The sequence below is a fragment of the Ranitomeya variabilis genome, chromosome 5 (assembly GCF_051348905.1).
Source record: "Ranitomeya variabilis isolate aRanVar5 chromosome 5, aRanVar5.hap1, whole genome shotgun sequence".
NCBI lineage: Eukaryota > Metazoa > Chordata > Amphibia > Anura > Dendrobatidae > Ranitomeya > Ranitomeya variabilis.
In genome coordinates, this window is record NC_135236.1 from 27,200,353 (window position 1) to 27,272,441 (window position 72,089).

A 72,089-nucleotide genomic window follows, 5' to 3' on the forward strand; every position below is an offset into this window, starting at 1 on the left:
AGAAAAAAACAAAAGGTTCCTACCTAACAACATGCAGCCTGCCAAAGAAAGGCCTGTAAACTCGACAAATTTTGCCTACAATCATGATGCAACAGTCTGTTCATATGTACCAAAGAAGAACAAATCAGTCGTGCTTCTATCATCTATGCACATGACGGGAGAAGTTGAAGAGACACTAGCAGCCAAGCCAGAGATAATAAAATACTACAACATAACAAAAGGTGGCGTTGATGTTATGGATAAAATGTTGGGAGAGTACACTGTGAAACGACGAACATCACGTTGGACTTTGGCATTTTTCTACAATATGATTGATGTCAGTGGGTTAGCATCCTACATCATCTACAGAGAACACAATCCAAGCTTCAGGGCAAAGGATCAACGAAGAAAGTTCCTGAAAGATCTCGCAAATCAGCTGTGTATGATTGCAATTGAAGATCGTAGTACAAACAAAATGATAATGAGAAACCATTTTCTTCGAGGTGCAGTAGAAATGGTGCTTGGACGATGCATTGTGGTAGCATCGCAGCCAGCAGCTGGCCCCAACATACCTCATGGTAGTCGTGGACCCTCCCCTGTTGTTGGTAGTTGCTATGTCTGCAGAGACCTGAGGCGAAAACAACGCAAGACTAGAAAGTCTTGTGTGGTTTGTGTGAAACCCATTTGCGATGAACACTCTGTAGCAAAGCCAACATGCATTACTTGCAAAGAAAATCAATAAAAAAAAGTTTCTTACATTTTCTTTTATAATGTAAATGAACAGTTTTTTACTTGTTTATAATAGTTAAATAGCATTATCATTAAAAAAAAATTTATGCTTTTTCCCTTGCATTATCTTCATTCAAAATATATGAGGTACATTTGTACCTATGCAGCTTGTTATGGATGCAAAAAGATCTCGACCCCTTATCTCGGAAGCGGGTGGAGATATTTTATTGAAATTTAGCCAATATATTCTGGACCAAAAATGTAGAGATGTCACGAAATTTCAGCCCTCTACGTCTTTTCAAAAAAAAGTTATTGCAATTTTAAAACGGAATAGTTACAATTGTACCTATTCAGCCGGATAAGGGTTAATCCGGATCACCAGGAGATTATTCGCTTTCTGGTGCTGTATAATCTACATGATGATTTGGTGCTAGGATTGCCTTGGCTGCAATCTCACAACCCAGTCCTCGACTGGAGAGCTATGTCTGTGTTGAGCTGGGGATGTAAGGGGGCTCATGGGGATGTACCTGTGGTTTCCATTTCATCATCTATTCCCTCTGAAATTCCTGAGTTCCTGTCTGACTATCGTGACGTCTTTGAAGAATCCAAGCTTGGTTCATTACCTCCGCACCGAGAGTGCGATTGTGCCATAGATTTAATCCCGGGTAGTAAATACCCAAAGGGTCGTTTATTTAATCTGTCTGTGCCTGAACATGCTGCTATGCGAGAATATATAAAGGAGTCCTTGGAAAAGGGACATATTCGTCCATCGTCATCTCCCTTAGGAGCCGGTTTTTTCTTTGTGTCAAAAAAAGACGGCTCTTTGAGACCATGTATCGATTATCGGCTTTTGAATAAAATCACTGTAAAATATCAATACCCATTGCCGTTGCTGACTGATTTGTTTGCTCGCATAAAGGGGGCCAAGTGGTTCTCTAAGATTGACCTTCGTGGGGCGTATAATTTGGTGCGAATCAGGCAGGGGGATGAGTGGAAAACCGCATTTAATACGCCCGAGGGCCACTTTGAGTATTTAGTGATGCCTTTTGGTCTTTCAAATGCTCCGTCAGTTTTCCAGTCCTTTATGCATGATATTTTTTGCGATTATTTGGATAAATTTATGATTGTGTATCTGGATGATATTCTGATTTTTTCGGATGACTGGGACTCTCATGTCCAGCAAGTCAGGAGGGTTTTCCAGGTTTTGCGGTCTAATTCTTTGTGTGTGAAGGGTTCTAAGTGTGTTTTTGGGGTACAGAGGATTTCCTTTTTGGGATATATTTTTTCTCCCTCTTCCATTGAAATGGATCCTGTCAAGGTTCAAGCTATTTGTGATTGGACGCAGCCCTCTTCTCTTAAGAGTCTTCAGAAATTTTTGGGCTTTGCTAACTTTTATCGTCGATTTATTGCTGGTTTTTCGGATATTGCTAAGCCATTGACCGATTTGACTAAGAAGGGTGCTGATGTTGCTGATTGGTCCCCTGACGCTGTGGAGGCCTTTCGGGAGCTTAAGCGCCGTTTTTCCTCTGCCCCTGTGTTGCGTCAGCCTGATGTTGCTCTACCTTTTCAGGTTGAGGTCGACGCTTCTGAGATCGGAGCTGGGGCAGTGTTGTCGCAGAAAAGTTCTGACTGCTCCGTGATGAGGCCTTGTGCCTTCTTTTCCCGTAAATTTTCGCCCGCTGAGCGGAATTATGATGTTGGGAATCGGGAGCTTTTGGCCATGAAGTGGGCTTTTGAGGAGTGGCGCCATTGGCTTGAGGGGGCCAGACATCAGGTGGTGGTATTGACTGACCACAAAAACTTGATTTATCTTGAGACCGCCAGGCGCCTGAATCCTAGACAGGCGCGCTGGTCATTATTTTTCTCTCGGTTTAATTTTGTGGTGTCATACCTACCGGGTTCTAAGAATGTTAAGGCGGATGCCCTTTCTAGGAGTTTTGAGCCTGACTCGCCTGGTAACTCTGAGCCCACAGGTATCCTTAAGGATGGAGTGGTATTGTCAGCCGTTTCTCCAGACCTGCGGCGGGCCTTGCAGGAGTTTCAGGCGGATAGACCGGATCGTTGCCCACCTGATAAACTGTTTGTTCCTGATGATTGGACCAGTAGAGTCATCTCTGAGGTTCATTCTTCTGCGTTGGCAGGTCATCCTGGCATTTTTGGTACCAGGGATTTGGTGGCAAGGTCCTTCTGGTGGCCTTCCCTGTCACGAGATGTGCGAGGCTTTGTGCAGTCTTGTGACGTTTGTGCTCGGGCCAAGCCTTGTTGCTCTCGGGCTAGTGGATTATTGTTGCCCTTGCCTATTCCTAAGAGGCCTTGGACGCACATCTCGATGGATTTTATTTCAGATCTGCCTGTTTCTCAGAAGATGTCTGTCATCTGGGTGGTGTGTGACCGTTTCTCTAAGATGGTCCATTTGGTTCCTCTGCCCAAGTTGCCTTCTTCTTCCGAGTTGGTTCCTCTGTTTTTTCAGAATGTTGTTCGTTTGCATGGTATTCCTGAGAATATCATTTCTGACAGAGGGACCCAATTCGTGTCTAGATTTTGGCGGGCATTCTGTGCTAGGATGGGCATAGATTTATCTTTTTCGTCCGCTTTCCATCCTCAGACGAATGGCCAGACCGAGCGGACTAATCAGACCCTGGAGACATATCTGAGGTGTTTTGTGTCTGCTGACCAGGATGATTGGGTTGCTTTTTTGCCATTGGCAGAGTTCGCTCTCAATAATCGGGCCAGCTCTGCCACTTTGGTGTCCCCGTTTTTCTGTAATTCGGGGTTTCATCCTCGATTTTCCTCTGGTCAGGTGGAATCTTCGGATTGTCCTGGAGTGGATGCTGTGGTGGAGAGATTGCATCAGATCTGGGGGCAGGTGGTGGACAATTTGAGGTTGTCCCAGGAGAAGACTCAGCTTTTTGCCAACCGCCACCGTCGTGTTGGTCCTCGGCTTTGTGTTGGGGATTTGGTGTGGTTGTCTTCTCGTTTTGTCCCTATGAGGGTCTCTTCTCCTAAGTTTAAGCCTCGGTTCATCGGCCCGTATAAGATATTGGAGATTCTTAACCCTGTTTCCTTCCGTTTGGACCTCCCTGCATCCTTTTCTATTCATAACGTTTTTCATCGGTCATTATTGCGCAGGTATGAGGTACCGGTTGTGCCTTCCGTTGAGCCTCCTGCTCCGGTGTTGGTTGAGGGTGAGTTGGAGTACGTTGTGGAGAAAATCTTAGACTCTCGTGTTTCCAGACGGAGACTCCAGTATCTGGTCAAGTGGAAGGGATACGGCCAGGAGGATAATTCTTGGGTGAATGCATCTGATGTTCATGCCTCTGATCTGGTTCGTGCCTTTCATAGGGCCCATCCTGATCGCCCTGGTGGTTCTGGTGAGGGTTCGGTGCCCCCTCCTTGAGGGGGGGGTACTGTTGTGAATTTGGATTCTGGGCTCCCCCGGTGGCTACTGGTGGAATTGAACTGGTGTTTTCATCTTCTCTGTTCACCTGTTCCCATCAAGATGTGGGAGTCGCTATATAACCTTGCTGCTCTGTTAGTTGCTTGCCGGTCAACAATGTTATCAGAAGCCTCTCTGTGCTTGTTCCTGCTCCTAGACAACTACTAGATAAGTTGGACTCTTGTCCATGTTTGTTTTTGCATTTTTGTTCCAGTTCACAGCTGTAGTTTCGTTACTGTGTCTGGAAAGCTCTTGTGAACAGGAATTGCCACTCTGGTGTTATGAGTTAATGCCAGAGTTTTAAAGTAATTTCTGGATGGTGTTTTGATAGGGTTTTCAGCTGACCATGAAAGTGTCCTTTCTGTCTTCTGCTATGTAGTAAGTGGACCTCAAATTTGCTAAACCTATTTTCATACTACGTTTGTTATTTCATCTTAATTCACCGCCAATACATGTGGGGGGCCTCTGTCTCCTTTCGGGGTATTTCTCTAGAGGTGAGCTAGGACTAATATTTTCCTCTGCTAGCATTATTTAGTCCTCGGGCTGGTGCTGGGCATCTAGAATCAACGTAGGCATGCTACCCGGCCACTGCTAGTTGTGCGTTAGGTTTAGTTCATGGTCAGCTCAGTTCCCATCTTCCAAGAGCTAGTTCCTATATATGCTGATGCTATGTTCTCTTGCCATTGAGAACATGACAGAAGAATCAATCTTTTACATGAGCACAACTACACAAATGAGGGCTGGCTGCTGTGCTGATAGAGCATGGAGTAGGAAGAACACATATCAGCTGACAGGCTCTCACTCACCCCGAATGTAGGGGGGTAAACACGTGGAGGTTGTGAAGCCAGAGACGTGTGTGACAACACTTGCTGCAGTGAGGGAGGAAGAAGAATTAGAAGATGTATTTGATGGGGTGTACAGTGGCTGGCAAGGCCCGCTAACCTGTATTTTAGCACAGTGAGATTCCTAGATTAAGACATGTTGATGGTGCATGATTTGTGTCATTTTTGGCAGACTTAAAAAATACTCAAGCTAGGCAACTGCAGACCTGCGAATGCTGCTGGCCACTGACAGAGTTGAGGCTGAGGATGCATTGCTTGTCATGGTTGCATAACTCTGTGTCAGCAGGAAGCCACAACATACCCTCCTCGTCTTCCTCCTCTTCCTCCTCTGCTCAGCTACTCATATTCGTGATTCTGGGTTTACTCCAAGTGGGATCTACCACCTCATTGTCATCCTCTCTGTTCTCCCACTCCTAGTCCTGAGTGTCACCCTCCTCCTCTACCTGCTCGGATAGCACAGAACAGACCATGTGTGCCTTAAGTATCTGAGTCTCATCAGGATCACTTCCACCCCCCAGGGTTAACATCTGTTGTTGAGGGTTTGGATTCTGCTCAGACCATACTTCTCCCATCCCTGGATCAAACTGAAAAAAATTTAGGCATCGGTGCCGATAATTTCCTCCTCTTGACTACGTGAATCTTTGGAGTACACTTCCGATGCCCATGGCATAAAATGTGTGAACAGATCTGCAGAGTCATGCATCTTTAGTTGCACACTATAAAAAATGTCCACGTAGTCAAACCAGACACACCCCTAAGCCTAAATAACAATAGCATAAACCAAAAGAAAAAGAAAGGATCTCTGATGTAAAAAGTCCTAATAAAATCCTTAGACCATGCTAAAGAGTAGAAGAAACTATCAAGATCCAATGAAAAGTTAAGGGATTTTTGTAAATAAATATAATTTCATTGCGTAGATTAAATGACAGACAAAAACAAAGATATTAACCCCTTACTGCCATCGAACTGGATAGTACGCTCAATAGCAGTACCCCTGCCTTGATGTGTGCTCTGCTTTGAACAGCTGACATGACATGACAGCTGACATGTAACCGCAATAGGCGCAGGTGGAATCACATTCCACATTAACTTAACTTTAACTAGTTAAATGCCACTGTCAAACGTTGACAGTGGCATTTAACGAACGCTTCCTGCCATTGAGCCGAAAATACGCGCACTGCTGACCCTCGTCATGTGAGCGGGGGTCATCGGTTCATCACCATAACACGCAGAGGTCTCCTTGAGACCATGCATGGTTGTTGATGCTGGATTGCTATGAGCACCACCCAGTGGTCGGCTCTCATAGCAATGCAGTAATTCTGCTATGTAGAGGCGCTCTGAGCATTGCCTCTATGTAGAAGAGCTGATCAAGTTGTGCCAGGTTCTCGTCTCCATAGGAGACTATTGAAGCATTGCAAAAGTAATAGTAATATGTTTTTAAACATATTTAAAAAAACATAAAAGTGCAAATCACCCCCCTTTGCCTCATGCAAAATAAAACAATAAAAAAAATCAAATATAGACATATTTGCTATCGCTGTGTTCAGAATCGCCCGATCTATCAATAAAAAAATTATTAACCTGATCACTAAATGGCGTAGCGAGAAAAAATTGAAATGCCAGAATTACGTTTTTTTGGTCGCTGTGACATTGCATTAAAATTCAAGAATGGTCGATCAAAAGAACATATCTGCACCAAAATGGTATAATTAAAAACATCAGCTCAGTGCCCAAAAAATAAGCCCTCACCCAACCTGACATCACGAAAAATAGAGACGCTACAGGTATCAAAATTTGCACATTTTGTTTTTTTGTTTTTGCAAAGTTTTGATGTTTTTTTCACCACATAGATAAAAAGGAATCTAGACATTTTTGGTGTATATGAACTCGAAATGACCTGGATAATCATAATAGCAGGTCAGTTTTAGCATTTAGTGAACATAGCAAAATAGCCAAACAAAAAACTAGTGTGGTATTGCACTTTTTTGAAATTTCACCACACTTGGAATTTTTTTCCCGTTTTCGAGTACACGACATGGTAAAACCAATGGTGTTGATCAAAAGTGCAACTCATCCCACAAAAAATAAATCTTCACATGGCCATATTGATGAAAAATAAAAAAGTTACGGCTCAGGGAAGGAGGGGAGCCAAAAACGAAAACCGAAAAAAGCTCCGTCATGAAGGGGTTAAGATTAGATTCCATGGCAGCTAAAGGAGCCCTTGCTAGACAAGAAGATTGCAACAGATGACAAATGGTGCACTGAGAAGATAAACACGTGTCTCACATAGCAAGTACACATAAGTTAATGAGTAAAAATTTGACCGCAAAACAGATTATCAAACCGGTAGGTCTCAGGGTATGTGCACACGTCAGGATTTCTTGCAGAAATTTTCCTGACAAAGAAACGGAAATTTCTGCCAGAAATCCGCATGCGTTTTTTTGCGTTTTTTTTATGCGTTTTTGATGCGTTTTTTGTACGCTTTTTCCCAGATGCATAGAATTGCGGGAAAAATGCAGAAAAACCACAAAATTAATGAACATGCTCATTTTTTTACCGCAATGCATTTTTTTGCGGAAAAAAACGCATCCATGTGCACAAAACATGCAGAATGCATTCTAAATGATAGACTGCATAATGCATGCCTTTTTAATGAGATTTTATAGCATTTATATTGCAAAAAAACGCGAAAAAAATGCAAAAAAAACCTGAATGTGTGCACATGGCCTCAATAGCACTGTTCAGAATATGTAAGCTGTAAGTAGATTAGCCTGTAAGTATATTGGAAAAGGCTGCAAGAGTTGAAATTATTATCTTTGTTTGATTAGAGACATAAGGTACCTTCACACTCAGCAACTTTACAACGAGAACGACAACGATCCGTGACGTTGCAGCGTCCTGGATAGCGATCTTGTTGAGTTTGACATGCAGCAGCGATCTGGATCCCGCTGTGATATCGTTGGTCGGAGCTAGAAGTCCAGAACTTTATTTGGTCGTCAGGTCGGCGTGTATCGTCATGTTTGACAGCAAAAGCAACAATGCCAGCAATGTTTTACATGGAGCAAACGACCTGTGAGAACGATAAGTGAGTCACCATTACGTCACAGGATCGCTCCTGCATCGTTCTGGAGCTGCTGTGTTTGACGTCTCTACAGCGACCTAAACAGCGACGCTGCAGCGATCGGCTCGTTGTCTATATCGCTGCAGCATCGCTGAGTGTGACGTTACCTTTAGAATATAACCAATTACGGACAATGGAGCCTCAAGAAAACTGTGTACACAAAAAGATAAAACTTTACCTTGAGACATTGTAGATATCTTATGCTGGGATGCTAGTGAGGCACGCAGGAGCCATCCATCTGTGGTTCCCTACAGTCAGGCAATTGGAGAGTTGTTGAGACAAGGGGGATAACAAGGATAATTGGGGTGCCACCTCTGAGGACTGTGCTGTGTGTGATGTTAAATGTGTAGTAAGATGAGCAGAGGCCACTTGATGCAGCGCTTGCAATCTACTGGAGCACATCTTCTTTCTGGCCTATATTTACAAAGCCTACCACTTTACGGCTGCCAAAGAATGGGAGTGCAGTAGCCCGTCTAGAAACAGAAGTTTAAAAAATGCTGTGCAATTGCTCACTGCAGCAAAACAAATCTACTTCTCATATCATACCCGATATATAACCCTAAACAGCTATTCAGTACTTTCAATTCTCTCCTCCGTCCATCAGCTCCCCTTCCCTTTCCTCTACTCTCATCTCAGCTTAAGGGTATGTGCTCACATCAGGATTTCTTGAAGAAATTTCCTGAAGAAAACCGGAAATTTTCTGCAAGAAATCCGCATGTTTCTTTTTGTGTTTTTTCCCCGTTTTTTTCCCGTTTTTTTTAGCATTTTGCAAGCGTAATTAGCTTGCAGAATGCTAAAGTTTTCCAAGCAATCTGTAGCATCGCTTGGAAAACTGATTGACAGGTTGGTGTTATGAGCTGGTGGTTTAGGAGCAACATGGGACGTGCTCTGGAGGAGGTGGCACCTGTACTGACCGCAGTTCCTGAGCTTAACACAACACTAGAAGTAGCCGTGGGATGTTCCTGTCACTCCCTAGACACCTCGTCACAGCCGGAGGACTAACTACCCCTAAAGATAGAAACAGAAAAGCTATCTTTCCTCAGAGAAAATCCCCAAAGGATAGGACAGCCCCCCACAAATATTGACTGTGAGTGGAGAGGGAAATGACATATGCAGAATGAAACCAGGATGTAGCAAAGGAGGCAAGTCTAACTAGATAAATAGAACAGGAAAGAATACTGTGTGGTCAGTATTAAAAACTAGAAAAATCCATCACAGAGTTTACAAAAATCTCCACACCTGACTAAAGGTGTGGAGGGTAAATCTGCTTCCCAGAGCTTCCAGCTTAACTGAATAAATCCATACTGACAAGCTGGACTAGAAAAAACATAGAAAGTGCAGAAAGATTAAATCCACAACAAGTGGACTGCAAAAGAACAAAGCAAGGACTTATCTTTGCTGAACTGGTCAGAATATCAGGGAAATCCAAGCAGAGATGTGAATCCAAACAGGAACCATTGACAACTGGCACAGGCTGAAGGATAGAACCAGGCTAAATAGTCAATCCAGAAAGACAATCAGTGGAAGCAGCTGCTGACTACTAAATCCAAGGAGCAGCAGTACCACTTAAAACCACCGGAGGGAGCCCAAGAGCAGAACTCGCAAAAATGCCACTTACAACCACCGGAGGGAGCCCAAGAGCGGAATTTACAACAGTACCCCCCTTGAGGAGGGGTCACCAAACCCTCACCAGAGCCCCCAGGCCGATCAGGACGAGCCAAGTGAAAAGCACGAACCAAATCGACGGCATGGACATCGGAGGCAACAACCCAAGAATTATCCTCCTGGCCATAACCCTTCCACTTGACAAGATACTGAAGCCTCCGCCTCGAAAAACGAGAATCCAAAATTTTCTCCACCACATATTCCAACTCCCCATCAACCAACACCAGGGCAGGAGGATCAACAGAGGGAACAATGGGCACCACATATCTCCGCAACAAAGATCTATGGAAAACATTATGGATGGCAAAAGAGGCTGGAAGGGCCAAACGAAAAGATACCGGATTGATAATCTCAGAAATCTTATAAGGACCAATAAACCGAGGCTTGAACTTAGGGGAAGAAACCTTCATAGGAACATGACGAGAAGATAACCAGACTAAATCCGCCACCCGAAGCCGGGGACCAACACACCGACGGCGGTTAGCAAAACGTTGAGCCTTTTCCTGAGACAACGTCAAATTGTCTACCACATGAGTCCAAATCTGCTGTAACCTGTCCATTACAGAATCCACACCAGGACAATCAGACGGCTCAACTTGCCCCGAAGAAAAACGAGGATGAAAACCAAGATTACAAAAGAAAGGCGAAACCAAAGTAGCCGAACTAGCCCGATTATTAAGGGCAAACTCGGCCAACGGCAAGAAAGCCACCCAATCATCCTGGTCAGCAGACACAAAGCATCTCAAATAGGTTTCCAAGGTCTGATTAGTTCGCTCAGTTTGGCCATTTGTCTGAGGATGAAACGCCGAAGAAAAAGACAAATCAATGCCCATCCTTGCATAAAAGGCCCGCCAAAACCTAGAAACAAACTGGGAACCTCTGTCAGACACAATATTCTCCGGAATGCCATGCAAATGAACCACATGCTGAAAAAACAATGGAACCAAATCAGAGGAGGAAGGCAATTTAGGCAAAGGTACCAAATGGACCATTTTAGAGAACCGGTCACAAACCACCCAGATAAGAGACATCTTCTGGGAAACAGGAAGATCCGAAACAAAATCCATGGAAACATGCGTCCAGGGCCTCTCAGGGACCGGCAAAGGCAAGAGCAACCCACTAGCGCGGGAACAGCAAGGGTTGGCCCGGGCACAAGTCCCACAGGACTGCACAAGAGAACGCACATCCCGCAACAAGGAAGGCCACCAAAAGGACCTAGCAACCAAATCTCTGGTACCAAAAATCCCAGGATGACCAGCCAACACCGAACAATGAACCTCAGAAATTACCTTACTTGTCCATCTATCAGGAAAAAACAGCTTCCCCACAGGACAGCGGTCAGGTTTATCAGCCTGAAATTCCTGAAGCACCCGCCGTAAATCAGGGGAGATGGCAGAAAGAATCACCCCTTCCTTAAGAATGCCAACCGGCTCAAGGACTCCAGGAGAATCAGGCAAAAAACTCCTAGAGAGGGCATCAGCCTTAACATTCTTAGATCTCGGAAGATACGAAATGACAAAATCAAAACGGGAGAAAAACAGGCACCATCGAGCCTGTCTAGGGTTCAGCTGCTTGGCCGACTCGAGGTAAATCAGATTCTTATGATCGGTCAAGACCACAACGCGGTGCATGGCTCCCTCAAGCCAATGTCGACACTCCTCAAATGCCCACTTCATGGCCAACAACTCCCGATTGCCGACATCATAATTGCGCTCCGCAGGCGAAAACTTTCGAGAAAAGAAGGCACACGGTTTCATCAAAGAACCATCAGAACTCCTCTGAGACAAAACGGCCCCTGCCCCAATCTCAGAAGCGTCAACCTCAACCTGAAAAGGAAGAGAAACATCTGGCTGACGCAACACAGGGGCAGAAGTAAATCGGCGTTTAAGCTCCTGAAAGGCCTCAACAGCCGCAGAGGACCAATTCGTCACATCAGCGCCTTTCTTCGTCAAATCGGTCAGGTGCTTAACCACACTGGAAAAGTTGGCAATGAAACGGCGATAAAAATTAGCAAAGCCCAAAAATTTCTGAAGACTCTTCACAGATGTGGGTTGAATCCAGTCATGAATGGCTTGGACCTTAACAGGATCCATTTCTATAGACCAGTGAGAAAAAATAAAACCCAAAAAAGAGACCTTCTGAACTCCAAATAGGCACTTAGACCCCTTCACAAATAAAGCATTATCACGAAGGATCTGGAATACCATCCTGGCCTGCTTCACATGAGACTCCCAATCATCGGAAAAAATCAAAATATCATCCAAATACACAATCATGAATTTATCAAGATAATTGCGGAAAATATCATGCATGAAGGCCTGAAATACAGAAGGAGCATTAGAGAGCCCGAAAGGCATCACAAGGTATTCAAAATGGACTTCGGGCATATTAAATGCAGTTTTCCATTCGTCACCCTGTTTAATACGAACAAGATTATATGCCCCTCGAAGGTCAATCTTAGTAAACCAACTAGCCCCCTTGATCCGAGCAAACAAATCAGAAAGCAAAGGTAAAGGGTATTGGAATTTGACCGTGATCTTATTAAGAAGGCGATAATCAATACAGGGTCTCAAGGAGCCATCCTTCTTGGCAACAAAAAAGAATCCCGCTCCCAATGGTGACGAAGACGGCCAAATATGCCCTTTGTCTAAAGACTCCTTAACATAACTCCACATAGCGGCATGCTCTGGCACAGACAGATTGAAAAGTCGGCCCTTAGGGAACTTATAGCCAGGAATCAAGTTAATAGCACAATAACAGTCCCTATGTGGAGGAAGGGAACTGGACTTGGGCTCATCAAACACATCCTGGAAATCCGACAAAAACTCAGGAACTTCAGAAGAGGGGGAAGAGGAAATTGACATAAAAGGAATGTCACTATGTACCCCTTGACTACCCCAACTAGTCACAGACATAGATTTCCAATCCAGCACTGGATTATGTCCCTGTAACCATGGAAAACCCAGAACAACAACATCATGCAAATTATGCAACACCAGAAAACGGCAATCTTCCTGGAGCTGGAGCCATGCACATGGTCAACTGAGTCCAATACTGAGGTTTATCCTTGGCCAACGGCGTAGCATCAATGCCTCTCAAAGGAATAGGGCTCTGCAAAGGCTGCAAGGAAAAACCACAGCGCCTGGCGAATTCCAAGTCCATCAAGTTCACGGCAGCGCCTGATTCCACAAATGCCATGACAGAAAAGGACGATAATGAGCAAATCAAGGTCACAGATAAGAGAAATTTAGGCTGTACAGTACTGATGGTAACAGACCTAGCGACCCTCTTAGTACGCTTAGGGCAATCAGAAATAACATGATCAGAATCCCCACTGTAAAAACACAGCCTATTCTGGCGTCTGAATCCCTGCCGTTCTACTCTAGTCAAAATGCTATCACATTGCATAGGCTCAGGACTCTGCTCAGAGGACACTGCCATATGGTGCACAACTTTGCGCTCGCGCAGGCGCCGATCAATCTGAATGGCTAGAGACATAGATTCGCTCAAACCAGCAGGCGTGGGGAACCCCACCATAACATCTTTAAGGGCTTCAGAAAGACCCTTTCTGAAAATTGCTGCCAGAGCCTCCTCATTCCATTTAGTGAGCACAGACCATTTTCTAAATTTCTGGCAGTATACTTCTGCCACTTCCTGACCCTGACACAGGGCCAACAAGGTCTTTTCTGCATGATCCACAGAATTAGGTTCGTCATACAATAATCCGAGCGCTTGAAAAAATGTGTCTACATTAAGCAATGCCGGATCCCCTGATTCAAGGGAGAATGCCCAGTCCTGAGGGTCACCACGCAGCAGAGAGATGACAATTTTAACCTGCTGAATGGAATCACCAGAGGAACGGGGTTTCAAGGCAAAAAACAATTTGCAGTTATTTTTAAAGTTCAAAAACTTGGATCTGTCCCCAAAAAACAAATCAGGGGTTGGAATTTTAGGCTCTAAAGCCGGAGTCTGGACAACATAATCTTGGATACTCTGTACTCTTGCAGCAAGTTGATCCACACGAGAAAACAAACCCTGAACATCCATGCCAGCGCCAAAATCCTGAACCACCCAGAGATTAAGAGGAAAAAAAAGACAAAACAGACTGCAGAAAAAAAATGGCTCAGAACTTCCTTTTCCTTCTTTTGAGATGCATTTAATTCATTTTTGGCCAGTTGTACTGTTATGAGCTGGTGGTTTAGGAGCAACATGGGACGTGCTCTGGAGGAGGTGGTACCTGTACTGACCGCAGTTCCTGAGCTTAACACAACACTAGAAGTAGCCGTGGGATGTTCCTGTCACTCCCTAGACACCTCGTCACAGCCGGAGGACTAACTACCCCTAAAGATAGAAACAGAAAAGCTATCTTGCCTCAGAGAAAATCCCCAAAGGATAGGACAGCCCCCCACAAATATTGACTGTGAGTGGAGAGGGAAATGACATATGCAGAATGAAACCAGGATGTAGCAAAGGAGGCAAGTCTAACTAGAGAAATAGAACAGGAAAGAATACTGTGTGGTCAGTAATAAAAACTAGAAAAATCCACCACAGAGTTTACAAAAATCTCCACACCTGACTAAAGGTGTGGAGGGTAAATCTGCTTCCCAGAGCTTCCAGCTTAACTGAATAAATCCATACTGACAAGCTGGACTAGAAAAAACATAGAAAGTGCAGAAAGATTAAGTCCACAACAAGTGGACTGCAAAAGAACAAAGCAAGGACTTATCTTTGCTGAACTGGTCAGAATATCAGGGAAATCCAAGCAGAGATGTGAATCCAACCAGGAACCATTGACAACTGGCACAGGCTGAAGGATAGAACCAGGCTAAATAGTCGAGCCAGAAAGACAATCAGTGGAAGCAGCTGCTGACTACAAAATCCAAGGAGCAGCAGTACCACTTAAAACCACCGGAGGGAGCCCAAGAGCAGAACTCGCAAAAATGCCACTTACAACCACCGGAGGGAGCCCAAGAGCGGAATTCACAACAGGTTGGTCACACTTGTCAAACATAGTGTTTGACAAGTGTGACCAACTTTTTACTATAGATGCAGCCTATGTAGCATCAATAGTAAAAGATAGAATGTTAAAAATAATTAAAAAAATTTAAAAAATGGTTATACTCACCTTCTGCAGACAGCCGATATCCTCAGCGGCGTCCGTTCCTGTAGATGGTGTGTGCAGGACCTTCGATGACATCGTGGTCACGTGACCACGACGTCATCGCGGTCATGTGACCGCTACATCATCCCAGGTCCTTCACACACACTATCTACAGGAATAGAAGTGGCAGCGTGCACCGCTGAGAGGCGGGAAGACTCCGGGGGCCATCGAAGGTGAGTATATGACAATTTTTTATTTTAATTCTTTTTTTTTACCAATTATACGATGCCCAGTCCATGGAGGAGAGTCTTCTCTCCTCCACCCTGGGTACCAACTGCAAATGATCCGCTTACTTCCCGAATGGTGGGCATAGCCCCGTGCGGGAAGTAAGCAGATCAATGCATTCCTAGGTGTGCGGAATCCCCGCAATTCCGCAAATTTAATGAACATGTTGCTTTTTTTTCCGTGATGCGATTTTTTCGAGGGAAAAAATGCAACATTTGCACAAGATATGCGGAATACACAGAAAATAATGGGAGGCATATGTAAGCGTTTTTTCGCATTTTTATCACGTTTTTTGTTAAATATTAATTATTATTTGAATTATTATTATATTCATTTCTCTACTGAGCCTCGTGGAAGGTCTTGCTGACATTACAAAAGCTATTTCTGTTTATTTAGCTCAGAGTAAAAGTTAACACCAATGCTCTCTTGTTTCTCAGCCGGTCCAGCCTGCACACTCCAGTGCTCATCTGTTTAACTCCTGATCCAGATTGCATCTGTCTGCGACCATCTGTCTAACAAACGGTCCAACCCGTTCCTGCCATAGCCCATCTGTTTAACAACCATTCCAGTCCGTATCTGCCAATGCTTTCCTGTTAATTAACCAGTCCAGCCAATACCTGCCAGTGCTCATCTGTTTAACTGTCGGTCAAGTTCGCACTTGTCAGTAACCATCTGTGTAACACCTTGTCCAGCGTGCAGCTGCCAGTGCCCATCTGCGTAACACTCGTTCCAGCCCACACCTGCCAGGGCCCATCTCTGTAACACTCGGTCCACTCTGCACCTGCCAGTGCTCACCTGTGTAACACTTGGTCCAGTCTGCACCTGCCAGAGCCCATCTCTGTAACACTCGGTCCAGTCTGCACCTGCCAGGGCCCATCTCTGTCACACTCAGTCCAGTCTGCATCTGCCAGTGCTCATCTGTGCAACACTTGGTCCATTCTGCACCTGCCAGAGCCCATCTGGGTAACACTCGGTCCAGCCTGCACCTACAATCACACATCTGTCTAACACCCGGTCCTGTCCACACATGCCTGTGCTTTTGTGCTCCTCAACTGGTCCAGCCCACACCTGCCAGTGATTATATGTTTAACTACCAGTCAAGATCAAACCTGCCAGAGCCCATCTGTGCAATGCCTGGTCCACTCGTCTCCTGCCAGTACCCATCTGTGTAACACCCAGTCCAGCCCGCACTTGACAGAGCTCATCTGTTAAACCCCCCTTCCAGATCACACCTGCCAGAGCCCATCTGTGTAACACTCGGTCCAGCCTGCATCTGCCAGTGCCCAACTGTCTAACACCTGTTTCATTCCGCACCTGCCAATGTTCAAATGTTTCCCAGCCAGTCCAACCTGCATGTGCCAGTGCTCATCTGTTTAACTTCCGGTCCATATCGCATCTGCCAGCGCTCATCTATCTAATGCACAGTCCAGACTGCACCTGCCAGAGCTCATCTGTTTTACTACCAGTCCAGATCTCACCTGCCAAAGCCCATCTTTGTCAGACCTGGTCCATTTCACACCTGACAGTGCCCAACTGTCTAAAACCCTGTCCAGTCTGCACCTGCCTGTGCTTTCCTGTTCCTCAACTGGTCCAGCCTACACCTGCTAGTGCTCATCTGTTTAATTGCTGGTATAGATTGCACATGCCAGAGCCCATCTGTGCAACACCCGGTCCAGCCCGCACCTGCAAGAGCTCATCTGTTTAACTACCAGTCAAGATCGCACCTGCCAGAGCCCATCTGTGCAATGTCCGGTCCAGTCGACAACTGCAAGTGCCCACTTGTGTAGCACCCAATCCATCCCACACCTGCCAGAGCTCATCTGTTTAACTACCGGTCCAGATCACACATGCCAGAGCTCATTACTACAACACCCATTCCACACTGCACCTGCCAGTGCTTTCCTGTTCCTCAATCGGTCCAGCCCAACCATGCCAAGGCCCATCTGTCTAAATCTTGGTTCAACCCACAACTGCATGTGTTTATCTGTGCAACACCTGGTCCAGTACACAAATGTCAGTGACCATCTTTGCTACATCCATCCAGTCCGCACCTGCCAGTGCCTACCTGTGTACAACTTGGTCCAGTCTGCACTTGCCAATGGTTTCCTGTCTCTCATCCGGTCCAGCCTGCATGTGCCAGGGCTCATCTGTTTAACTTCCAGTCCAGATCTCATCTGCCTGCACCCATCTGTCTAACTCCCAGTCCAGCCTGCTCCTACCAGAGCTCATCTGTTTTATTACTGATCCAGATCTAATCTGCTAGAGCCTATCTGTGTAACACCAGGTCCATTCCACACCTGCCAGAGCACAATTGTCTAACATCCGATCCAGTCTGCACCTGCCTGTGCATTCCTACTCGTCAACAGGTCCAGCCCGCACCTTCCAGTTCCCATCTGTCTAACACCCAGTCCAGCCAGTCCAGCCTGCACCTGCCAAAGCTCATCTGTTTAAATTTCGGTCCAGATTGCACCTGCCAGAGCCCATCTGTGTAACACCTGGTCTAGCCTGTACCTGCCAGAGCCCAACTGTCTAACACCCGGTCCAGTGTGCACCTGCCTGTGCTTTCCTGTTCCTCAACCATTAAAGCCCGCATCTGCCAGAGCTCATCTCTTTAACTGTCAGTCCAGATAACACCTGCCAGTGCCCAGCTCTCTTAACACCAGGTGCAGCCCACACCTGCCAGTGCTCATCTGTTATGATCCGGTGGTAGGATCACAAAACTGACCTGACAGGTAAACCAAAATATTAGGACAAGCTCTGGGGATGTGGGAGCTATACTGACCGCAACTCTGATCCTATCCACACACACTAAAGGCAGCCATGGAGCGTTACCTGAAAACCTAGACGCCTCTTCACAGCCTGAGAAACTGGCTACCCCTAGAGAGAAAGCAAAGACCTCACTTGCCTCAGAGAAATAACCCCAAAGTTTAGACAGCCCCCCACAAATAATAACGGCGAGTTAAGGGAAAAATACAAACGTTGAAATGAAACAGGTTTAGCAAATGAGGCCCGCTTAACACTAGATAGAAAGAAAATAGCAAGGGATCTGTGCGGTCAGTACAAAAGCTATCAAAAACTATCCACGCAGAGAATACAAGAACCCCCACACCGACTCACGGTGTGAGGGGCGCACTCTGGACCCCAGAACTACCAGCAAGCGAAAAAATCACATAATAGCAAGCTGGACTGAACTCATCATATACTGAGAAATGTTTTCAAGGAAATAATGAGCAAAATGAACAAGCAAGACTTAGCTTCTCCAGGAGGAGACAGGTCACAAGGGGAATCCAGGAGAAATCAGAACCAGCACTGAATACAACGACAGCAGGCAAAAAGTAAAGGTCCAGGTGAGTTAAATAGGAACCAGCCCAGCAGGAAACAAAGCAGCTGAGCCCTGCTACAGACCAGCCATATCGCTAAAGGCCACCAGAGGGAGCCCAAGAACAGAACTCACACAGTACCATTCATGACCACAGGAGGGAGCCCGAGAACGGAATTCACAACACTCATCTGTTTAACTGCCGGTCCTGATCGCTCCTGTCAATGCCTATCTTTGCAACACCCGGTCCAGCCAGTGACTGCCAGGCCCATCTGTCTAACACCCGGTCCAGTCCGCAATTGTCAGTGCCCATCTTTGTAACACTCAGTCCAGTTTGCACCTGACAGTGTCTATCTGTGAAACACCGGGTCCAGTCCTCACCTGACAATTGTCTCCTGTTTCTCAGCCGATCCAGCCTGCAGATGCCGGTGCCCATCTGTGTAACACTCTTTCTTGCCCACACCTGCCAGTGCCAATCTACACTCCCTGACAGAAGCTATGTCGCTTATCCATGTTATGTAAATAAAAGCTTATAACCTGACATTAAATTAATCTATTGGTTGTATAAATTATTCTTTTGAAAGCTGAAACCCTCTGAAATGTTGTTTAGGTTAAGAAAATAAATTGGCATCGATGCAGAAATATTGATCAGTTAATGGACACAGAATGGTCAGATTTTGGCAAGACAAAAGTCGCACACAGAAAGTAATGTGATATTTAAACAAATAATTAACCTAAAATACAAATATATGTTGCATAACATTGGTGAATGAAGTTGTGGTGCTATTAGAATCATATTTAATATTTTGTGTGACTTCCATGAGCTTGAAGGACTGCAACCATGCGGTTCAACAATGATTCATACAATTTATTAATGGAGTCATCAGGAATAGCAAAGAATGCAGTCTTACATGCCTCCCAGAGTTCATCTAGATTCTTTGGTTTTGTCTTCCAAGCTTCCTCTTTCATCCTACCCCAAACATTCTCAATGATGTTCCTGTCTGGTGACTGGGCTGGCCAGTCCTTGAGCACCTTGATCTTTTTTGCTCAGAGGAACTTTGTTGTAGAGATGGATGTATGAGATGGAGCACCATCCTGCAGCAGAATTTGACCCCTTTTAGGATTTGGAATATAAGAGGTAGCTAATACTTCTTGATATTTAAGGCTATTGATATTGCCTTCCACCTTGCAAATGTTTTGTACACACCCATAATGAATGTAACTCCAGACCATGATCTTTCCACCACCAAATTTAACTGTTTTCTGAGTGTATTTTGGATCCATACAGGCTCCAGTAGGTCTCCTGCAGTATTTGCGGCAGCTGTGGTGTAATTCTACTCAAGATTCATCAGAAAAATCCACCTTCTGCCACTTTTCCAGAGTCTGTCTGATTAGCAGGCTGTGGGACTTTGCAAATGCCACACAGTTTTTTATTTGCCTTTTGTTTAGTGCTGGCTTCTGGGCACTGATTCGACCATGGAGGCCATTTCGAGACAGAATCCTACAAACTGTTCTAGTTGACACAGGGATTTGAGGTGACCAGGCCTGTTGGAGCTCTGCTTTAGTGGAAGAGGGGCTTGCTTTGGATTTTCTAATCAACAAACGTTCCTCCTCAGCAGTTGTCTTGTGGGACCTGGGCTTGTCAAACATCTCCAGTCTCTTCAATTTTTTTTAATTCTTTGTGCTTGACGCTGAGACACATTAAAGGTGCCAGCTACCTCTGCAGTGGATCTGGTCTTCAGCCTAGTGGATTTTTGGCATGTTGTCAGAGCTCAAGTTGCAGTTCAAGTGAAGGTCTAAGGTGCTGGGTTTCTTTTTATACACACACACTAATTAACCAATCATTTACTGAGCACACGTGAGGTTGTAAACTAGGATTGGGTGCATTACATGACCAGGCGACAAAATTTTTGTCTTGCCAAAATCGGACCATTCTGTGTCCATTAACTGATCAATATTTATGCGTTGATGCCAATTTATTTTCTTAACCTAAACTACATTTCAGAGGGTTTTAGCTTTCAAAAGAATAATTTATACAATCAATGGATGATTTTAACGTCCGGTTATAAGCTTTTATTTACATAACGTGGATAAGCGACATAACTTCTGTCTGGGAGTGTATGTAACACCAAGTCGAGCCCACATCTGACAGTACAAACCTGTTTAAGATCTGGTCCAGTCTGCACCTGCCAGTGACAGTGTCCCTACAGTGCCTGCCTGCATTTTTCATCCCTCCTTTGGGCAATACCAACATACCCACTCTAGAAGGTCAGCTGCCACCCTCTGTAGGTCAGCTCTGGATTAGCACCTGGTGCCACCTCTTTGTCTCTTATTGGGTTGCAATTTACACTTGATGCAGCTTATCTAGGTTGGATTTAGTAAGACAGCTAGTTATGCCCCTTCAGGCTTTCCGAGGGCTGCAGCTTAGTGGTTCCATCACCTTGCCCATTGCAGTCTCCGTCTACTGGGTTGGCTGTAGTGGAAGAAATGTTGGTCCTTGCTATACTAGTTCTACTCTTTTGCAATTGATGCCACATTATTGGTGTCTGCAACTCATTTTTGTAAATTTGTAGACTCCTAGTTGGGTCACCTTCATGTGTGTTGCCTGTAGCAGGTAGGCCTCCGAGACCACCAGGCCTCCATTTTCTTTGAGTCAACTACCCATGTTACTACTATCCTTAGAGTTTTCTGACAATAGTAGCCTACGAAACTGATAGTTGTGTCACCTGAATGTGGCTGAGCATGAAAGCAGGTTGAGATCCTGCATGTGGTATCAGGGCTCCAAGCACAGCAGGCCTACACCGATTGGTCACCCACTTTGTCTTACTTGGACATTCAATTGAAAGCAGTAAATGCTGGCCCAGACCCGATACATCATGCATGGCTGATTGTTGCTGTGCCATGCTACAATGTGTACTGTGGGTGAATTGAGGCCACTTTCCAGGTGTCTGCCCCAATTTGATATGCTTTGGCAGCTTTTGGGCTCTTTTGAAGGTGTTTTGCTTGTGTTTCTTTTTGTGTTCCATTGACTCCAATGGTGTTTGGTTATGTTAGGTGAATATTCGACTAATAAATCGGCAAATATTGCGAAATCATCAATCATAATCCAAACCGAACATTGAAATATTCGTTCATCTCTAATGAAATTCACTGCAATATTCTGCAAAGGGAGCAGATGGTATGGGTAAAGGAAAGCCAACCGGTAGGAAGCTGTTTCAAGATTTTGTTCTGGGCACAAGATGGACAGACAGAGACAAAATCTGCAACATCCTTGAACAGAATTGGCTACCAATTATGTTGGGAGATGAGGAGAGGCATTTTCTTCTGACATGCATGGCCAGCCACCTTAGACGAGTGACCACAGAGAAGAATTTGCTTCCTATCTGGATGCGGGGATAAATCCAACAGTGCAACCGTAAAAACTTTTTGAGGGTTCAATGATGTGTTGAGGCTCCTCCTCCTGGTCAGAAGACTGGAAGGATTTAAAGAGATAGTTCGCCTTGACATTCTTATCTGCTGACTGTAAATGGAGTGTGAAATAGAAGTGGGCGAAGAATTGAAAACATCTGGCTTGCTGTGGGTTAAATTGCTGAAAGGATAGCAGATACATATGCTAGATTCTTGTTGTCAGTGTATATATCCGCCAGATGTATAGCTCCTTGAAGCAAGAAGCGCCACTCCTCCAGAGCCAGTTTATTTGCTAACAGTTCTCGATCGCCTGTAAAATAATTGCGTTCTGGAGCAGAGAAAAATTTGGAAAAGAAGCCGCAGATCACAAAGTGACCATACGAAGACTTTTGAGGAGTAAAAATGGCTACTGACCTTGAAGAAGAAGCATCCACTTCCAGAAAGAAATTGGACGGGATCACTTTAAGACAGAGGGTAACATCATTTTAAAACCGGTCTCCGAAATAATGCACCCATGAAATGGAAGAGAGGTACAATGGACTGGGTGGTGGAACCACTGTACCATAACCCAAGGAAGACTTGGAGAGGCGTGATTAGGAGCTTCATCCAATCTGTCCACAGATACGCAGCAGCATACATACGACACCGAGATCTGAGGAGAGACAAGGGAGGTGGTCCAGGTGTTACTCCAGGACTGGCCTTGATTAGATAGCAGCTGACCCCCTGGGTACAGGTAGCTTGAACAGCCCAATGGAATGTACAACAGATGCAGGCAGAGAATAATGATAGGTACCACAGATGCAGAAGGGACTGGCTAACAGAAAGATGAGCAGTGGCAAGTGCAACAGTTTCCATATCAAAGAGAGCTGATTAAATTAATTTAAAGGTACAGAATAAATACAGGGTGGGCCATTTATATGGAGACACCTAAATAAAATGGGAATGGTTGGGGACATCAACTTCCTGTTTGGGGCACATTGGTATATGGGAGGGGAAAACTTTTCAAGATGGGTGGTGCAGCATCTGAAGCAACGGATACTGGAAGCCTGTGTTAGCATTTATTCTGTGGTGTTGCTATCTTTGTGTCAAGAGTGGGAGAAGAGGGTTGTATTGACAATCCAACACAATGGGCAGCACTTTGAACACATTTTATAAGTGGTCATAAACTTGTAAATAGCTCATGAAAGAATAAAGTTACGTTAAAACTAAGCACACCATTGATTTTCTTGTGAAATTCTCATTAAGTTTGATGTGTCACATGACCCTCTTCCCATTGAAAAAATAAAGTTGATCCAAAATGGCCAACTTCAAAATGGCCGCCATGGTCACCACCCATCTTGAAAAGTTTTCCCCCTCCCATATACTAATGTGCTACAAACAGAAAATCGATATCACCAATCATTCCCATTTTATTTAGGTGTATCCATATAAATGGCCCACCCTGTACAGATCAATTATATAATAACAACCCTCTTTGACTTTCTAAAATCGAAAACTCATTTAATTATTAATTCTGATATTTCTCAACATTTTCTGCAATGTTCTTTTGATTTCTTGGTTCCGCAAGCTGTAGATAATAGGATTAAGAAGTGGAGTCACCACAATGTACAAAAGGGAAATAAAATTGTTTAAGTTGGATGATCCTTTGTCAAAAGAGTTCAAGGATGCTGTCATCAGAGTCCCATAGTATGCACAAACTGTGGTCAAATGAGAACTGCATGTGGAAAAAGCCTTACTCCTTCCACTGGTGGATGAGATGTTCAGAATAGTGATAAAAATGCAAATATATGTTAGGATAGTAAAAGCAAAGGGAAAAAATATCATGAAAATTGAGACAATGAAGTCAATCAATAATAAGACTGAGGTATCAGATGTAGCCAGATCTACTACTGGACCAAAATCACAGAAAAAGCTGTCAACGTAGCTTAGGTTGCAGAACTGTAGACGGAAAACAAAAATTATTTCACTTGAAATGAACAACATCAAACACCAAGACCCTCTGATCATTATTACACAAACATGGGGGCTCATAATCGATGCATAATGCAATGAGTGCATCGATGCATAATGCATAATGCAAATGGCCAAACATCGGTCGAAAGACATTATAGCTATGAAGAAACATTGAACGAATCCAAAAATGAAGATAAAGTTCATCTGGATTATGCAGAGAACAACGAACATCTTCTTCTCATTAACGTATATGATATCCAGCATGGCTGGCATCACAGTGGTGGTAAGGAGGATATCAGCAGTGGCCAAGTGTTTGAGGAAGATGAACATGGGGATCTGGAGATGATCGATGGTGGACACCAACATAACTATAAGAAGATTTCCAAGCACTATGACAATGTAGACAAGAAGAAAAGCTATAAAGAGTGCAATTTTTATCTCATGGAGCCCTTTAAATCCAAGAAGCAAGAACTCTTTGACTTCTGTCTGGTTCACCTTACACATTCTCAGCAAATCGATCATAGGCCGAAATGTCTTCTCTGGAAGATAACACATATTAGTAATTCAGTGACTGGCACAATACATCAAGAAGTCGGTATTTTCTACAATAATATATCAGTGGTTCACATCATCAACTCCACTTACTCAGAATTGCTCTATGTCTGCTACCTACATAATATATTGGTATTTCCATAAAACAAATTGAAAAATGTGCATTACAAATATTGATTTAAAAGAACCCAACTCATCATTCAATGATCTACCTTTTGGTAATTATTAACTTATCATCCATTAATGAAGTCCAAAAATAAGTCTAAAATTCTTATTACTCCTACATCTCAGCCTCAACAAAATTAATCACAATGTAAAATTGAAGGCTCTTTCTCGAAATCTATGAATACAATCATTCTAAAAGTAAAAAAGACACCGCCAAACAATACAAAACCCCCTAAACACAATACGCTTAGCCTCACACTCTGTCCTGTACATGTTAGGGATACGCACCACTGTTGGATCCACATTGGATAATTGATGGGGTAAATCACAGAATAGTGCACTGTGATCAAAAACATAGTGCAAAAAATACCTGCCAACTGGTACATAAAAAGCAATAAATATTACACTATAGTCTAAAGTAATGACCTATGGACATGATACATGATAGAACATAGAGAAAGACAAGCTGCACAACATCTCAATGCACATCTTGCTTCTTTGTCAAGAGACGCTATGTTCATTGTTTTTAGGGGATTTTTGTATTGTCCTGGGGGTCTATTGAAGGTAGGAACACCTGCAGTTATTATAGTTATGAAGCATTGCATTTCTAGAAAGCAACATAGAGCCTGCAATGTTATGTTGTAGGTAATTATGCTGAAGTATATTTGTGGGTTCTATACCTTTGGGTCATTCACTTTGATACAGTTTTATTATTCGGCAATACATTATTGGTGTCATAGACACTTGCACATGTCATTTACACCTCAAAAACATTCCAGAATTTGATATTTTCTTACCTTTGACTTTGCAAAAACTCTTACTGTCGCTCTTATTCATTCTTGTCTTGCACTACAGTAAGTCTCTACTGATTCGTCTCCGTATTCCTAAACTCTTCTCTCTCCAATCCGTCCTGAATGCAGCAGCAGGATCATATTCCTCTCCAACCATTACACTGATTCCTCCACCCTGTGCCAGTCATTACACTGGTTACCCATCCACTCCAGAATTAAATTTAAACTTATCACTCTCACCCACAAAGCGCTCCATGCTTCAGCACCCCCCTACATCTCCTTTTTTCTCAGTCTATTACCCTACCCATGCCTTCCATTTTGTTAATGGCCTAAGACAAACATCCTCAATAATTTGAACCTCCCATTCCTGTCTCCAAGACTTCTCCAATTCTTTGGAACGCACTACCCAGGACACTTTGATTAATTTCCAATACCAACAGTTTTCAGCGTGCCTTAAAAACGCAGTTCTTTACATTGGCCTATCGCCTCACCTTACTTATCTAACTATACCTGTTTTGCTCGTATAAAATCTCCTTCAAAACCAGGACCATCATAGCATCTGTCCACATCCTCCATGCATTTAATAGCCCTCTGTGTCTGTACTGTACACACACACTGGCTGGTGACCGGTTCATGCAGCGTTATGTGTTATTTGTTGCATTGATGTCTGGACCGTACAATACAATAACTTTTTACCATCCACCTTTTGGTTCTCACCTATTTCCTCATAGATTATAATCTTGCGAGCAGGGCCCTCTTTCCTCTTAGTATCTGTTGTTTATGTGATTATTGTTATGCTGTAATGTCTTTTATTGTCTGTACAAGTCCCCTCTAAACTGTAAAGTGCTGCGAAATATGTTGGCGCTATAGAAATAAAATTATTATTATTATTGCATATTACAGAATGACTCATCATTATATTGCAACACTAGAATAAATGTTAGCAGTGATGACTACACATCTGCACTATATTTTGCATCTGACAACAAGGACCAAGAGTGGAGATTGTAAAGAAAAAATTGCTTGTGTGGAACGTATGCTTCCAAACATATAAACTTCTTATCACGAGGCACTAACCTGATAAAATGCACACGTACTAAACTACAGGTAATTCTCAAATTATATGTCTGTGTTCAGATATAAAGCTCTTCTGGGTTGAAATACTTCTGGAACCATAACTTTGAAAGGGGTAAAAGTCATCCAAAAAGAGGACCAAAATAGTTCCTTAACGTTAATAGTTCAGTTCTACCTACACTCGGACAGGATTTATAAGCAGCTATTCATCATGGGAAAATGCCCTCAGTGACAGCTTTCATGTTGCTCCTGCCTTTGTCTACTCGACCCGACAAACTGCTATTTATCAAAAATAGAAGAAAGGATGGAAAGATAAAGAAAGAGGGAGAAGCAGTAAATTAAGTAAAGAAATCAACATAATTAAAGAGAAAGAACGAAAGAAAGAGAGAAAGAAAGAGAGAAAGAGAAAGAAAGAAAGAGAGAAAGAAAGAGAGAAAAAGAAAGAAAAAAAGAGAAAGAAAGAAAGAGAAAGAGAGAGAGAAAGAAAGAAAGAAAGAAAGAAAGAAAGAAAGAAAGAAAGAAAGAAAGAAAGAGAGAAAGAAAGAAAGAAAAGGAAAAATAAGAAAGAGTGCTAATAAACAGTTCGAGTTAGTGAAAACTGAATAGCCATATGCAGTATAGTTTAAGGTTAAAACGTTAGCATAACAAAAAGAAAAAATACATTTTGAATAGGTCTATAAGGTAAAAAAAATCATCAAGTTTGCCAATATGGAACCTTATACAATTGAGATACAAAGTAGATAAAACATAACTTTTAATCAATCTAAAAGCATACATGATCAGACAACCGTGCTGACTACCAATACCCTGTTATTTGTCACCTAACAAAACATGACCGACCGACCAGCGGAGGTTGGCACGCTAAACACAGATGACGAGAGTGGCGCCCCCGCCATGGATAAGACAGGTGACATGAAGCAGAATTACCATGAGTGATAAACAGTTATGTCCATAAATACAGAACAATAAAATAGAGACATCCCTGTATCAGAAGCCAATCGACCGTCCAACATACCTTAAATGGGACAGTTTCCATCCAAAACACATAAAAAACTCCATTGTCTACAGCCAAGCCATCAGATACAATCGTATATGTTCCAACCCAATGGATAGAGATGAACACCTTGGTCGCCTCAGAAAGACCTTTTTGAATCAGGGCTACCATCCAAGAACAATTGAAAACCAGATCACAAAAGCCACCAGAATATCAAGGAATCACCTGCTACATTACAAAGCTAAAGAAGAAAATAACCTGATACCTCTAGTAGTCACCTACAATCCAAATCTGGAGGTGCTAAGGGGAGCTACACGGAAATTACAACCTTTACTACAAAAAGATGCCCGCTTACAATCCATTTTTCCAGACCCCCCACTACTGTGTTTTAGGCAGCCCCCAAATCTAAGAAGCATCATTGTCAGAAGCTCCCTGTCCTCTCCAACAGCTGCAGGTACCTTTCCCTGCAATCAGAAAAAATGTAAAACCTGTCCATTTATAATGACCACGGACAAGATAAAGATCACAACTCACATCAGGACTACAAGATCCCAGGTACTTTCAGCTGCGTCACTTCTAATGTGGTGTACCTAATTATTTGTGCTAAATGTCCAACTGGGGGTCTGTATATGGGGGAGACAGGGCAGAAACTGAGGACAAGGATGAACTCTCATCGCCACACAATAAGAGAAAAAAGAATGGATATACCTGTGGCAATACATTTCTGTCTCCCTGATCATAACATTATGGACATGAAATTACTTGTATTAAAAGGTAACTTCAAATCTAAGAGAGACAGGAGAGTCTGGGAATATAAACTGCGACAGTCTTAGTGCAGGAATGAATGTGTCACATGGATTTATGTCTTTTTACATCAACTAAGGAACTTGCCCCTCAGACTATGAGGGGTCATCACAACATAGAACCAGACCCCAATCAGAGAACAATAAAACATTCCTTATCCCTTATTCCTTATTCCTTATCTAAGAACTGGCCCAATATTTATGGACGTAACTGTTTATCACTCATGGTAATTCTGCTTCATGTCACCTGTCTTATCCATGGTTTTTTCCCTTTTTTTTCTATACTATGTTGTTCATAAATATGTAATTCTTCAGAATTTCTTTTAGTCTTAGCCTGATGAAGAGAGCTGTGTAGTCTAGAAAGCTTGCAATTTGTTACCATCTTTTTAGTTAGCCATTAAAAGGTATCAACCACTGATGACTCTCAATTCTAAATATTTCTTATCTACTGGCTAACACGTTACCGAGATATATATCTTTCCTGTAGCTAATCTTGAGTATCTTTAAGCTTACTGTTATTAATAGTTGGCACCTATCCTGTGCCTTAGATGCTAAGCTAGGCACCTGTCTTTTTGCTTTTTGATATCTTTCTGCATGTACATCTTTCAAATGATTAATGGCAGCCCTTATATCATCGATCCAGTTAAATTAGGGTCTCTGTAAGGGTCAGCCACCGGCAGTGGGGGCACCATTCCGCTGACCAGTAGGGTGCCAACCTCCGCTTTCAGGCAGGTCATTCAGTTTACAGAGGACAGTATAGCTAGGGATCTACTGTTTGCACTTGTCACTTTATTTATGTAGTATTGTCTTCACTTTTTTGCACATTTTTTCTATCTGTTTTGCCAACCTCAATTTTAGTCCTCCAATAGGCAAACCCTATACACTCCTTTTCCTTGTCTGTATGCCTGGGTGTCTGCATGACCCACTAATACAGGGATTCCTAAGACACTAGGGTACAGCCATTGAGGAGCAGGGACGCCACTCTCGTCATCTGTGTTTAGGGTGCCAACCTCCGCTGGTAGGTAGGTCATGTTTTGTTAGGTGACGAATAACAGGGTATTGGTAGTCTGCACGGCTGTCTGATCATTTATGCTTTTAGATTGATTAAAAGTTATGTTTTATCTACTTTGTATCTCAATTGTATAAGGTTCCATATTGGCAAAAATAAAACGTTAGCATTATAACATTTTTCCTCTGATAGCGTCTAATTTTTTGCCGGCGACGTACAGCATGAATTATGGGGATTTATTACTTTGTAAGTTTCACTTTTTCAGCTCCAACATTTAACAATGAGTTTTTAAAACGTAAAAGATAATAACATATACAGATCTGGCAAAAATTAAGAGACCACTGAAACATTTTCAGTTTATCTGATTTTTCTCTTTATAGGTATATTTTTGAGTAAAATGTTCTCTTATTCTATAAACTACTGACAACATGTCTCCGAAGTGCCAAGCAATACATTTTGTATTTATTTTCTGAAAATGAGAAATGGTCAAAATAACAAAAAAATGCATTGCTTATAGACCTCAAATAATGCAAAGAAAACAAGTTCATAATCATTTAGAAACAACAATACTATGTTTTAACTCGGGAAGAATTCAGAAATCAATATTTTGTGGAATAACCATGATTTTTAATGACAGCTTTCATGCGTCTTGGCATGCTTTCCACCAGTTTTCACACTGTTTCTGGTGCAAAAGCGTAAGCAGTTCTTCTTTGTTTGATGTCTTGTGACTATCCATCTCCTGTTAGGCGTTGAGTTCCTGCCTCTGCACAGGGGGAATCTCGAACCATGTCCGCTGCGGTCTCCAATTCTCCTCCAGCCGCAGTGGAGCCTGCTCAGAGGAGACGTAGATCCCAGTGCCTGGCTCAAGCTGATACTGTGCGCTTGGTTACTGCTGCCTTTCCAGGCTCTGCCTTTGTAGCCAGTACTGATCAGCAGCGAGCAGGCATTTCTTGGACTAAGTCCTGCTTTTCCCATACTGAGCATGCCCACAGAACGACCTCTCATTGGAGGTCGGGGGGTCACACGCTCAGGTCCTGTAGCAGCTCCTATTGGACCATTAGGAAGGTCCTTGAGAGCTACAGTTGTAAAAAGTTCCCATGGCCGCACGGCCATGCGCTAGTATAAACGTGATAACCTGTGTGTGTAGATGAATGTCTGTCAATGGATGAAAGCTCCTTAATCATTCCCATTCTTTGTGTTGATGACTGCTCATGAATGGTGGAAGCTACCTAGCGGCCAACAGTGCTACCTGCACACTTAGCACACGTTTATGCCTCTACTCGCAGTGCCCGCTGGTACAGCACCGTGCGCAATCAGTGCGCTTTCCTGACAGCCGGTCAGTGTAGGGTGGGAACTCCTGCTTGGACTCAGCATCTGACTCAGGGTGTCCCCAGGCGCAGGCTCAAAAGCCACCGAGGGTCAGAGCAAGTCCAATCACCAGTTTAGTGGGGGTGATTCATAGCGATCCCAGTAGTATCTTTCTGCTGCACCCTGTGACTGCTAACAGGGCGCAGCGTATTTACGGCGCATCTGTGAAGCAACAACATTCGCTTCTATTCACACTGGGTGAGGTCTAACCCACGTGTGAGAAAACTTCTGTCTGCCATTACTCCGCAGCAGGTGTCATCTCTGCACGGTGGACCTCGGACTGCGAACGCACCTCATATTCTCTAATATTATTATTTGGTGCGTTCCGCCAGTCCTAACATCTTCCTCTTTATTACATTCCAGAGGTTTTCAATGGGGTTCAGGTCTGGAGATTGGGCTGGCCATTATTTTTGTACCAGGAGTGGCATAAGGTCCCCCAAAAGCAGTGTGAAAGACTGGTGGAAAGCATGCCAAGACACATGAAAGCTGTGATTAAAAATCATGGTTATTCCGCAAAATATTGATTTCTGAACTCTTCCTGAGTTAACACATTAGTATTGTTGTTTCTAAATGATTATGAACGTGTTTTTGTTTGCTTTTTTGCTTTATTTGAGGTCTGCAATCAATGCATTTTTTTGTTATTTTGACAATTTCTCATTTTCAGAAAATAAATACAAAATGTATTGCTTGGAAATTCAGAGACATGTTGGCCGAAGTTTATATAAGAAAAATTTACATTTTACTCAAAAATAGACCTATAAATAGAAAAATCAGACAAACTGAACATTTTGCAGTGGTCTCTTAATTTTTTCCCACAGCTGTATATATTTTGCCTAAAATACAAAGGAAATGTGTCATCTTTAACTTTAGGCTTTTTAGAGATTATTTCATCTTAAACTTACTTAGGCGTTCACAAAAACAGTGATTTTGACCAGGGTTACACAAACTCTTACAAGCCACTGTAAGTAATTTTCCTTAAAGTGATTCTTTCCTTTTCAAACCCAGTATCGTGAGAAATTCAGGTATGTTTAAATTATGCCACATGGACGGCAAAACCTATATATGCCTCATCCCATTTGTCTGCAAACTAACAGCTCAAAATAGACCAGTAAGTATTCCTACAATACCACCCTAGAACACTTACTGCACATTACACCCCCACATTGGCGCCAATGACCCTCCTCATCACAACCTTTAACCATTTGTTTGTGTTTCCAGAGATAGCTTTGCACTTACATTAGGGTTCTTGAAGATAAACAAGTCTCACCGATGAAAGGTTCCTCTTCTAAAGACTTGTGATGTTGACTCGGGAGATTAATAATAATAATCCCCAGATCGAGAGACACTTTTATACTGGGAACAAATCCTTGAGGATTTTGAGAGTGTTATTGTAGCTGGAATATAATTATTCAATTGTATGTGGGGAATGACGTGTTTATTTCACACTCAAGAGGTTTTAATTGCAATTATACACATCATTTCAAAGTCTAGACCATCTCTGACTACTTAATTACAAATATTCTGATGATATCTTTCAATGTCATTAAACTTTTCAATTATGTTAGGTAAAAACAGTCAAAACGTTTTATAGAAGGGTCCTTATAAGTCATAGATTTCAAACTTAAGATGCAAAGACTGAATCCTGCCCATGACATCATTTTATGTGGTCCATGAAGGTTAAAAGAAGAAGGACTGGCTCTCCACTTTCTGTCTATGGAGAGCTGGTCTTTCTGCGTCTATCACCTGAGTGGTGTAGAGAGATGAGCACCAGAGTTCAGAATCCAAATTGGCACCGGCTCTGTAAGATACCACTGCCACTTCTGCTATACCCTGGCTGCGTTCTACATGGATGTCACATCAATTTATGTTGTGCAGGAGGTCTGGATGCAGATTAACAATTTATCTATGTTCTCCAGATGAAGAGCTCATCAGAGTGATGTGGAGGTGAGAGCTGGAACTCAGAAACCAACATGGCACTGGTTATATTTATCGGCGCCACTATCTCTGAAAAGCATTGGATGAATTGTAAGAGGACATAGCCAGCACTAGTGTTGAGCGATACCATCCGATACTTGAAAGTATCGGTATCGGAAAGTACCGGCCGATACCGGCAAAGTATCGGATCTAATCCGATACCGATACCCGATACCCATACAAGTCAATGGGACACCAAGTATCGGACGGTATCCTGATGGTTCCCAGGGTCTGAAGGAGAGGAAACTCTCCTTCAGGCCCTGGGATCCATATCAATGTGTAAAAGAAAGAATTAAAATAAAAAATAGGGATATACTCACTTCTCCGGCGGCCCCTGGACTTTACCGCCGTAACCGGGAGCCGTTGTACCTAAGAATGCGCACTTGAATGGCCTTAGATCACGTCACTGCGCTCTGATTGGTCGCGTAGTGGTCGCGTGACCGCTACGCGACCAATCACAAAGCTGTGACGTCACCTAAGGTCTTTCAAGCGCTTGAAAGACCTTAGGTGACGTCACGGCTTTGTGATTGGTCACGTAGCGGTCATGCGACCACTACGCGACCAATCAGAGCGCAGTGACGTCATCTAAGGCCCTTCAAGCGCGCATTCTTAGGTACAACGGCTCCCGGTTACGGCGGTAAAGTCCAGGGGCCACCAGAGAGGTGAGTATATCCCTATTTTTTATTTTAATTCTTTCTTTTACACATTGATATTAATCCCAATACCGATTCCCGATACCACAAAAGTATCGGATCTCGGTATCGGAATTCCGATACCGCAAGTATCGGACGATACCCGATACTTGCGGTATCGGAATGCTCAACACTAGCCAGCACATAGAAAAGAGGGCAGTGCTAGCACAAGGGAGTCATCTTAAATTCCAGGCTCCAGCCCTCACTTTGAAACCTCTCTGGTCAGCAAATTACAAGTGGTGGATGCAGTAGGCCTGGTTCTACTCAGGCAGAGGTCCATTAGACCTACTCAAAGACTGTTCTGAGCAAAGCACAGCTCTGACAATCCTACTGCAGGCACAGCTCTAACAGAGCTACACAGGAACAGTTCTAACAATAACAGGAGGAAAAAAGGAAGAAAAAACCTCCACTATTCTGGAAAAAACACCACAAAAAACAAGCAAAGGTGCTTACCTGTCTAGGCCTCAAGTCAAATGCTCTATCATGGTGCAGCGGGTCCAAGTAAAGATGGCGAGTACACAGGTGCGGTAATACCAAATGAGACAGCCAGCCTGCAATCAGGGATTGGCCGCTTGGCACACCGGTGTAAATAAATAATCTGCAGCAGTGTTCACACAGAGTATGCAAAGTATCTGAATCATAGCCTATTTGTAATGCCCTGTGGCGGGCTGCCCACTGCTAACTGTAATATGTCCCGTTTGAACAGAGGCCACAGCTTACAAAGACATCAGGGTCCAACTGTACCTCAAAAAGTAAAAGTTTAAAAACTGCACAAGAACATATCAAAATATGTATATTAGTTAACATTATGGCCACAATACGTAAGCTAGCAACTAGGGTTGAGCGAAACGGGTCGATCATTTTCAAAAGTCGCCGACTTTTGGCTAAGTCGGCGTCTCATGAAACCCGATCCGACCCCTGTGCTTGTCGGCCATGCGGTACGCGACTTTCGCGCCAAAGTCGCGTTTCAATGACGCGAAAAGCGCCATTTCTCAGCCAATGAAGGTGAACGCAGAGTGTGGGCAGCGTGATGACATAGATCCTGGTCCCCACCATCTTAGAGAAGGGCATTGCAGTGATTGGCTTGCTGTCTGCGGCGTCACAGGGGCTATAAAGGGGCGTTCCCGCCGACCGCCATCTTACTGCTGCTGATCTGAGCTTAGGGACAGGTTGCTGCCGCTTCATCAGAAGCAGGGAGAGCGTTAGGCAGGGTCCACTAACCACCAAACCGCTTGTGCTGCAGCGATTTCCACTGTCCAACACCACCTTCGGTGTGCAGGGACTGTGGAAGCTATTTTTTTTTTTTTTTCCCCTCAGCGCTGTAGCTCATTGGGCTGCCCTAGAAGGCTCCGTGATAGCTGTATTGCTGTGTGTACGCCACTGTGGAAACCAACTGCTTTTTTCAAAGCACATATCCTCTTGTTCCTTCCTTTCTGCACAGCTATCTTTTCTGTTTGTCCACACTTTTTATTTAATTTGTGCATCAGTCCACTCCTATTGCTGCCTGCCATACCTGGCTTACATTACTGCAGGGAGATAGTAATTGTAGGACAGTTTTTTTTTTTTTTTTGTTTTTTTTTTGTGGGAGATTAAGATTGGCATTTCTGCTACAGTGCCATCCCTGTGTGTGCCATCTCTCACTGAGTGGGCCATAGAAAGCCTATTTATTTTTTCCGTGATTTGTGTTCTAAAATCTACCTCAACACAAAAACACTACATCAATCAGTGGGAGAAAAATATTGGCCTCAGTCAGGGCTTGTGTGCCACTGCTGTGTGTGCTATCTCTCATTCAGTGGGCTATAGCAAGCCTATTTTTTTTTTTTTTTTTTAATATTATTTGGTTTCTAAAGTCTCCCTGAAAAAAAAAAAAAACCTAAAAAAACAGTGGGAGAGTAATATTGCCCTTTCAGCTTGTGTGCCAGTCTTGACTCCTGGGTGTGCCACCTCTCTCCCTCTCATTCAGTGGGCCATAGAAAGCCTATTTATTTTTTTTTTAAAATATTATTGGGTTTCTAAAGTCTCCCTGAAAAAACAAAAAATACATAAAAAAACAGTGGGAGAGTAATATTGCCCTTTCAGCTTGTGTGCCAGTCTTGACTCCTGGGTGTGCCACCTCTCTCCCTTTCATTCAGTGGGCCATAGAAAGCCTATTTATTTTTTCCGTGATTTGTGTTCTAAATTCTACCTCAACACAAAAACACTACATCAATCAGTGGGAGAAAAATATTGGCCTCAGTCAGGGCTTGTGTGCCACTGCTGTGTGTGCTATCTCTCATTCAGTGGGCTATAGCAAGCCTATTTTTTTTTTTTATTATTTTTTTTTAATATTATTTGGTTTCTAAAGTCTCCCTGAAAAAAAAAAAAAACCTAAAAAAACAGTGGGAGAGTAATATTGCCCTTTCAGCTTGTGTGCCAGTCTTGACTCCTGGGTGTGCCACCTCTCTCCCTCTCATTCAGTGGGCCATAGAAAGCCTATTTATTTTTTTTTTTAAATATTATTGGGTTTCTAAAGTCTCCCTGAAAAAACAAAAAATACATAAAAAAACAGTGGGAGAGTAATATTGCCCTTTCAGCTTGTGTGCCAGTCTTGACTCCTGGGTGTGCCACCTCTCTCCCTTTCATTCAGTGGGCCATAGAAAGCCTATTTATTTTTTTTTTTTAATATTATTTGGTTTCTAATTCTCCCTGAAAAAAAAAAAAAAAACCTAAAAAAACAGTGGGAGAATAATATTGCCCTTTCAGCTTGTGTGCCAGTCTTGACTCCTGGGTGTGCCACCTCTCTCCCTCTCATTCAGTGGGCCATAGAAAGCCTATTTATTTTTTTTTTTAAATATTATTGGGTTTCTAAAGTCTCCCTGAAAAAACAAAAAATACATAAAAAAACAGTGGGAGAGTAATATTGCCCTTTCAGCTTGTGTGCCAGTCTTGACTCCTGGGTGTGCCACCTCTCTCCCTTTCATTCAGTGGGCCATAGAAAGCCTATTTATTTTTTCCGTGATTTGTGTTCTAAAATCTACCTCAACACAAAAACACTACATCAATCAGTGGGAGAAAAATATTGGCCTCAGTCAGGGCTTGTGTGCCACTGCTGTGTGTGCTATCTCTCATTCAGTGGGCTATAGCAAGCCTATTTTTTTTTTTTTTTTTTTTTTTTTTTTTAATATTATTTGGTTTCTAAAGTCTCCCTGAAAAAAAAAAAAAACCTAAAAAAACAGTGGGAGAGTAATATTGCCCTTTCAGCTTGTGTGCCAGTCTTGACTCCTGGGTGTGCCACCTCTCTCCCTCTCATTCAGTGGGCCATAGAAAGCCTATTTATTTTTTTTTTTAAATATTATTGGGTTTCTAAAGTCTCCCTGAAAAAACAAAAAATACATAAAAAAACAGTGGGAGAGTAATATTGCCCTTTCAGCTTGTGTGCCAGTCTTGACTCCTGGGTGTGCCACCTCTCTCCCTTTCATTCAGTGGGCCATAGAAAGCCTATTTATTTTTTTTTTTTAATATTATTGGGTTTCTAATTCTCCCTGAAAAAAAAAAAAAAAACCTAAAAAAACAGTGGGAGAGTAATATTGCCCTTTCAGCTTGTGTGCCAGTCTTGACTCCTGGGTGTGCCACCTCTGTCCCTCTCATTCAGTGGGCCATAGAAAGCCTTGTTTTTTTTTTTTTTTTAATATTATTTGGTTTCTAAAGTCTCCCTGAAAATAAAAAAAAAATACATAAAAAAACAGTGGGAGAGTAATATTGCCATTTCAGCTTGTGTGCCAGTCTTGACTCCTGGGTGTGCCACCTCTGTCCCTCTCATTCAGTGGGCCATAGAAAGCCTTGTTTTTTTGTTTTTTTTTTAATATTATTTGGTTTCTAAAGTCTCCCTGAAAATAAAAAAAAAAAAAACATAAAAAAACAGTGGGAGAGTAATATTGCCCTTTCAGCTTGTGTGCCAGTCTTGACTCCTGGGTGTGCCACCTCTGTCCCTCTCATTCAGTGGGCCATAGAAAGCCTTGTTTTTTTTTTTTTTTTTAATATTATTTGGTTTCTAAAGTCTCCCTGAAAATAAAAAAAAAATACATAAAAAAACAGTGGGAGAGTAATATTGCCATTTCAGCTTGTGTGCCAGTCTTGACTCCTGGGTGTGCCACCTCTGTCCCTCTCATTCAGTGGGCCATAGAAAGCCTTGTTTTTTTGTTTTTTTTTTTTATATTATTTGGTTTCTAAAGTCTCCCTGAAAATAAAAAAAAAATACATAAAAAAACAGTGGGAGAGTAATATTGCCATTTCAGCTTGTGTGCCAGTCTTGACTCCTGGGTGTGCCACCTCTCTCTCTAATTGTGGGCCATAGAAAGCCTTTTTATTTTTTTCCTTCATTTGTGTTTTAAAATCAACCTCAACACAAAAACACTACATCAATCAGTGGGAGAAAAATATTGGCCTCAGTCAGGGCTTGTGTGCCACTCCTGTGCGTGCCATCTCTCATTCAGTGGGCCATAGAAAGCCTTGTTTTTTTGTTTTTTTTTAAATATTATTTGGTTTCTAAAGTCTCACAGAGAAAAAAAAAAAAAAAAATTAGGTGGGAGATTAATATTGACATTAGTGCTTGAGTGACAGTCCTGCGTGTGTGTCATCTCTGTGATTTGGTGTCACAGAAAACAGAGTGTGTAACATTGTGCCTGATTTTCCTTGTGGTCTCACCAACCTGTTAAGGGATATTGAAATCATACTGAAGTTATAGCTCACCGTGTAAGTTGTTTGACAGCAACAAATAAAGTTAGTTTGGTTACGATTTTTAAACAATGAGGAAGTCTGGTGCAAGAGGTCGTCGTCGGCGTTCATTGTCAGCTGGTAATGATGGTAGTGGTAGTGGAGCATCAGGTGGTCGTGGGGATAAAAATATTCCACCTAAGTCTGGAGCTGTGGAGCCAGTTTCGTCGTCAGGCTACACAAGGCCTCGAACGCTCTCTTTTCTGGGAGTAGGAAAACCGCTTTTAAAGGCTGAGCAGCAACAGCAAGTTTTGGCTTACATTGCAGACTCAGCCTCTAGCTCTTTTGCCTCCTCTTCCGAAACTGGTAAATGTAAAAGCAGCGCGTCGCTTGTGGATGTTCACGGTCAGGGACAAGTCGCTTCCTTGTCCTCCTCAGCAAAAACTACAACAAGAGAGAAGGATGCAGCAGGCGACACAACGGGTCACTCCATGGAGCTCTTTACACATACCGTCCCTGGCTTAGAAAGTGAAACATTTAACAGGCCATGCCCATTACAAGTAGATTCTGACATGGAGTGCACTGATGCACAGCCACAGCCAGAGTACTATGCTGCTCCTTTGACTCAGACCACCACATTGCCCTCTCAGGGTACAGATCCACAATCAGACCCTGATGAGACTATGTTGCCCCGCCACGAACGCTATACCACCGACCGACACAGTGACACAGACGAAGTTGCACACGAGCTCGAAGAGGAGGTAATAGATGACCCAGTTATTGACCCCGATTGGCAGCCATTGGGGGAACAGGGTGCAGGCGGCAGTAGTTCAGAAGCGGAGGTGGAGGAGGGGCCGCAGCAGGCATCAACATCGCAACAGGTTCCATCTGCCGGGCCCGTATCTGGCCCAAAACGCGTGTCAAAGCCAAAACCTGTTGGAGGACAGCGTGGCCATCCGGTTAAAGCTCAGTCTGCAATCCCTGAAAAGGGATCCGAGTCTAGGAAGAGTGCAGTCTGGCATTTTTTTAAACAACATCCAACTGATCAGCGCAAAGTCATCTGTCAAAAATGTTCAACTAGCTTAAGCAGAGGTCAGAATCTGAAAAGTCTAAATACTAGTTGCATGCATAGACACTTAACCACCATGCATTTTCAAGCCTGGACTAACTACCAAACGTCCCTTAAGGTTGTAGCACCCTCGGCCAATGAAGCTAGTCAGCAACGCAACATCCCTTCCGTCACTGTAAGGCCACCATTTTCCGCACCACCGGCAGTATCTGTGCAGGTTTCTTTGCCAGCCAAAAGCAGTCAGGGTCAGGGAATCACCAGTTTAGTAGGAGGAAATATTGCATCTAGGGCACCGGCGGAAACAATACCGTCTCCAACCGTCTCTCAGTCTGCCATGTACACCGGCACACCCGAAAGTTCCACGATCTCCTGCTCTCCAGTCCAGCTCACCCTACATGAGACTCTGGTTAGAAAAAGGAAGTACTTATCCTCGCATCCGCGTACACAGGGTTTTAACGCCCACATAGCTAGACTAATCTCGTTAGAGATGATGCCCTACCGTTTAGTTGAAAGCGAAGCTTTTAAAGCCCTGATGGAGTACGCTGAACCACGATACGAGCTACCTAGTCGACACTTTTTTTCCAGAAAAGCCATCCCAGCCCTGCACCAGCATGTTAAACAGCGCATCGTCCATGCACTTAGGCAATCTGTGAGTACAAAGGTGCACCTGACTACAGATGCATGGACCAGTAGGCATGGCCAGGGACGTTATGTGTCCATCACGGCACACTGGGTGAATGTGGTGGATGCAGGGTCCACAGGCGACATCAATTTAGGGACAGTTGTGCCTAGCCCACGGTCTAGGAAACAGTTGGCTGTAGGCGTTCGCACCCCCTCCTCCTCCTCCTCGTCCTCCTGCAGAAGCTACAGCTCTTCCACAGAACGCAGTCGGCCAACCACTCCATCGGCAGATGACACTGTTGCACACCAGTTGTCCCATTATGGGCCAGCTACTGCCAAGCGTCAGCAGGCTGTATTGGCTATGAAGTGTTTGGGCGACAACAGACACACCGCGGAAGTTCTGTCCGAGTTCTTGCAACAAGAAACGCAGTCGTGGCTGGGCACAGTAGATCTTGAGGCAGGCAAGGTAGTGAGTGATAACGGAAGGAATTTCATGGCTGCCATCTCCCTTTCCCAACTGAAACACATTCCTTGCCTGGCTCACACCTTAAACCTGGTGGTGCAGTGCTTATTGAAAACTTATCCTGGGTTCTCCGACCTGCTCCTCAAAGTGCGTGCACTTTGCTCACATATCCGACGTTCGCCTGTACACGCCAGCCGTATGCAGACCTATCAGCGGTCTTTGAACCTTCCCCAGCATCGCCTAATCATAGACGTTGCAACAAGGTGGAACTCAACACTGCACATGCTTCAGAGACTGTGCGAACAGAGGCGTGCTGTTATTTATTTGTGGGAGGATACACGGGCAGGCAGTAGGATGGCAGACATGGAGTTGTCAGGTGTGCAGTGGTCGAAGATACAAGACATGTGTCAAGTCCTTCAGTGTTTTGAGGAATGCACACGGCTGGTTAGTGCAGACAACGCCGTAATAAGCATGAGCATCCCCCTAATGCGTCTGCTGATGCAAAGTTTGACGCACATAAAGGAGCAGGCGTCTGCACCAGAGGAAGAGGGAAGCCTTGATGACAGTCAGCCATTGTCTGGTCAGGGCAGTGTACAGGACGAGGTAGCGGGCGAAGAGGAGGTGGAGGACGAGGAGGATGATGGGGATGAGTATATTTTTAATGCGGAAACTTTCACGGGGGCACAGGAAATTGGTTGCGTGTCACGGCCGGGTTCTGGTTTTTTGAGGGACACAAGTGACGTAGATTTGCCTGCAACTGCCCCTCAACCAATCACAACCGGAGATTTGACAACTGGAACTTTGGCCCACATGGCGGATTATGCCTTACGTATCCTAAAAAGGGACACACGCATTACGAAAATGATGAACGATGACGATTACTGGTTGGCCTGCCTCCTTGATCCACGCTATAAAGGCAAATTGCAAAATATTATGCCACATGAGAACTTGGAACTAATATTAGCAACCAAACAATCAACTCTTGTTGACCGTTTGCTTCAGGCATTCCCAGCACACAGCGCACGTGATCGTTCTCACACAAGCTCCAGGGGGCAGCAGACTAGGAGTGTTAGGGGTGCACACATCAGAAGTGGCGTTGGACAGAGGGGTTTTCTGACCAGGTTGTGGAGTGATTTTGCTATGACCGCAGACAGGACAGGTACTGCTGCATCAATTGAAAGTGACAGGAGACAACATTTGTCCAGTATGGTTACTAACTATTTTTCATCCCTTATCGATGTTCTCCCTCAACCGTCATTCCCATTTGATTACTGGGCCTCCAAATTAGACACCTGGCCAGAATTGGCAGAATATGCATTGCAGGAGCTTGCTTGCCCGGCAGCAAGTGTCCTATCAGAAAGAGTATTCAGTGCTGCAGGTTCAATATTAACCGAAAAAAGGACTCGTCTGGCTACCCAAAATGTTGACGATCTAACATTCATTAAAATGAACCACAACTGGATTTCGAAATCTTTTGCCCCACCTTGCCCGGCCGACACCTAGCTTTCCTATGAAAAGCTCTTGCCTGTGAATTACTTTTCTAATGTCTAATTTGCTGCAGCTGATTGTACAGCATACGACATGTTTACACCTCCCTAAATGGCAAAACTCCCCACACGGGGCCGTGGTATCGCGACTTGGCGCAAGCACCCGTGAGACTGCTGTTTGTCTGAAGAGGTGGGTGTGCTCGCTTTTGGTTGACGGCATTGCTACTGGGTCCCTCATAGTACAATGTAGTGTCTCTGGCGGTGGTGGTGCGCACCCAACGTCAGACACACCGTTGTAACATGAGGGGCCCTGGGGCGGTCCCGCCGGCCTCAAGAGAGTTCCCCCCTACCCCAGCTCAAAATGTGCTCTACCACGTGCAAAATTATGTCGCACAGCTCCACCAATCTTTAGTCTATTCGCTGACATCATTCAATGTCTGGCACTGACAATACAAATTTGTAGACATCTATGATGCAACTTAAAGTAGTCTGTGTCTGTGTCCTATATTGGCACCATTAAATAGTTACTGCCAAATTACTATGTCAGAAACTCAGTAGATGAGCCCACCCCTGTACCTAAGTATGCCACCTTTTTTTTTTGTTTTGGTTGTTTTGCGAGACATTAACATCTATTTATATTTTGGGAGTACTGGGACAGACACTCCTTGCACTACTCCTCCACTCACCACCAAGCTGCCTGTGTATCCATGTAACCGCTGTAAAACTGCCATGAGCCTATTGTTTGTTATTTTAGGCCTTTGATAGCCTGTCTGCGGTCCCTACTTTAAATACTCCTCCACTGACCACCAAGCTGCCTGCCCGTGTATCCATGTAACCGCTGTGAAACTGCCATGAGCCTATTGTTTGTTATGTTAGGCCTTTGATAGCCTGTCTGCGGTCCCTACTTTAAATACTCCTCCACTGACCAGACCACTGCTGCCCGTGTACCCCTGGAACCAATTATAAAGTGCCTACAGCCAGCCCATTTTCTTATGTTAGGCCTTTGAAGCCTGTCTGCGGTCCCTACTTTAAATACTCCTCCACTGACCAGACCACTGCTGCCCGTGTACCCCTGGAACCAATTATAAAGTGCCTACAGCCAGCCCATTTTCTTATGTTAGGCCTTTGAAGCCTGTCTGCGGTCCCTACTTTAAATACTCCTCCACTGACCAGACCACTGCTGCCCGTGTACCCCTGGAACCAATTATAAAGTGCCTACAGCCAGCCCATTTTCTTATGTTAGGCCTTTGAAGCCTGTCTGCGGTCCCTACTTTAAATACTCCTCCACTCACCACCACCAAGCTGCCTGCCCGTGTATCCATGTAACCGCTGTGAAACTGCCATGAGCCTATTGTTTGTTATTTTAGGCCTTTGATAGCCTGTCTGCGGTCCCTACTTTAAATACTCCTCCACTCACCACCAAGCTGCCTGTGTATCCATGTAACCGCTGTAAAACTGCCATGAGCCTATTGTTTGTTATTTTAGGCCTTTGATAGCCTGTCTGCGGTCCCTACTTTAAATACTCCTCCACTGACCAGACCACTGCTGCCCGTGTACCCCTGGAACCAATTATAAAGTGCCTACAGCCAGCCCATTTTCTTATGTTAGGCCTTTGAAGCCTGTCTGCGGTCCCTACTTTAAATACTCCTCCACTGACCAGACCACTGCTGCCCGTGTACCCCTGGAACCAATTATAAAGTGCCTACAGCCAGCCCATTTTCTTATGTTAGGCCTTTGAAGCCTGTCTGCGGTCCCTACTTTAAATACTCCTCCACTCACCACCACCAAGCTGCCTGCCCGTGTATCCATATAACCGCTGTGAAACTGCCATGAGCCTATTGTTTGTTATTTTAGGCCTTTGATAGCCTGTCTGCGGTCCCTACTTTAAATACTCCTCCACTCACCACCAAGCTGCCTGTGTATCCATGTAACCGCTGTAAAACTGCCATGAGCCTATTGTTTGTTATTTTAGGCCTTTGATAGCCTGTCTGCGGTCCCTACTTTAAATACTCCTCCACTCACCACCAAGCTGCCTGCCCGTGTATCCATGTAACCGCTGTGAAACTGCCATGAGCCTATTGTTTGTTATGTTAGGCCTTTGATAGCCTGTCTGCGGTCCCTACTTTAAATACTCCTCCACTGACCAGACCACTGCTGCCCGTGTACCCCTGGAACCAATTATAAAGTGCCTACAGCCAGCCCATTTTCTTATGTTAGGCCTTTGAAGCCTGTCTGCGGTCCCTACTTTAAATACTCCTCCACTGACCAGACCACTGCTGCCCGTGTACCCCTGGAACCAATTATAAAGTGCCTACAGCCAGCCCATTTTCTTATGTTAGGCCTTTGAAGCCTGTCTGCGGTCCCTACTTTAAATACTCCTCCACTGACCAGACCACTGCTGCCCGTGTACCCCTGGAACCAATTATAAAGTGCCTACAGCCAGCCCATTTTCTTATGTTAGGCCTTTGAAGCCTGTCTGCGGTCCCTACTTTAAATACTCCTCCACTCACCACCACCAAGCTGCCTGCCCGTGTATCCATGTAACCGCTGTGAAACTGCCATGAGCCTATTGTTTGTTATTTTAGGCCTTTGATAGCCTGTCTGCGGCCCCTACTTGCAATACTCCTCCACTGACCACAATGCTGCCTGGAGTGCCTGCCTGTGTATCCATGTAACCGATGTAAAACTGCCATGACTGCCTACTGTTTGTTATTTTAGGCCTTTGATAGCCTGTCTGCAGCCCCTACTTGCAATACTCCTCCACTGACCACACCAATGCTGCCCGTGTACCCCTGGAACCTATTTAAAAGTTCATAGAGCCTAGTTATATATTTTATTTACTATTAATAAGGCCATGATGGACTACGCTGTACCACGCTACAAGCTAACCAGTCGACACTTCTTTTGCGAGAAAAGCCATCCCAACCCTCCACCAGCATGTAGAAGACCGCATTGTCCATGCACTCTGGCAATCTGTGAGTACAAAGGTGCACCTGACAACAGACGCATGGACCTGTAGGCATGGCCACGGAAGATTACGTGTCCATTACGGCGCAATGGGTTAATGTGGTGGATGCATGGTCCACAGGGGACAGCCTACTAAGTCTGTCTGCAGTCCCTAATTCAAATTGTCCTCCACTGTCTAAATCGGAACTTCCACCTTCTGGCTTTCGGCCTATAGTATCAGAAATTAAACTGCATTTGGCCTTCAACTTTGGTTAGGGCCTACTAACGGCTTCTGCCCCTCCCTGGTGTTGTCCTCAACTAAATAAAGCTGAGCTTCAACCTTCCGGCTCTCATTATGTGGTTTTAAAAAAAAAAATGGTGGTTAGGGCCTACTAACGGCTTCTGCCCCTCCCTGGTGTTGTCCTCAACTAAATAAAGCTGAGCTTCAACCTTCCGGCTCTCATTAAGTGGTTTTAAAACAAAAATGGTGGTTAGGGCCTACTAACGGCTTCTGCCCCTCCCTGGTGTTGTCCTCAACTAAATAAAGCTGAGCTTCAACCTTCCGGCTCTCATTATGTGGTTTTAAAAAAAAAAATGGTGGTTAGGGCCTACTAACGGCTTCTGCCCCTCCCTGGTGTTGTCCTCAACTAAATAAAGCTGAGCTTCAACCTTCCGGCTCTCATTAAGTGGTTTTAAAACAAAAATGGTGGTTAGGGCCTACTAACGGCTTCTGCCCCTCCCTGGTGTTGTCCTCAACTAAATAAAGCTGAGCTTCAACCTTCCGGCTCTCATTATGTGGTTTTAAAACAAAAATGGTGGTTAGGGCCTACTAACGGCTTCTGCCCCTCCCTGGTGTTGTCCTCAACTAAATAAAGCTGAGCTTCAACCTTCCGGCTCTCATTAAGTGGTTTTAAAACAAAAATGGTGGTTAGGGCCTACTAACGGCTTCTGCCCCTCCCTGGTGTTGTCCTCAACTAAATAAAGCTGAGCTTCAACCTTCCGGCTCTCATTATGTGGTTTTAAAAAAAAAATGGTGGTTAGGGCCTACTAACGGCTTCTGCCCCTCCCTGGTGTTGTCCTCAACTAAATAAAGCTGAGCTTCAACCTTCCGGCTCTCATTAAGTGGTTTTAAAAAAAAAATGGTGGTTAGGGCCTACTAACGGCTTCTGCCTCTCCCTGGTGTTGTCCTCAACTAAATAAAGCTGAGCTTCAACCTTCCGGCTCTCATTAAGTGGTTTTAAAACAAAAATGGTGGTTAGGGCCTACTAACGGCTTCTGCCCCTCCCTGGTGTTGTCCTCAACTAAATAAAGCTGAGCTTCAACCTTCCGGCTCTCATTATGTGGTTTTAAAACAAAAATGGTGGTTAGGGCCTACTAACGGCTTCTGCCCCTCCCTGGTGTTGTCCTCAACTAAATAAAGCTGAGCTTCAACCTTCCGGCTCTCATTAAGTGGTTTTAAAACAAAAATGGTGGTTAGGGCCTACTAACGGCTTCTGCCCCTCCCTGGTGTTGTCCTCAACTAAATAAAGCTGAGCTTCAACCTTCCGGCTCTCATTAAGTGGTTTTAAAACAAAAATGGTGGTTAGGGCCTACTAACGGCTTCTGCCCCTCCCTGGTGTTGTCCTCAACTAAATAAAGCTGAGCTTCAACCTTCCGGCTCTCATTATGTGGTTTTAAAAAAAAAAATGGTGGTTAGGGCCTACTAACGGCTTCTGCCCCTCCCTGGTGTTGTCCTCAACTAAATAAAGCTGAGCTTCAACCTTCCGGCTCTCATTAAGTGGTTTTAAAACAAAAATGGTGGTTAGGGCCTACTAACGGCTTCTGCCCCTCCCTGGTGTTGTCCTCAACTAAATAAAGCTGAGCTTCAACCTTCCGGCTCTCATTATGTGGTTTTAAAAAAAAAAATGGTGGTTAGGGCCTACTAACGGCTTCTGCCCCTCCCTGGTGTTGCCCTCAACTAAATAAAGCTGAGCTTCAACCTTCTGCTCCAAATTACCATTTTAAAAAATGCAATAGGCTTTTCCGGCCTACTAAAGGTGTCTGCCACTCCCTGGTGTTGTCCTCAACTGAACAAAGCTGAGCTTCCACATTCTGGCTTTCGCCCTATACTATCAGATATTAAACTGCATTTGGCCTACTAGTGTGGTTAGGCCCTTGAAACAGTGTCTGCTGCTCTTGGGTTTGCTACTCCACTGAACAAAGCAATGCCGCCTGTTTAGTCCTGTTACCAATTTTGAACTGCATGTAGCCTACTTTATTCTTTGGCCCTATATCTGTTTCCTCCTCATCCTGCCCATTGCCCAGCCACTGCTAAATGAGTCTGCTGGTACATTGACCTAGACCACTACATTCCCCTTGTACTCTACACAGCCAGAATCTGTCCCTGCTGAAAGTAAGGTTCCCCTTCCCGCATGTTATACCACCTTACACAGGGACAAAGAGGAAGGTGCAGATGAAAGTGCAGGTTCCTTCATCAGGTGGGGGGGCATACTCGTTGGCGACGTCACTGGCACAGGGCCCCTCAGAGTACGCAAAAGTGTCGCTGCTGGTGGGAGGCGCCCCCGCCATGCAAACACACCGCCGTACTTTGAGGGGCCCTGTGCCAGTGGCAATGCGAACGAGTGGGCCCCCCCCCTGCTTGCTCAGGATCACAGCACTTGCAACTTTTAAATACTTACCTTTCCCTGCAACACCGCCGTGACGTAGTCCGCATTTCCTGGGCCCACGAAAAACTTGAGCCGGCCCTACTCCCCCCACAACTTTTGCCAAATGACCCCCAATTCCCTATGCCCAACTATTATTATAAAGTTAATTAAGATTGACAAGCTTCAGAAACAAGAATGGATGTTTTTGGCATTAAAATGGGCACTGTAGGTGTTTTCCTGGCCTCCACTCACTGCCGACTATGCTTCCCCATTGACTTGCATTGGGTTTCGTGTTTCGGTCGATCCCCGACTTTTAGCGATAATCGGCCGACTGCACTCGACTCGACTCTGGACAAAATCGGGTTTCCCAAAACCCTACTCGATCTTAAAAAAATGAAAGTCGCTCAACCCTACTAGCAACCCATGTCACCATGATAGTGCATTTGACTTGAGGCCTAGACAGGTAAGCACCTTTGCCTGTTTTTTTGTGGTGTTTTCTCCAGGAACAATTCTGACAGGTCTGCCCAGATTTAGCTCTGATAGCCCTTCCCATGTAAACATTTGAGCCAGGCACAGCTCTAACAACTGTTCTCTAACCACAACTTTGTCATAGCTCTACTGAGGACACATATATGATAGCCATAGCCAGGGCACAGATCTGATAGCCCTACCTAGAAATACCTCTAGGGCAAGCACAGCTCTGACAACGCTGCCCAAAACACAGCTGGGACGTTCACTTTCATTGGAAGTTACATCCAGATGGCTGACAACCAAAAGGTATTTAACCCCTTAATGACCGCCAATACGTATTTTAACTGACCTGAGATATAAGAGAATAGCCTCCCCATACAGGTGACAATCCAGCATCTGTTGGTTGTGCACTATAGCTGACAACTTGCTGTATCAGCCATGATCAGTGTTTGCACCATCCAAATCTGTTTAACCTCTTAGATGCTGCTGTCAGTAGTGACTACATCATTATAAATGGTTAACAGAGTGTGAGGGCTTCCTCTTTATCCAAATTGTTGCCTTCAGATCATGATTCTGTGGTCCTGATGTTTGCCATGGCACTTCACAACCAAATAGTGGCCTTAGAGTCAGACGGCTGTAGTAATCTGTTCAGAAGTTAGAGGCATTTAGGTGGTAAAAATAGACATTTTCATTTCTGTCATGCCACTCTGCATTAATTCCTGTAAAGCACCTGAATGGTTAACAAACTAACTGACTGCAGTTTTCAATATCTCAGGGGTGCTGTTTTTAACCCCTTCCCGACCTTTGACGCCACGTAGGCGTCATGAAAGTCGGTGCCAATCCGACCCATGACGCCTATGTTGCGTCATGGAACGATCGCGTCCCTGCAGATCGGGTGAAAGGGTTAACTCCTATTTTACCCGATCTGCAGGGACAGGGGGAGTGGTACTTCAGCCCAGGGGGGGTGGCTTCACCCCCCCGTGGCTACGATCGCTCTGATTGGCTGTTGAAAGTGAAACTGCTAATCAGAGCGATTTGTAATATTTCACCTAAAAAACTGGTGAAATATTACAATCCAGCCATGGCCGATGCTGCAATATCATCGGCCATGGCTGGAAATACTGAAGTGACCACCCCCCACCCCACCGATCTCCCCCCCAAGCCACCGATCTGTCCCGTAGTCCCCTCCGTCCTGTGCTCCGCTCCCCCGTCCTCCTGTCCGCTACCCCCGTGCTCCTATGTCACCCCCCGTGCTCCGACGCCCCCCCGTGCCCCGATCTCCCCCCCCTTATACTTACCGAGGCTCCCGGTGTCGGTCCGTCTTCTCCATGGGCGCCGCCATCTTCCAAAATGGCGGGCGCATGCTCAGTGCGCCCGCCGAATCTGCCGGCCGGCAGATTCATTGCAAGTACATTTTGATCGCTGTGGTAGGTTCTATCACAGCGATCAAAATAAAAAAAATAATAAATACCCCCCCCCCCTTTATCACCCCCATAGGTAGGGACAATAATAAAATAAAGAAAATATATTTTTTTCTTTTTCCACTAGGGTTAGGGTTAGAACTAGGGTTAGAACTAGGGGTAGGGTTAGGGTTAGGGGTAGGGTTAGGGTTACGGGTAGGGTTAGGGGTAGGGTTAGGGTTATGGCATGTACACACAGTGCAGATTTGGCTGCGGATCCACAGCGGATTGGCCGCGGATCCGCAGCGGATTGGCCGCGGATCCGCAGTGGATTGGCCGCTGCGAATTCGTAGTAGTTTTCCATCAGGTTTACAGTACCATGTACACCTATGGAAAACTAAATCCGCTGTGCCCATGGTGCGGAAAATTCCGTGCAGAAACGCTGCGTTGTATTTTCCGCAGCATGTCAATTCTTTGTGCGGATTCCGCAGCGTTTTACACCTGTTCCTCAATAGGAATCCGCAGGTGAAATCCGCACAAAAAAACACTGGAAATCTGCTGTAAATCCGCAGGTAAAACGCAGTGCCTTTTACCTGCAGATTTTTCAAAAATCGTGCGGAAAAATCTCACACGAATCCGCAACGTGGGCACATAGCCTTAGGGTTTGGGTTGGAATTAGAGTTAGGGTTGGAATTAGGGCTAGGGTTGGAAATAAGGTTAAGATTAGGCTTGTGGTTAGGGTTACGGATAGGGTTAGGGATGTGTTGGGGTTACAGTTGTGGTTAGGGTTGGGATTAGGGTTAGGGTTGGGATTAGGGTTAGGATTAGGGTTAGGGTTGGAATTAGGGTTACGGGTGTGTTGGGGTTAGGGTTGTGGTTAGGGGTGTGTTGGGGTTAGGGTTGTGATTAGGGTTATGGCTACAGTTGGGATTAGGATTAGGGGTGTGTTGGGGTTAGTGTTGAAGTTAGAATTGAGGGGTTTCCACTGTTTAGGCACATCAGGGGTCTCCAAACGCAACATGGCGCCACCATTGATTCCAGCCAATCTTGCGTTCAAAAAGTCAAATGGTGCTCCCTCCCTTCCAAGCCCCGACGTGTGCCCAAACAGTGGTTTACCCCCACATTTGGGGTACCAGCGTACTCAGGACAAACTGGGCAACAACTGTTGGGGTCCAATTTCTCTTGTTACCCTTGCAAAAATAAAAAATTACTTGCTAAAACATAATTTTTGAGGAAAGAACAATTATTTTTTATTTTCACGGCTCTGCGTTATAAACTTCTGTGAAGCACTTGGGGGTTGAAAGTGCTCACCACACATCTAGATAAGTTCCTTCAGGGGTCTAGTTTCCAAAATGGGGTCACTTGTGGTGTGTTTCTACTGTTTAGGCACATCAGGGGCTCTGCAAACGTAACATGATGCCTGCAGACCATTCCATCAAAGTCTGCATTTCAAATGTCACTACTTCCCTTCCGAGCTCTGACGTGTGCCCAAACAGTGGTTTACCCCCACATATGGGGTATCAGCGTACTCACAACAAACTGGGCAACAAATATTGGGGTCCAATTTCTCCTGTTACCCTTGTGAAAATAAAAAATTGCTTGCTAAAACATCTTTTTTGAGGAAAGAAAAATTATTTTTTATTTTCACGGCTCTGCGTTGTAAACTTCTGTGAAGCACTTTGGGGTTGAACGTGCTCACCACACATCTAGATAAGTTCCTTGGGAGGTCTAGTTTCCAAAATGGGGTCACTTGTGTGGGGTTTCTACTGTTTAGGCATATCAGGGGCTCTGCAAACGTAACATGATGCCTGCAGACCATTCCATCAAAGTCTGCATTCCAAAACGTCACTACTTCCCTTCCGAGCCCCGGCATGTGCCCAAACAGTGGTTTACCCCCACATATGGGGTATCAGCGTACTCAGGAGAAACTGGACAAAAAGTCTTGGGGTCCAATTTCTCCTGTTACCCTTGCAAAAATAAAAAATTCTGGGCTAAAAAAATATTTTTGAGGAAAGGAAACACATTTATTATTTTCACGGCTCTGCGTTATAAACTTCTGTGAAGCACTTGGGGGTTCAAAGTGCTCACCACACATCTAGATAAGTTCCCTTGGGGGGTCTAGTTTCCAAAATGGAGTCACTTGTGGGGAGTTCCTACTGTTTAGGCACATCAGGGGCTCTGCAAACGCAACCTGATGCCCGCAGAGCATTCCATCAAAGTCTGCATTTCAAAACGTCACTACTTCCCTTCCGAACCCCGACGTGTGCCAAAACAGTGGTTTACCCCCACATGTGGGGTATCAGCGTACTCAGGAGAAACTGGATAACAACTTTTGGGGTCCAATTTCTCCTCTTACCCTTGGGAAAATAAAAAATTGTGGGCTAAAAAATCATTTTTGAGAAAAGAAAAATTATTTTTTATTTTCATGGCTCTGCGTTATAAACTTCTGTAAAGCACCTGGGGGTTATAAGTGCTCACTATGCATCTAGATAAGTTCCTTCGGGGGTCTAGTTTCCAAAATGGGGTTACTTGTAGGGGAGCTCCAATGTTTAGGCACACAGGGGCTCTCCAAACGCGACATGGTGTCCGCTAACGATTGGAGCTAATTTTCCATTCAAAAAGTCAAATGGCACACCTCCCCTTCCGAGCCTTGCCGTGCACCCAAACAGTGGTTTACCCCCACATATGAGGTATCGGCGTACTCAGGAGAAATTGTCCAACACATGTTAGGATCCATTTTATCCTGTTGCCCATGTGAAAATGAAAAAATTGAGGCTAAAAGATATTTTGTGTGAAAAAAAAGTACTTTTTCATTTTTACGGATCAATTTGTGAAGCACCTGAGGGTTTAAAGTGCTCACTATGCTTCTAGATAAGTTCTTTGGGGGGTCTAGTTTCCAAAATGGGGTCACTTGTGGGGGAGCTCCAATGTTTAGGCACACAGGAGCTCTCCAAACGTGACATGGTGTCTGCTAGCGATGGAGATAATTTTTCATTCAAAAAGTCAAATGGCGCTCCTTCCCTTCCGAGCCTTACCATGTGCCCAAACAGTGGTTTACCCCCACATGTGAGGTATCGGTGTACTCAGGAGAAATTGTCCAACAAATTTTAGGATCCATTTTATCCTGTTGCCCATGTGAAAATGAAAAAAATTGAGGCTAAAATACACTCACTGGCCACTTTATTAGGTACACCTGTCCAACTTCTTGTTAACACTTAATTTCTAATCAGCCAATCACATGGCGGCAACTCAGTGCATTTAGGCATGTAGACATGGTCAAGACAATCTCCTGCAGTTCAAACCGAGCATCAGTATGGGGAAGAAAGGTGATTTGAGTGCCTTTGAACATGGCATGGTTGTTGGTGCCAGAAGGGCTGGTCTGAGTATTTCAGAAACTGCTGATCTACTGGGATTTTCACGCACAACCATCTCTAGGGTTTACAGAGAATGGTCCGAAAAAGAAAAAAAATCCAGTGAGCGGCAGTTCTGTGGGCGGAAATGCCTTGTTGATGCCAGAGGTCAGAGGAGAATGGGCAGACTGGTTCGAGCTGATAGAAAGGCAACAGTGACTCAAATCGCCACCCGTTACAACCAAGGTAGGCCTAAGAGCATCTCTGAACACACAGTGCGTCGAACTTTGAGGCAGATGGGCTACAGCAGCAGAAGACCACACCGGGTACCACTCCTTTCAGCTAAGAACAGGAAACTGAAGCTACAATTTGTACAAGCTCATCGAAATTGGACAGTAGAAGATTGGAAAAACGTTGCTTGGTCTGATGAGTCTCGATTTCTGCTGCGACATTCAGATGGTAGGGTCAGAATTTGGCGTAAACAACATGAAAGCATGGATCCATCCTGCCTTGTATGGAGCATCTTTGGGATGTGCAGCCGACAAATCTGCGGCAACTGTGTGATGCCATCATGTCAATATGGACCAAAATCTCTGAGGAATGCTTCCAGCACCTTGTTGAATCTATGCCATGAAGAATTGAGGCAGTTCTGAAGGCAAAAGGGGGTCCAACCCGTTACTAGCATGGTGCACCTAATAAAGTGGCCGGTGAGTGTAGTTTTTTTGTGAAAAAAAAGTACTGTTTCATTTTCACGGATCAATTTGTGAAGCACCTGAGGGTTTAAAGTGCTCACTATGCTTCTAGATAAGTTCCTTGGGGGGTCTAGTTTCCAAAATGGGGTCATGTGTGGGGGAGCTCCAATGTTTAGGCACACGGGGGCTCTCCAAATGCGACATGGTGTCCGCTAAAGATTGGAGCCAATTTTTAATTGAAAAAGTCAAATGGCGCTCCTTCCCTTCCGAGCCCTGCCATGCGCCCAAACAGTGGTTTACCCCCACATATGAGGTATCAGCGTACTCAGGACAAATTGGACAACAATGTTCGTGGTCCAGTTTCTCTTTTTACCCTTGGGAAAATAAACAAATTTTCACTAAAAGATCATTTTTGTGACTAAAAAGTTAAATGTTCATTTTTTACTTCCATGTTGCTTCTGCTGCTGTGAAACACTTGAAGGGTTAATAAACTTTTTGAATGTGGTTTTGAGCACCTTCAGGGGTGCAGTTTTTAGAATGGTGTCACTTTTGGGTATTTTCAGCCATATAGACCCCTCAAACTGACTTCAAATGTGATGTGGTCCCTAAAAAAAATGGTTTTGTAAATTTTGTTGTAAAAATGAGAAATCACTGGTCAAATTTTAACCCTTATAACTTCCTAGCAAAAAAAAAAATTGTTTCCAAAATTGTGCTGATGTAAAGTAGACATGTGGGAAATGTTATTTATTAACTATTTTGTGTCACATAACTCTCTGGTTTAACAGAATAAAAATTCAAAATGTGAAAATTGCGAAATTTTCTAAATTTTTGCCGAATTTCCGTTTTTTTTCACAAATAAACTCAGAAATTATCGACCTAAATTTACCACTAACATGAAGCCCAATATGTCACGAAAAAACAATCTCAGAATCGCTAGGATCCGTTGAAGCGTTCCTGAGTTATTACCTCATAAAGGGACACTGGTCAGAATTGCAAAAAACGGCAAGGTCATTAAGGCCAAAATAGGCTGGGTCATGAAGGGGTTAAAATGGTATCACTTTTGGGGTTTTTCTAATATATAGGACCTCTAAAGTCACTTCAAACATGGATAAGTCCTTAAAAAAATAAATTGTGTAAATTTCCTTGAAAATATGAAAAATTTATGCCACATTTTTAAACCTCGTAAAATGCTAACAAAACAAAATAACAATTTACAAATGGTGCTGATATAAAGCTGACATGTGGGAAATGTTATTTATTAATGGTTCGCTGTGGTGTGATCATCTGGATTAAAGAGATAATCATTCAAATTTAGAAAAGTGCAAATTTTTTAACATTTTACTAAAATTTTGGATACTTTTTATAAATAAACACAAAACATATTGACCTAGATTTACCATTATCATAAAGTATAATGTGTCATGAAAAAACAGTTTCAAAATCACTGGGATTTGTTGAAGCGTTGCAGAGTTATTACCACATAAAATGACACTGGTCAGATTTCAAAAATTTGGCTGTGTCACTAAGGGGTTAAGATACTCACTTCCAACACTAAGGGGTTCAACTCACCAACACCTAGAGGTCAAACTCTTTCACACTTTAAGAAAAAGGGTATTGACATACTACTCTTACAAGAAACTCACTTCACTAGCAACAAAGTTCCTACATTTGAGAAAGCATATTATGACAGGTGGTTTCATGCCAATTCACCGCAAGCAAAATCTAAAGGAGTATCAATAACCATAGTTAAAGGAATTCCATTCCTACTCCATGACCAAGTGGCGGATACAAATGGCCGCTATTTAATGATAAAAGGGGTCTTGGCGGGTGTGGCTGTTACTATCTGTAATATTTATGCTCCAAGCAGGAAACAATTAAAATGGCTTCTAGCTATGTTTAAGAAGATAAATTACTTCAGAGAAGGTATCCTCATGCTAGGAGGAGACTTCAATTTGGCTCTAGAACCCTCCATAGATACTACGAAGAAAAAGAGTGCAATCTCTTTGAGGGACTTGGCAAGGCTGAAACAGGCTCTTCTTTCCTTAAAAATTATAGATATTTGGCGCTACATGCATCTGGCTAAACGTGATTACACTTTTTTCTCACATCCACATGCCTCCTATCACCGAATAGATTATTTATTTGCCCTAGATCATTATTGTCCAATATCCAACAACCTGATATTGAACCCTCGCTGTTCTCTGACCACTCATATGTAACAATCTCGTTGATCCTAGCTAAACAATTCTCCCCAAACAAATCCTGACAATTAAATGACTCCCTCTTAGACAACCCCTCCACTAAACCTCATTTTAATAAGGCCATTAAAACGTATTTTGAGTGAAACAATACAGCTGAGACATCACCCTTAATACTCTGGGAAGCACATAAGTCCGTGATACGAGGAGAACTTATTTCTATAGCATCCTACTTGAATAAAATAAAAAATAAAGAATTAGATTCCTTGCGTACAGAAATAATACGAGTGGAATCTCAACAAAAGAAAACAATGCTACCACAAACTCAATTAGAACTTACAGAAAAAAGTCAAAGACTAAAGGACATTCTCAGAGAACAGTCAGCTAAATTTTTCACCTCTTGGAAAAACCGCATACTTGTGCATGGAGTAAAGCTTCTAAACTGACCATGTCATTAATCAAAAAAAGGCAGGCTCGCACATTTATTCATTCTATTAAAACTAAAGCTGGTTCTAAAACACAAAACTATTCCCAGATAGAAAAAGAATTTCTAAATTATTACAAATCCCTATTCCAACTACGCCTTGATGAAGGAGGAAAAGAAAAAAGTCAGAGGAAACGTGATATCCAAACATTCTTACAAAACCTAAATCTCCCAAACCTGTCTACTGTTCAACAAGAACAATTATCTAAGCCATTTACACTTGTGGAACTCCAGTCAGTCCTGTCGAAGTTTCCCAAGGGGAAAGCCCCGGGGCCGGATGGCTTTACAGCTCATTATTACAAATCCAATGCTAAAATCTTACTCCCCTACCTTCTTAACATGTGCAACTCTCTACAAGGAGGTGAAAGGGCGCCATGTCAGCTTCTAGAAGCCAGAATCTCACTGATTTATAAAGAAGGGAAAGATCCGAAACAATGTGACAGTTATAGGCCTATATCATTGTTGAATACGGATCTAAAACTTTATGCGAGAATGATCAATCCGGATTTGTGAAAGGTAGAGAGGGGAAAGATAATACATATAAAATTCTTCACCTGATGCAATATGCAAAGCTGAAGAAAATACCGATTGCGCTAATGAGTATAGATGCTGAAAAAGCTTGTTACAGGGTTGACTGGACATTCCTGCAGGAAACGTTATTAAAATTTAGTTTCCCCATTTCAACAATAACTGCGATTATGGGTATGTACTCGATGCCCACAGCTAAAACAAGATTAAACTGATTTCTCACGGACTCATGCCAGATCCTCAATGGTACAAGACAGGGCTGCCCATTGTCTCCGTTACTTTTTCTCCTATCACTGGAACCACTTTTACAGGCCATCCAACAATGTGAAGAAGTAGAAGGTTTGAAAATCTGTGACACCCATTACAAAACAGCGGCATTTGCAGACGACCTTTTATTAGTAATCTCAAAACCCTTGAAGAGCATCCCGGCCATAATGGACATTCTAGAGCGTTACAGCAAACTCTCAAATTTTTAAATAAACAAAACAAAATCTGAAGTATTAAATCTAGGCTTACCAAACAAGTGGTAGATCACCTTAAAACTGTTTTTCCCTTCCCCTGGCGACAGAAAAGTTTAACATATTTAGGCATTCAGTTATGTGCATCTGACAAAAATCTGGTTACCCTTAATTATAATCGCCTACTAGGAAGCACGACTTCATGCCTCCGGTCCTGGAAAGACACCTTTCTGTCTTGGACAGGAAGGAAAAACATTCTAAAAAGCTTAATCCTACCAAAATGTATCTACCTGTTTAATATGCTCCCAATCCAAATCCCCTGCTCCTTTTTAGCTAAAGTACACTCCCTATTCTTTAATTACATCTGGCAAAAAAGTAAACCGCAAATTATGGCAAAAAAGTAAACCGCAAATTAATTCTAAATCCCTTATGCTTCCAAAAGACATGGGAGGAATGGGTGCTCCAGATATTGCAAAATATTATCAAGCAGCACATGTTTCAAGGACGATCCACTGGATCAGAAACTCAGAGAATAAACAATGGCTAAAGATGGAAGAAGCAATGTCCCCTCTCCCTCTGTGTTCCATCTTGTTGGGACAAAACAATGATCTGTCCTTAAGCAAATTAACAAATATTCACACCTTAGCCAAAACTAAAATATGGAAAAAACTATACCACAATCTAACTTCCCCTCTATCCCCATTAACTAAAGTGACAGACCTCCTAGATTCACTCCCTATCCGAGCCGCTCATATCCCATTAGAGCAGTTATTTGAAGACGGAGCACTCTTACCTTTGCAAGAACTACGCAAAATACCTGAATTTGTAGGACTAACATTTTTACTGCATGGTAAACTCACACATCTCTTCGGCCAGAGATATCTTTCGATCGATTTCAATAGACCTCTGACCCCCTATGAAACACTGTGCGCCAGAACGCAACCTCCTACCCGAATCCTCTCAATAATATACCAATCTATACTTAATATAGACGTACCATTGAAACGAGCTTCTCGAATATAGCCCGATAGGAAAAAAACTTGGGTACTTTCTTCTCTGAATCACAGATCAAACATATATATAGACACTCACACGGTCCCTCTATCTGCGTATGTGTTCAAGAAAATTCATTTAAAATTATTAAAAGATGGTACATAATGCCTAAACGTATTCAGAGATGGAACCATACCTCAACCACTAATTGTTGGAGATGTGAGGCAGATGAGGGTAGTTAAAATCATATATGGTGGTCTTGTCCGTTGCTCTCACCATTTTGGAATGAGTTAACTTCTATTATACGCAAAGTATTAGGGAAAGGGATTGTCTTGAAACCAGAGAATGTTTTTCTCAATCTTCCAATCTGGCCAAATGATAGTAAAGCCTCTAAATTGGCCCAATTCATTTTAGTGGCGGGAAAATCCTTAATTCCAGCATTTTGGAACACTAAATCAATACCCACAGCCCATCAGATATATTCCAAAATTGAACAACTATACCACATTGAGGAATTGGCTGTGAGAATTAACCATACCTTGGCTATCTTTCATAACAATTGTAAGTCTTGGACCCAATTCAGGACACAGCCCACATTCTACGCTACATTATATATTATAATATATTATCATATATAAATAATGATATGTCCCAAGGTGCCACCGAACCTGTATCTCCCCTCCCCATCCCTTCCCCCCTTCTCCTTCTCATTATCCTCTTCTCTTTACTTTTCTTGTTATATGTTAAAATGAATCTGTTAAACTAAATTAAGAGAGTCACACACAAGTAATAACAATAATATTAAGTTAGCTCTTTATTGGTAGTTAATTGGAGCTTACTATGCTAACGTGACATTTGAATATGTGCATTTGTTATATTCATTTTCTTCTAAAGCTGTTCATTATTCTTAAAAATTTCAATAAAAAGAAAATTGAAAGAAAAAGAAAAGTTCGGGGTTCAAACCAGACATTAAGTGTACGGTGCTGAACTTCGAATATGGACTTGACTCGTAACCCTGGTGTAGAGTGCGCTAACGGCCCGGTGCACAGTGCCCTAATGGCCCGGTGCAGAGTGCCCTAACAGCCTGGTGCAGAGTGCCCTAACAGCCTGGTACACAGTGCCCTAACAGCCTGAAGCACAGTGCCTTAAAAGTCTGGTGCACAGCCTAGTATACTGTGCCCTAACAGTCTGGTGCACAGTGCCTTAACAGCTTGGTGCAGAATGCCCTAACAACCTGGTGCAATGATAAATATATAACTATATTGGATAGAGAAAAGTAATAGGACCAGAAAAAATGCAGACAATATAAGTCCAATATTAAAGGTACATGAATAGCTATAAAAAAGCACAAAGTGAATGTAATAACACAGCATCAATCTAGTCACTGGTGCGAGAGTGACTTATTCTTAATTATGACAGATTAATTGTTTCTTTGTTTAGTAGGTCAAGGGACATGAGCCATTGTTTCATGTGAGTATGTCCATTGACCTTTGTTATCCTCCTTCAAGCACTCTATCATTACACCATTATTAAGGAAACCCTCCCTCAACCCATCCTGCGCAAACAACTACAGACCAGTCTCCAATCTCCCCTTCATCTCAAAACTCCTGGAGCGCCTAGTCTACTCCCGCCTTACCCGTTACCTCTCCACTCATTCCCTCCTAGACCCTTCACAGTCTGGCTTCTGCCCCTACATTCGACAGAAACTACACTCATCAAACTGACCAATGACCTATTGACCGCAAAATGTAACGGTGACCACTCTCTGCTCATTCTTCTTGACCTTTCTTCAGCTTTTGACACTGTTGACAACCCTCTTCTACTCTCTAGGCTCCGGTCGCTAGGCATTAAGGACACTGCTCTCGCCTGGTTCGCTTCCTATCTTTCTGACCGCTTCTTCAGTGTTTTGTTTGCTGGCTCCACTTCATCTCTTCTTCCTCTCACTGTTGGGGTACCTCAGGGCTCAGTTCTTGGCCCACTTCTCTTCTTCCTCTACACGGCCCCAATTGGACAGACCATCATCAGATTTGGCTTTCAGTGCCATCTTTATGTTGATGACACACAGCTATATACGTCATTCCCTGACATTACCCCCACTGTACTACAGAACGCCAGTGACTGTCTGTCCACATTCTCCAACATCATAGAGAAAAATAACTTCAGAGCAAAATATCCAAATTCACACATAGGACAGGAAAACTCCCATTAATACATAAAGAATTTGAATATTTGAAGTCGAAGTCTGTCATAAAGTATACAGTATACATAATGTTTTTATTAGTCCACAAATAAGATAACAATAACAAAAAAATCGATAAAATCAATCAGTACACAATTGTATTAAGTAGGTAAAATTCAATGCAAAGGACACAGGGCAAGCTAGATAATCAGGAGAACATCATATTCCAGTATGTGACCGGTAGGATCAAGTTCATAGGGCTACTAAGCAGAACTGTGCATGTAAAAAGCCAACAAAAGGCAAAACAGAATAATGAAAGGTTCAGGATTGATCCTTACCCATGTTGGTCACCATGATATCTCCTGACTGCCAGCCCCTACGTGCGTTTCGCGTAGGCTTCATCGGGGGGCTGTGGTTACATGTATGTCAGCTTGAATATATATATGGCTAGCACCAGCTGTTTCAAATGTGGGACATTTAGTATAGTGCATGCACGCGACGTGAGCACCGGAGGTTGCATCACCGCACGGCACTGCACAAAAAACCCTCACTGTCGCCCTGATCCACTCCCGCCTGGACTACTACAATTCTCTATTAATTGGCCTCCCCCTCACTCGACTTTCCCCTCTCCAGTCTATCCTTAATGCAGCAGCCAGGGTTGTCCATCTAGCTAATCAGTATTCAGACGTATCCACTCTTCGCCAATCGATACATTGGCTGCCCATTCACTACAGGATCCAATTCAAACTACTTGTTCTCACTCACAAAGCTCTCCACAGTGCGGCACCCCCTTACATCTCCTCCCTCATTTCGGTCTATCGGCCTAGCCGATCGCTGCACTCTGCAAATGACTTTTGACTAACCTCTGCACTAATCCGTACCTCCCACTCCCAACTCCAAGACTTCTCCCGTGCTGCGCCAATCCTCTGGAATGATCTACCCCAAGAATTAGGACCAGCCATACCTTGCACAGTTATAGGCGCTCCCTCAAGACACATTTGCTCAGAGCGTCCTACCACGTTCCCTAATCAGTCATTTTATGTGTAAGGGCACATGTATAACCCATTCACTATCTCCATCTATCTCCCACTCCCTCAAGATGGCCGGACCATCATTGTAAGTACATCATTGTAAATACACACCTGTACTTTGTATCTCCCCCACCTCATTGTAGATTGTAAACTCTCACAAGCAGGGGCGGCTTATTTTGTTTTAATTATTGTATTGTTAATGTTATGACTGTTGTGTTTGAAACTGTTAAACTGTAAAGCGCTGTGGAATATGTTGGCGCTATATAAATAAAGATTATTGTTATTATTATTATAATTATTATTATTATGTTATGTGTTAATTTGTGGTATGCCTGCTGATTACGTATTGCATCAGCCCCATGCGGTGTACTAGTCTGCAGTTTGAAGAACATTGGTTGAGACGAATAAAAGGGAAGTACATTAATTCCTAAACCACATAGATTACTTAACTGGTCCGTTGCCCCAAAATGTATACATTACTAACTGCTTTTCACTGATCTAGTAGATAACCTTAATCAGACAAAAATAATGTGCAATAACTTCCACACTTTAAAATAATATCGCTAGTTCATAATATACAGGCACTAATATACAGACACTATGTGAGTGAAGACCCTATACCTTAAAGTTCACAGGCCTTATGTATTATTAGACTCAAAACACTAAAAGCCATGGAGTCAAAAAAGTCCATTTAGAAATGTATCATTACTTTATTTAAGAACATTACAAAAACAGGTATATAACCAAACACATGTATACATATAAAGACAAGGTCAGATAGAGAGGCTCAGGAGGCATAAAGACTAATCCATCCAGCAAAAATACATATGGTGGACATGGGAAAAACACCACGAATAGGTAAATATTAATAGAAAAATGCTATTATCAAAGTACCATTATGTTGCTTGCTAACAAAACGCCTTATATCACGTCACAGAAGCTATTAGTCTGGTTTAGAGTTTCTTAGTAAAGACCATCATCACTGTTCCTAGGTAAGTTCCCCAACAGTTCATCAATGCATGAAGTCAGGATGAAAAAAGTAGCCAACAAAGGTTCTTACCCATGTTTTACCACCAGGATGAGCCAGTCAGCAGCCCCAACGCGCGTTGTGCATGGGCCTCCTCAGGAAACATTAAACGCTATTTAATTATTAAAAAATCATAAAATCAAATTTTCTGTTTTTTTATTTTTAGATTCTGTCTCTCACAGGTGAAGTGTACCTGCGATAAAAATTACCGACCTCTCCATTCTTTGTAGGTGGGAAAGCTTGCAAAATCCGCAGTGTATCAAATACTTATTTCTCCCACTTTATATATTTAAATAATATAATTTCCTGGAAGATGTGAACAATATAATATGATGTGTAACCAAGACACTGACAGGAGACAAGCAAAGTAGAGAAGTTAATACACTAAACTCGAGGAATTGATTACATAAATGATTTGCAAGAGCAGGAGAAAGATTTAAATAGAAGAGACGCTATAGATAACAGCAGCGGAAATTTATGGAAGAGAGTAAAATTGATAAACGAAAATTCCCCAAATTAAAAATTGTGGCAAATTTTAACGATTTAATGTGTTTTAATGTCTATTGAATAAATAAATATATATATATATATATATACAGTATATTTAGCACAAATATTACTAAAATTGCCCTTCTATAGCCATAAAGATTGCTTGAAGTGGTGATGAATATTCGACAGCTGACACTCAGTGAGTTGTCCAGGTATAGCCATATAGTCATCATGTTACACTTTCTGAGGTTTAGGGTCAGACTGTTCTTTATTCTATTTTAACTTTTTTTTAATGACTTTTATGTATCTAAGTTTATTCTGCATCATTAATTATGATATTCCATTTGCATACAATGGAATCACATAATGAATTTCCACAGTCAGTGCAGACGGGATATTAGTACAACTGTTCATGAACCAAATCCCGGGTGAATCTCTTGTGGATATGAGATCCCACAGGGATGTGTCTATGGCGGGATTGTCTTGTAATCATTTCAACCACTTCCCAAATTGCTCTTTAGAGGACAACAACAGCAGCTAATTATGGAATCCTCATTATGTCACGTAATTCTTACTTATCCTAAATGAGTACACTGAGGATTCAACTTACCCCTTAGTGACCGGGCTAATTTTAAAAAATCTGACCAGTGTCACTTTACGTAGTGATAACTCTGCTTCAACATATTCCACTGATTTTGAGACTGTTTTTTTCGTGACACATTATACTTTATGATAGTCGTAAATTTTGGTCAATATGTTTTGCTTTAATTTATAAAAATAACAGAAATTTGACAACAGTTTTTTTTAAAAATGAGCAATTTCAAACTTTGAATGATTATCTCTTTAATCCAGATAGTCATACCACTGAAAAACATCCCATGTCGGGATTTCATCAGCACCATTTGTAAAATGTTGGCTTATTTTATTAGCATTTTAGAAGATTTATAAATGTAGCAGTAATTTTTCATTTATTCAAGAAAATTTGCAAAACTTATTAGAATAGGGACCTGTTCAGCTTTGAAGGGACTTCGGGGGTCCTATATATTGAACGCCCTCAAATGTGATATCATTTTAAAAAACAGCGCCCCTCAACGTATTGAAAACTGCTTTCAGGTACCTCACTAATCCTTCAGGAATTAATGCAAAGTGACATAACAGGAATGAAAAAGTTTATTTTTACCACTTAAATGTTTCTAACTTCTGAACAGGTCCCTATAACAGGCAGACTGTTAGGCACTTATTTGACCATGCGTTGCCATGACAAATATCAGCACCACACAAACAAGATCTCAGGGTGCCAATGGGGTTAAAGAGAATGCCAAGAGTGCAAAGCAGTCATGAAAGCAAAAGGTGGCTACTTTGAAGAACCTAGAATATAAGACATATTTTCAGTTGTTTCACACTTTTTTGTTAAGTATATAATTCCACATGTGTTAATTCATAGTTTTGATGCCTTCAGTGTGAATGTACAATTTTCATAGTCATGAAAATACAGAAAAATCTTTAAATGAGAAGGTGTGTGCAAAGTTTTGGTCTGTACTGTATGTGGAGATGCTATTCTCTCCTATCACAGGTAAGTAAAAAGACGTATGGGTGGTCACTACGGAGTCAACAAGGTGTAATGTTGTATGGACGTGATAGAGAATTTGTGTCAAACTTGACTATGTTTGCATAGCCATCTAGTAATAAGTTACATCATCCTCATGTTGTAACCATATTACTCATAGATATTGTAATAAAATAAGATCTATTTTCAGTAAATTTCACATCTTTCCCAATTCTTATCAATTTATCCCTGGAAATTAATGTATTCACATATAGTAAGATAAGCCTCAAAAATCATCAGACAAGAAAAATGATATTTCCTACATTTAAGCCAATGAAGATTTAAAGGAAAATACTAATATTAGCCTGTTTTATCCTAAACTACTTTCACACTAGCGTCGTACGACGCACGACGAATTGCGTAGTTGGACATACCGACGCAAGCAGTGAAAGCGCTGCACAACGGGGGCAGCGGATGCTGTTTTTCAACGCATCCGCTGCCCCATTGTGATGTGCGGGGAGGCGGGGGTGAAGTTCCGGCGGAGCATGAGCGGTCGGAAAAGACGGTCTTGACGCACCAAAAAACGTTACATGCAACGTTTTTTGGTGGTGACGGACCGACGCAACACGACGCGACGTGTGGCAATGCGTCACACTGCGTCACTAATGCAAGTCTATGGAGAAAAAATGCATCCTGCAAGCACTTTTGCAGGATGCATTTTTTCTACAAAACGACGCATAGTGACGTGCAGTGCACGACGCTAGTGTGAAAGAAGCCTAAATGTTCCTTCTTGAAAAAAACATCTTTAAAGGGTATGTCCAATTCTATGATAATAGTAGAGTTGGGTTTACAAAAAAGGAAATTAATTCTAAATGAAATTTACAAGAATCAGTTTTCTACTGTCTGGCTAGCCAACATTTTGCTAAATCATAGATAGAGCCAGGAAATGGATAAAGAAAGACCCTAATGTTTTCTACACCACTCTGATGTTCTCTTCTCCATGTACAATTCTCTGGTTCTCGTCTTTTCATACTGCCAAGAGCTTACACCCCAAGCATCTTCATGCTTAGTACATTTAGATATGAGTGAACCAGAACTCTAAAGTTCGGAGTTTGTATTGAACTCCTAGTTTGCCATACATATAGGCATTTTACTGAACGTCTGTCACACTGTTGGGGTTTGCAGGCTGAATAAAACTTGTTAAAAGGCTGTATTGTAATCAATGGCCAAGCTTATAGACTATGGGCACTTCTGGACCAGTCACAACCATGCCAAATATTGGCAAGGCTGTGAATGGCAGGCGCACCATGTGACCCAGAATCTATAAAAACCGGATCATGGGTGGAGTTGCCATTCTGTTCCTGCGGCACTAACAGTGTGGTTCTCTGTCCCCTATCAGCCTCATCCTCTGTTCCATATCAGCTTTGTGTTGTGAGCCAGCCTCATTCTCTTTGTCCAAAAAGCCAGTTCCTCTGTGCCTTATCATCCTCGTATTGTGTGCTGTATCAACCTCATGCTGTATGCCATGCGTACTTTGTGCTCTGTACCCTAAAAACCTGTTCATGTGTGCGATAGCAGAGTTGTATGGACTGCCCTAACAACCCAGTGCTATGTGCCATAAAAACCTTGAGGCCTGTGCCATAAAATCCTATTGCTCTGTGGCATAAAATCCTGTTGCTGCGTGACCTAAAAATCTTATACCCTGTGGCATAAAAATTAGTGATGACCGAACGTGCTCGCCACTACTTGTTAATCGCCCGAGTATCACTTTGCTCGGTGTACTCGGCGAGCACCGAGCATTTCCGGGATCATTTGGCGGGAGCTCGGGTTTCCACCATGCAATTCTGCCATTCTTTGTTGTGGTATTACATTGATTGCCTGGCCACACAACACCATCACTAGTATAGAGACCTGGAATCGCCCTGCTTGCCACATTCTGCTCCGGACTTAACTAGTGTAGGGAGAGCTGCTGCTGACAAAGGATCAGAATTGTGCTTTTAAGAGTTAGTGTAGGTCTGCAACTGTTCAGTACACAACTCCTGAGAAACCAACAGTCATTTTTAGGGCTAATTTGGGGGTCTCGAGATTGCAGTGCTAGGTAGGCAGGGGAGTCTATGTGCGCATATCCACATCAGTGCAAGGCCTGCAGGCACTGTATGTGCGTACATAGCTCTCACTGCATACCTCCAAAAGCTCCATTACTGTCTGCTGCTGCTTATTTAGTATATACCTAGCTGCAGTTTTTTGTGGCTTTTTTTCACCTGTTACCTGCTCCTTTTATTGTAAAGCAATCCATAGCCTCCTTATTTTAACATGTATTTGCTTGCTCACGCTGCCTAATACAGCCAGGTTATTGAAGTCTAAGAATGTGCAAATCTACCTTTTTTTGTGTGTCCCAGACACCAGATGTGAGTTTGCCAAAAAAATCTTTTTTTTTTTTTGTGTGTGTCATAGCCAACTTTTGGACAATTTAGTTGTGCCCCCAAAAATCAAGGCCACATTTACATCAGTCTTTTATCTGAAGGCTGGTGTATCGGTGGTGGAAAAATTGTAGCTTCGCAGGCATAAGTATCATAGTTCTGTCTGCTAGCCTTGTTCCACTTCTTAAAAAAAAAAAAAATATCCAAAAACCATAAAAAAATATTCAGTCTGTCATGTCAGGCTGAGGCCTGGTGTATCGGTGGTGGAAAAATCGTAGCTTCGCAGGGATAAGTTTCATAGTTGTGTCTGCTAGCCTTGTTCCCCCTTTTATTAAAAAAAATAAAAATTCTCCGAACCCCCCCAAAAAAATTTATACAGTCTGTTATGTCAGGCTGAGGCCTGTTGTATCGGTGGTGAAAAAATCGTAGTTTCGCAGGTATAAATTGCAAAGTTCTGTGTGCTATCCTTGGTCTCCTTTCTTAAAAAAGAAAAATCACCCCCCAAAAAACAAAACTTTACAGTCTGTTATGTCAGGCTGGTGCCTGGTGTATCTGTGGTGAAAAATAGCGTAGCTTTGAAGGCATACTGGTCAAGTATATTTTTGCTCCAAATAAATACATTTGTGTTGAACTTTAGAAATAGTGCAGTAGTCCATTTAAAATGTTCAATTCAAGGGGCAAGGGACGAGGAAGTGGATGTAATGGTGATGGTACACGCAGAGGACAAGGCCGTGGCAAAGCTAAAAGTGGGCCACAACAAAGACTCATATCTTCTTGATCGACCTTCCTGTCCCTGTTTCTAGGGGACCGCAGCACACCACTATTGAAGCCAGAGCAGTGTGAAACAGTTGTTGGTTGGATAACGGATAATGATTCCAGTCACCACCACCACCATGTCTTCGACGTGGTCAAGTCTGAGTAGCCGTGAGTGTGGACTGGATATTCCTCACCCTGATCCTCCTTCCTCCCACCTTGCCAAGTGCCCTGAGACAACTGATCCCACACATAGGCACTCCGAAGAGCTATTCAATTTTATCTTTCAAGATTCCGTACTCTCGGCCAGTCAACTTGAAGTGGGGCCAGATGAGTTTGCATGTCACACGAAGGCGATGGTGAGAAAGTGTCCCAAGAGGTGGACGATGATGAGACACAATTGTCAGAAAGTCAGGAGTAGGAACAGGGTGCAGATGTGGAAGACGAGATGGTGGATGACATAGTGACTGAATCAACCTGGCAGGACAACATGCAGAGCGATGACAGCAGCACACATGGGCAAGGAGGCATATCACCCTAACAGGCAGGAAGAAGCAGTGTGGTGGCCACAGACAGAAGGAGTGCATCTGTTCCCGGTAACACCAACATGAGGGAAGTTGCCATTCCAACTGTTAGATCTTCCCGAGTCAGGTTATTTTTTAAAGACTCTGCTGATAACCCCAAACAGTCTATTTGAAGCACCTCCCATGTCCGCATCAGCAGGGGTAGCAAAACTACCAGCCTGACCACCACCAGCATGATCAAGCACATGGCAGCAAAGCATCCGACTTTGTGGGCCGAACCCCAGGTTCCAGGAACACTGTCTGCTGGTCACACCACTGCTTCTTTCACTGTTTCGAAGCCAATCCCCATTCCATTGTGCATGTGAACATGCCTCTGGCCATGCATCTGTTGTTGCCTACAGTCATGCAGCACCATCATCAAGCCAGTCCACGTCCTTGTCCCAGAAAAGCCTTCAGTTGTCTATACCTTAGTCATTGGAATGCAAGCGGAAATACCAAGCCAACTCCCCACAGGCCACAGTCTTAAATTCTAACATTTCGCTTCTGCTTGCACTCGAAATGTTGCCTTTTAGGCTCATTGAGATGGAAGCTTTCAACAACCTGATGTTTGAAATCCCAAGGTACTCGGTCCCCAAACAACACTATTTCTCCTGGTGTGCCGTACCGGCATTACACCAGCATGTGTCCCACAACATTACCCATGCCCTCAACAATGCTGTTACTGGGAAAGTCCATCTAACTATGGACACGTGGACAGATGCCTGTGGGCTGGGACGGTAGATCTCACTGACAGCACAATGGGTTCATATAGTGGAAGCCAGGACCCAGTCGGACATTTGGGATGGAACACATCCTCCCCATGCCAATTATTGCAGGCCCTACGTAAATCAGGGTTGCCCCCACAGTCTACAGCTTCTGCACCTCCTACTCCTTGTCCCCCTGCTCATCCTCCTTCTCTGAAATCAACATATCAGTCAGAAGCCGGAAACACTACAGCACTGCCTCAGCCAAGCGGAAACAGGCTGTGCTAAGCTAATCTGCATAGGAGACAAACCGCACATTGCAGAAGAGATGTGGACAGCATTGAAAGAACAGTCAGATATATGGATGACACCGATGAACCTACAGCCACAATTGGTCATATGTGACACTGGCCGAAACCTGGTGGCTGCTCTGAGGCAAGGTGAGCTCACACATGTACCTTGCCTGGCCCATGTGCATAACCTCGTGGTTCAATGTTTCTGAAAAGCTACCCAGAGCTGCCGAATATGCTAGTGAAAGTACACCATTTGTCTGCCCATTTTAGAAAGTAAGCTACAGCTTCAGCCGCCCTTGCCGTGCTTCAGCTTCATTTGCAGCTTCCGGCTCACCGACTGGTGTGTTATGCTCCCTCGCATTGCAACTCTACACTGCATATGTTGGCAAGGATTTGTGAGCAGAAGAGGTCAGTTGTCGACTACCAGCATCAACAAGGCCATCGTTATTCTATTCAGACTCCACACATAAGACCTCAGGAGTGGACATGGATGTCAGATATCTGTGTCATTCTTTAAAACTTTGAGGAGTCCACTAAGATGGTGAGCGTCGATGATGCAATAATTAGTATCACCATCCCACTTCTCTGCATTCTAAAAAGGTCTCTGCTCACAATGAAAGAGCATGCATTGCAGGCGGAGTACAAGGATATGGAGCAAGGGACTTTGCAGGGTGATTACATACAGCACAGCCTCATGTCATCCTAATCTGGATTGGTTGACAATGAGGAAGAGCAGGGGGAGGAAGAGCAGGAGCTACTTTCATGCGGCATAGATGGTACTACAAACACAATTATCATACTGTCTGTTCAGCGTAATGGCCTGAGGAAAGGAAGGAGGAGGAGGATACCTTGATCATTTGTCCTGTTGTTGAGAACACGGAAGGCTTTCCTGTTATCAGTCTGGCGTGCATGGCTGACTTTATATGGCTCTGCCTTTCACGTGACCCTCTTATTGTAAAACTTTTGGTTGACAGTCATTACTGGGTCGTGACAGTTTTAGACCCACACTAAAAGGAGAACATTCAATCTCTTATAATAATAATAATAATAATAATAATTTTATTTATATAGCGCCAACATATTCCGCAGCGCTTTACAACTTATAGAGGGGACTTATACAGACAACAGACATTACAGCATAACAGAAATCACAGTTCAAAACAGATACCAGGAGGAATGAGGGCCCTGCTGCTCGCAAGCTTACAATCTATGAGGAAAAGGGGAGACACAAGAGGTGGATGGTAACAATTGCTTTAGTTATTTGGACCAGCCATAGTGTAAGGCTCGGGTGTTCATGTAAAGCTGCATGAACCAGTTAACTGCCTAAGTATGTAACAGTACAGACACAGAGGCTATTAACTGCATAAAGTGTATGAGAACATGATGAAGGAACGTGATTATGTTGTTGTTTTTTTATTAATAGGCCACACAGGGATAATTAGGTTAATGCGTTGAGGCGGTAGGCCAATCTGAACAAATGAGTTTTTAGTGCACGCTTAAAACTGTGGGGATTGGGGATTAATCGTATTAACCTAGGTAGTGCAATCTCTTGTTCCAGAGGCAGACAGTTGGACTAAGATGGTGCAGTTCCAAAAGGCCATTGTTGCAAAATTATTTAAAAAATTCCCATCTGAAAACCCTGGTGGCAGAAGTCACAGTGCGTTGGACAACCAAGGAGTACAGGCAAGAGAGACTCAACTCCAATCCAGCAGTGCAGGGCAACACTGACAATGTTCTGGGATCGTTTTCCCAGACCCTCCCATCACCCTGGCCCAGAAGCGCGGAGTAATGTCACAAGGAATGGATTGTTTGGGAAGATGCTGAGGGAGTACCTTGCTGACTGTACCAACGTCCTCCGTGATTCCTCTGTGACTTTAATTATTAGGTATCCAAGCTGGACATGTGGCATGAACTGGTTCTCTATGTTTTGGAGGTCCTGGTCTGCCCTGCTGCTACCATTTTGTCAGAGCGGGTTTTTAGTGCCGCTGGTGGAATTATAACAGGAGCATTCACCTGTCAAATGAAAATGCAGACAGGCTGACTCTTATAAAAATGAACAAGGGCTTGATTGGGCAAGACTTCTCCACACCACCAAATGACAGCGAAACATGACCTCCAATACATTGTCTTTTTGGGAGGTGTATTCCCATGCACCTCTTCACACCCACACACGGGTATACGCTTCCTGATTTTGGCTATTTCATGTCCTCCTCCTCCTTCTCCTCATCCTCATCATCCACCACCACAAGAACGACAGGGTGAACATGTTCTATGATGCTACAGCCACTCTATTTTTTTCAAGGGTGTCTTTGAGGCCCGTAAAAAATTGTTAAAATATGTACCCACAATGGGGAACTGTTTGTCAGCCCATGCACTTGGTGTATGGGCATTACCAGCATAGGAGACCCGCTCCTTTAACTTGGGAAAACATTCATAGGAGGAAATCCTCCACGTCTCTTCAGTCTTCAGACACCACCACTAGAACACGAGGATGAACTTCTCCCGTTATGCTACAGTCACTCTACTTTTTGGCAAGGGTGTTTAGGATGCCCATAAAGAATTAAAAAAAAATGTAGACCCCCAGGGGGAAATGTTTGTCACCTCTTTCAATTAGTGTATGGGCATTCCAAGTATAGAAGATATGCTCCTTTAAATTGGGAAAACATTCATAGGAGGACATCCTCCACATCCCTTTAGACACCATCACCTGAACACGAGGGTGAACGTATTCCGTGATGCAACAGTCACTCTAATTTTTGGCAAGAGTGTTTATGATGCCCGTAAAGAATTTTTAAAAAAAGTTAACCCCAGGGGGAAATGTTTGTCAGCCCATGCATGTAGTGTAAGGGCATTTCAAGCATAGGTGAAGCGCTCCTTTTTAATGTGTAATTTTTTGGGGACCCTCCTCCACATTTCTTCAAAGGTAGATTGTGGTGTGTGCAAATTACAGCCAGGCCTTGCATTCACTTTATGGACAAAATTTATGGTAATAAAGAAAATTAAATAATGGGAACTTTTGTTTCATGTGGCCATCCAGTATGTGGTTTCAAAGGGTTATTGGAGTACATGTAACATTGGTGCAGGGCAGGTCTTGCATTCACTGCATAAGCAAACAGTATGGGAGACACATTTTTTTTCTAATGGGAAAAATTTTGTCCTGAGGTCCTCAAGTAAATCTGCTGAAACAATTATTGGGGTGCATTTAACACTGGTGCAGGCCCGGGCTTGCATTCAATGCATAAGAATACAGTATGGGAGACATACTTTCTTCTAATGGGAACAATTTTGTCATGAGTAGTGTTGAGCGATACTTTCCGATATCGGAAA

The 72,089-nt window shown here is 43.4% G+C and overlaps 1 protein-coding gene across 1 annotated transcript; it reads right to left on the minus strand.

Moving 5' to 3' along the window:
- Positions 1 to 23,385: 23,385 nt before the first annotated feature.
- LOC143774760 (olfactory receptor 6F1-like) lies at positions 23,386 to 24,342 on the minus strand. Its single transcript, XM_077262523.1, has one exon. The coding sequence runs from the start codon at positions 24,340 to 24,342 to the stop codon at positions 23,386 to 23,388; it is 957 nt and encodes a 318-aa protein (XP_077118638.1).
- Between the last annotated feature and the right edge of the window lie 47,747 nt (positions 24,343 to 72,089).

Bases quoted from the DNA above. Each gene is read 5' to 3' on its own strand.
- LOC143774760 (XM_077262523.1), bottom strand. From the start codon at position 24,342: ATGTGTAAGGTGAACCAGACAGAAGTCAAAGAGTTCTTGCTTCTTGGA.